The sequence below is a fragment of the Aquarana catesbeiana genome, linkage group LG01 (genome assembly GCF_042186555.1).
Source record: "Aquarana catesbeiana isolate 2022-GZ linkage group LG01, ASM4218655v1, whole genome shotgun sequence".
Classification (NCBI taxonomy): domain Eukaryota; kingdom Metazoa; phylum Chordata; class Amphibia; order Anura; family Ranidae; genus Aquarana; species Aquarana catesbeiana.
In genome coordinates, this window is record NC_133324.1 from 948664760 (window position 1) to 948736848 (window position 72089).

The 72089-nt window shown below is 45.1% G+C and overlaps 2 protein-coding genes and 1 pseudogene across 2 annotated transcripts; all 3 read right to left on the reverse strand.

The window, feature by feature from the left end:
- Window positions 1-34: 34 nt before the first annotated feature.
- Window positions 35-2240, reverse strand: LOC141128254 (proteinase-activated receptor 1-like). The gene is made up of 2 exons (XM_073615454.1): window positions 2159-2240; window positions 35-1050 (listed from the first exon to the last, which is right to left on the reverse strand). Exons 1-2 carry the CDS (start codon window positions 2238-2240, stop codon window positions 35-37), a joined length of 1098 nt encoding a protein of 365 aa, XP_073471555.1.
- An 18191-nt stretch (window positions 2241-20431) lies between these two features.
- LOC141128264 (proteinase-activated receptor 1-like) lies at window positions 20432-53776 on the reverse strand (annotated as a pseudogene).
- A 2574-nt stretch (window positions 53777-56350) lies between these two features.
- On the reverse strand, window positions 56351-57626 carry LOC141128272 (proteinase-activated receptor 1-like). Its single transcript, XM_073615476.1, has 2 exons — window positions 57596-57626; window positions 56351-57348 (listed from the first exon to the last, which is right to left on the reverse strand). The coding sequence occupies exons 1-2, from the start codon at window positions 57624-57626 to the stop codon at window positions 56351-56353; spliced, it is 1029 nt and encodes a 342-aa protein (XP_073471577.1).
- Between the last annotated feature and the right edge of the window lie 14463 nt (window positions 57627-72089).

Genomic DNA, 72089 nt, shown 5'->3' on the forward strand with positions numbered 1-72089 from the left:
TGTACTGTACAAGTAACAGCATGAGATCCCAGCTCTACAGAGTAGGGGCAGACGTCCCCCCACCTGTTTTATTTGAGGAGCTATCAGCCTGTTTATGGTCGGCTTTGGTTTTGCCACAACACACCAAGCTGTATATGTACTTCATACGCTTTGGAGACCCAAAATAATAGATAACAGGGTCGAGACAACAGCTAATGCTACTAATAGTGAGAGAGATGATGTAGGCAAAATACATAGAGTGCCCAAATGGCTTATCGATGTTCAGATAATAAAGTAAAAAGAAGATGTTGGGCGGACCAAAGCAAATAATAAATTCAAAAAGTACCGTCATGCAAAGTAACACGGATCTGGACTTTTTAAAGGTGCTTTCAATGTTTGGTGAGCTCAGACTTCGGATGGTTGCAGCGTAACAGAACATTGTAATAATAAAAGGCAAGAAAAAGGAGATTGAAATATAAGCAGTGAAATAATAAAAGTAAAAGCTCTTAAAGTCTTTCTGTCCCAGCATATCATAGCAAACTGTGATGTTCAGTTGGTCAATGTGAAAGGTTAGTTTGCTTATAGGAAGCGGCGCAGCGCTAGCAATAGAAACCATCCAGATGAGAAGACAAACATGCCAGGCTCTGCTCACTGTGCGCCATAAGAGGGACCGCATGGGATAGACCACAGCCAGGAACCGGTCTACGCTGATACTGGTCACAAGCAGGATGGAGCAGTGCATATTGCAGTGAAACGCAACCGTGGTAAAGCGGCACATTCCTTCTCCGATCACCCAATTGTTTCCTGAGAATCGGTAAATGATTTCAAAAGGCAGCAAGATGACTAAGAGGACGTCGACCACAGCCAAGTTCAACATGAACACCACTGCTGGTGTCTTCACTTTAATTCTGAACAGGAATATCACGATTGCTGTTATGTTCAAAGGCAGCGACAGGAGGAACACAACCGTAAAAACCAAGGGTAAAAATGTAGTCAACCAAGGACTGCGGAGAAAAGCTAAAACTTCATCTGAAATGGAGGTTCGGTTGTTTTTGTCATCACTTCTAGCATCTAAAAAAAAAAAAAAGACAACAAGAATTTAACAGAATTGGCTGAATATGGTCCCATTATCTATGCTGCAATAAAATCTTAAACACGACAAAGCATTGGTAAAGCCAAGGCCCAAGATTTGGCATTAAGTGGCAACATGAGGCTGTAAGGAAAGTACTTCTCCAGCATAGTAGATGGTTCATCCTTTGGTTGGATGGCTCTTTGTGGTGGTCATCCAGCAGAGTTGAAAACTGGGCTGGCGACTTGGACTACTGTCAGATAACGGTAGAGTTTCTTATCAGGGCATACTGCAGTGGTAGCCTGTCCATAGGGGGCGCCGGCACCCACCCAGGCAGTCAACCAAAAAAAAAAAAAAGTAAACAAAGCCCTTTAAGACTGGGATGCCATTAACGTTTATATGCGTGTAAAGGCAAGCGCCCCAATACTTTTGACAATATAGTGTATGTGTACCCTTTAACCCCAACCTATGACTCAACACGCTCAAGCAGACACTAACAAACAATTCTTTGCTTGGCTGGAAAACCACCAAACATATCCACAATTACAATCCAGCCCTGGTTGGACTAAGACTGGGATGCCATTAAAGTTCATGTGCATGTAAAGCCAGGCGCCCCAATACTTTTGACAATATAGTGTATGTGTGCCCTTTAACCCAACTTATGACTCAACATGCTCAAGCAGACACTAATAAACAATTCTTTGCTTGGCTGGAAAACCAAGAAACATATCCACATTTACAATCCAGCCCTGGTTGGACTCCAACAAACTAATTAGCCAAGCAAAGTCCAACAGGCATAAACCAAACTATTAACCCCAGTCTGGAGGGGTAGAATATGACTGTCTGGTGTTTTAAGAATTTCTGCTATGAGTAGTCCTTCAGATCCCTTCTGATGAAAGCATCTTTTATATTCTGACAGCCAATTCTGAGCAATATATCGCAGTTGCATTCGACCTGGAGAGAAAATAGCCTAATACAATTTTACTTTGCCCCTATTCAAGAACAAATGTACATGCAGATTCACACAAACGTACAAGCAGTTCATTAGTTGTTTGAAAAATAGCATAAGTTGGAATCCCCCTTTAAATATGACAAATTATGGTTGCTTACCTGATTTGTCATTGCTGCCGTCCACACTCCATAAGCTGATGGCACTAAGAAAGAAGAGAGGTAAGAGGATGTTGGTCCCCATCTAGACAGATCTCTAATGAAGAGCACATAGTCTTCAGAGATTAGATGTTTAATGCTTCCACTTATGATGATATCACTCCCGCCTGAGACGGAGGAGGTGATTTTATTATTTTGCTTTTATTTGACATCTCTAGGGGAAGAAAGAACCATCTCTAATGCACCAAATATGATTGCTTTCATCTTCACCCTAATGACTCAATCAACTGGAAACTACAAAGTGGTTCTAATGCTTAAAGAGGACCAGCCACAAATCGGGAGTATGCAAGAGCCTGAAATCTCCAGAACATAAATTGAGGGTTACTCAATGGTTAAAAATAAAAGGATTTCCCTATCTGAACAAAACAATAATGCTTTCTGGTGGTTGCTCCTAGTCAACAGGCATCGGTGAGAAATGGTGGGACTTCAGATTTAACCACAAGTGAACAAAGAGTAGAATGCGAGATAGAATGAAAAAGAATTTTTCTTTATTTCAAGCAACAAAAAAAATACCAACAGGCTTTGGGGCTCTAAAATGTCCTCTTCTTCAGGGCATGCATGAAGGGCAAAACCTAATGTACTGGGGTTCTCCATTTCCATTTTACTGGGGACACAGGCCAGGGAGACGCATTCTGGTGTTCTTCCAATAAAATGGGGTTCTTTAACCACCTCAATACTGGGCACTTTCACCCCCTTCCTGCCCAGGCCTTTTTTCAGCTTTCAGCGCTGTCACACTTTGACAATTGCGCGGTCATGCAACACTGTAACCATGTGAAATGTTTATCATTTTCTTCACACAAATAGAGCTTTCTTTTGGTGGTATTTAATCACTTCTGGGTTTTTTTTTTCCAAAAAAAAAAAATAGACTGAAAATTTTGAAAAAAAAAAAGTTTTTCTTAGTTTCTGTCGGTAAATTTTGTAAATAAGTAATTTTTCTCCTTCACTGATGGACGCTGATGAGGCGGCACTGATAGGCTGCACTGATGGGCACTGGTGAGGTGGCACTTACGGGCACTGATTAGGTGGCACTGATGAGCACTTATAGGTGGCACTGATGGGTGGCAAAGATGGGCACAGATAGGCGGCACGGATAGACGGCACCGATGGGCACTGATGGGTGGCACTGATGGTCACTGATTCGCATTGATGGGTGGCATTGAAGGGCAGCAGTGATGGGCATTAATGGGCAGCAGTGATGGGCATTAATGGGCAGCAGCACTGACTGGCATCACTAATGGGCACTGATTGCTGGCACTGGTGGGCACTCATTGCTGACACTGTGGGGGCTTTAGTGTAATCAGGGCACTGATGATCAGTGCCCTGATTACATACCTAGATGTCCCCTGTGAGGAGATGCCGCTGATCGGCTCTCCTCTCCTCACACTCTGTCAGTGTGAGACGAGGAGCTCCAATTACCGTCATCTCCGTGTTTACATGTGACCGGCTGTGATTGGACACAACTGATGACATGGAAAAGAGCCGTGGCTCTTTACAGAGATTGGGGTCGCACCGTGTCCTAGCAACATGGCGCGGCCATGATCGCTGCGCATCCTCACGGGTGCGCGAGAGCGGCCGTTCTGGGACGCCATCATGGCTGCATATCAGGGGCGGACTGACAACTCATGGGGCCCCCAGGCAATAGATTATGGGGCCACACAGTATACACACACACACATACAGTATACACACACAGACACACAATATACACACACAGTATACACACACAGAATACACATACACACACTGAAAAGGTACTGGAGAGGTGGGGCAACTATAATCTTGGGGTTAAAAAAAAAAAACAGATTTTTACATACTGTCCCTGGATTTATTGAGGCTGGCAACCCTAATGGGGCCCCTTAGTGGCATGGGGCCCTCGGGCAGTGCCCGAGTGCCCGAATGGTCAGTCCCCCCCTGCTGCATTTACAAAGGCTTTCCAGCCTGAAAGAGGGAGAGAGCTGCCTATCAGTTCCTGAATGGGCTTTTCACCCCACTCTCTCTCCTTTCACACACACACAGGCTATTCTGTTTCTCCCCTGTGTTCCTATTGGCAGGAGGAAGAAAGACAATTAAAGGCACAGTTACAGGAGCCAATGAATGAGACTTTAACAAGCAGCAGCTGAAAAGGAGTCTGGAACATGAAGTCTCAGCACAAAGCTGCTCACTGACTTTTAAAGGGACAGAATTACAAAACCCAGCCTGCATTGCATAGAAAGGAGAGGATGATGGGAGAGTAGGGTTGCCACCTGTACCGGATTCACCTGGACAGCCCGGGTTTTGAATCATGTGCCCGGTTTTTAACTCACCTGAAAACTGGACACATTTTTCAGACCGGATCGTGGCTCATAGCTGGAGAGAGGATTATGTGTTCTCCTCCCTCCAGCCTGCAGGGGGCAATAGAGAAACAGCAGCACTGCAGAGGAATGAACAACGAGTGTGTGGAGCTTGCAAAGAGAAATGAGGAACTTTTTTGCAGTTAGTGACCAGTGAGTACAGGGAGCTGAGGGCTCTGGTGGACACATGATGTAAGGGGTGCTCTGGTGTACACATGTGATGTAAGGCGGTGCTCTGGTGGGCACATGTGATGTAAGGGGTGCTCTGGTGGACACATGTGATGTAAGGCGGTGCTCTGGTGGGCACATGTGATGTAAGGCGGTGCTCTGGTGGGCACATGTGATGTAAGGGGTGCTCTGGTGGGCACATGTGATGTAAGGGGTGCTCTGGTGGACACATGTGATGTAAGAAGTGCTCTGGTGGGCACATGTGATGTAAGGGGTGCTCTGGTGGACACATGTGATGTAAGAAGTGCTCTGGTGGGCACATGTGATGTAAGGGGTGCTCTGGTGGACACATGTGATGTAAGGCGGTGCTCTGGTGGGCACATGTGATGTAAGGCGGTGCTCTGGTGGGCACATGTGATGTAAGGGGTGCTCTGGTGGGCACATGTGATGTAAGGGGTGCTCTGGTGGACACATGTGATGTAAGAAGTGCTCTGGTGGGCACATGTGATGTAAGGGGTGCTCTGGTGGGCACATGTGATGTAAGGGGTGCTCTGGTGGACACATGATGTAAGGGGTGCTCTGGTGTACACATGTGATGTAAGGGGTGCTCTGGTGGGCACATGTGATGTAAGGGGGTGCTCTGGTGGACACATGTGATGTGAGGGGGTGCTCTGGTGGACACATGTGATGTAAGGGGGTGCTCTGGTGGGCACATGTGATGTAAGGCGGTGCTCTGGTGGGCACATGTGATGTAAGGGGTGCTCTGGTGGGCACATTTGATCTAAAGGGTGCTCTGGTGGACACGTGATGTAAGGGGTGCTCTGGTGGACACGTGATGTAAGGGGTGCTCTGGTGGACACGTGATGTAAGGGGTGCTCTGGGGGGCACATGCGATGTAGGGGGTGCTCTGGTGGGCACATGCGATGTAAGGCGGTGCTCTGGTGGGCACATGTGATGTAAGGGGTGCTCTGGTGGGCACATGTGATGTAAGGGCTTCTCTGGTGGGCACATTTGATCTAAAGGGTGCTCTGGTGGACACATGATGTAAGGGGTGCTCTGGTGGACACGTGATGTAAGGGGTGCTCTGGTGGACATGTGATGTAAGGGGTGCTCTGGGGGGCACATGCGATGTAGGGGGTGCTCTGGTGGGCACATGCGATGTAAGGGGGTCCTCTGGTGGGCACATGTGATGTAAGGCGGTGCTCTGGTGGGCACATGTAATGTAAGGGGTGCTCTGGTGGGCACATGTGATGTAAGGGGTGCTCTGGTGGGCACATGTGATGTAAGGCAGTGCTCTGGTGGAATATGATGTAAGGGGTGCTCTGGTGGGCACATGTGATGTAAGGGGTGCTCTGGTGGACACATGATGTAAGGGGTGCTCTGGTGTACACATGTGATGTAAGGGGTGCTCTGGTGGGCACATGTGATGTAAGGGGGTGCTCTGGTGGGCACATGTGATGTAAGTAGGGTTGCCACCTCATCGCTTTAAACCCAAACACATATGCATTACACAGACTCTGAGGCTAATTTATTGCAGATAAGGCAATATATATATGGGTTTGGGTTTAAAGGGATGAGGTGGCAACCCTATATGTAAGGGGTGCTCTGGTGAGCACATGTGATGTAAGGGGGTGCTCTGGTGGGCACATGTGTAGGTGGTCGGGCTGTAGGTGGTGATGGCTGTAAGTGGTGGGGGCTCTAGTTAGTGAGGGCTGTAGGTGGTGGGGGCAGTAGGTGGTGGGGGCAGTAGGTGGTGAGGGCTGTAGGTGGTGGGGGCTCTAGTGAGGGCTGTAGGCAGTGGGGGCAGTAGGTGGTGAGGGCTGTAGGCAGTGGGGGCAGTAGGTGGTGAGGGCTGTAGGCAGTGGGGGCAGTAGGCGGTGAGGGCTGTAGGCAGTGGGGGCAGTAGGCGGTGAGGGCAGTAGGTGGTGGGGGCAGTAGGCAGTGGGGGCAGTAGGCAGTGAGGGCTGCAGGTGGTGGGGGTAGTAGGCGGAGGGGCTGTAGGTGGTGGGCATAGCTCCCAACTGTCCCTGATTTTGAGGGACTGTCCCTGATTTGGAACAATGTCCCCCTGTCTCTCTTTTCATCTCATTTGTCCCTCATTTTGGTCTGATCTATATAGTTGTATATAAAATGCACTTTTTATTTTTCAAAAAGTGTTTCCCAGTGCTAAACCTTTCATCCAAATTCTAAATTGCTGCATTTGTAAAATTTAAAAGCCAATATATAGTGTGGCATTGGGACCCTGTGCTACCTGGAATATTGCTGGTTTACACCAGATTTTGGAGAGAAAGACACGCTGATTGCACAGCTGTGTGCTGGGCTATTTAGTTGTGACCTGGCTATGGCTCAGGGCCTCGCCCGATAGACAGGAAGTCTGTGCAATGGAGTCAGGTGGACTCCCATTCCTCTGCAGGAGTCAGAGACTGCATGGGTGCAGCCAGAGCATGCATGTCTGCAGGAGGCACAGTTACAGGGTCAAGAGGACCGAGGTCAACGCCTGAACAGCAGTGCTGACCAGAGAGCCAGGTGGCTCGGTATTTTCCATTTATTTCATTATTGCTTTGTAGAAGAAACCCCTGCATGGGAATCTTGGATGGACTGTTTTTCTTTGACTTTAATAAAGATGGGCCAAAAAAGCCCTTAAGCTGCATATCTGGCGTAGACTCAGCTCACCGGTAGAGTCTACACTGAAGATAAAGAACCCCCAATACCACAATAGGAATAGTAGTGGTAAAAAAGCCCTTGTGGATTGAATTTTTTTTTTTGGTTAATTCTCCTTTAAGGGGTCGTGTCGTATGCCTACATATGTTTGCTAGTTAGGTGTCCCTCATTCTCATCTCAAGATGTTGGGATGTATGGTGGTGGGGGTAGATGGTGGTGGGGCTGTAGGCGTTGGGAGCAGTAGATGGTGGGGGCTGTAGGTGGTGGTGGGGGCTGTAGGTGGTGGGGGCAGTAGATGGTGGGGGCAGTATGAAGTGGCACCCCTGAGAGCAGTTCCCTGCTGTTTGTGGGCAGGTTAGGGAGCTGAAGCATTAAGGACAGAAGGAACTTCTGCAGGGGAAAACTTCACGTCACTCACCTCATGGATACAGGTGAAGATTCTCGGGCTACTATCTCGGCTCCTCCTCCTCCCAGTGCAGTCCTTTACATTTTCAGCCAGAGAGGACACCGATTTTGTGGGAGCCAGCCACACCCCCCGCCCCGCCCACCATCTCGATCAGCCCTGGAGAATCTACAGGCTGGCTGCCCTATGAGGCCAATCACCAGGTACTAGAGCTGAAGACCAAGTAAGAGGCCCACCTGCCAGTCCCCTTTGCGATCCGATGGAGTGGAGGACTCAGCACTCAACTGGCGCTGCCCCTGGCTCGGAGGGAGTGATTTGCCTGCTCCTTCTCCACGCCCAGCTACTCTGCACCAGCAGCCAGCCAGATGGAGCCACAGGAGCCGCCTCTCCTCCTGCTACACTTCGCACCGTACCACGACCTGCCGGGGGGGGGGGGGGACCGATCCTCTGGAGGGGACCCAGGAGCCGTGGCTGCGCCCCTAGGCGGCTGCCTAGTCCGCCTAGTGGTAGCACCGGCCTGGCTCATATTTGTTATCTTGGTGTGCAGCCGTTCCTTCCTTTTTGTGAATACTGACTGGTGTGTTCTGACAGGGGGGGGCAGTCCCCCCTGTCAGAACACAATAGCATCACATTGCATAGTTAGTACCGTTTTTTTAAATTTAGCCCTCTGGGTTCAACAAAAAAAACTACCAGGCTTTAATCACTTTGTATGCCAAGTTGTGTTTTTACCATTGTTAATTAATTTTATGCTTGGCTGGTCACTAACCATATTGGGTGACAATGTATGACGTTTGCCTTTGCTACCCAGTTTGGTGTCTGTTTTCTTTGATATAGCGCTACTACTGGGTAATAAGCATTACCTTCAGTGATTTCCTGTGATATTTTATGTTTGTACATTCAACCTGGTGTGTTCCGGGGCTGAGGTTTTTTGGGTAAAGGTCAAGGCAAAGAGCAGAGGGCCCATCCTAATCAGTGGCTCATATGGGGGTAGCGCTACATTAAACACTTAAGGGCTGGTCTATAGTAGTTTTACTGATACAGGGCGGCACCTCTGAGCCAGCTTTTCTGGGTAGGGGACACGCATGCGTGCCGTCGGCAGCTTTCTCTCACACACAATGGGGTACACTGATAGCCGGGTATGGCAGACTTGATGTCCCCTGGCCCCCCACTGATGATCCAGCAGAGGGGCAGAACGGTGGTCTGCCTGTAGGGAAGGCATAGATACTGTGTTCCTGGAAAGCAGGGACATGGATCCATTCCTTTTCCTAGTAAAAGCTCCTCCCACACTGTAGAAAAACACTGGCTAGGCACACAGTTAACCCTTTGATCTTCCCTGATGTTAACCCCATCTCAGCCAGTGCCATTAGTACAGTGACAGTGCATATTTTTTAACACTGATCACTGTATTAGTATCACTGGCAGGGCCAGTGCTACCACTAGGCAAACTAGGCAGCCGCCTAGGGCGCCCTGCTGCCGAGGACGCCACGCCACTGGTGTTCCTACACTTTTCTCTATGCAGCAAGCAACTAAGACTCAGCAGGCGGAGGACCGTGTCTGTGTCCTGACTCCCAAATTAATAGAAGCAAGCAAACATTCATTGATGGGTACTGGTAGGCTGCATTAATGGGTGCTGGTAAGGCTGAATTGATGGGCGCTGGTGAGGCTGCATTTGATGGGCACTGGTGAGGCTGCATTGAGGGGCACTGGCAAGGCTGCATTTGATGGGCGCTGGTGAGGCTGCATTTGATGGGCGCTGGTGAGGCTGCATTTGATGGATGCTGGTAGGCTGCATTTGATGGGCGCTATTGAGGGGCGCTGGTGAGGCTGCATTGAGGGGCGCTGGTGAGGCTGCATTGAGGGGCACTGGTGAGGCTGAATTGAGGGGTGCTGGTGAGGCTGCATTTGATGGGTGCTGGTGACTGCATTTGAAGAGCGGTTCATTAAAAAGGTGGGGTTTACATGGGCTGGGGAAAAGGGGTGGAGCCAAGGGGGGTGGCAAAATGAGGTTTCGCCTAGGCTGTTAAAAATCCTTGAACCAGCCCTGGTCACTGGTCCCCATAAAGCAGTGGTGTCAAACTCAATTTAGTTGAGGGCCGCATCAGCAGTGTGGTTGCCCTCAAAGGACCGGTTGTATCTTGGTCGCACTATGTACAGAGTGCAGAGTTCAGGATAAGGTCAGGATTATGTTACGTACAGAGTGCAGGGTTCAGCAGTGCACTACGTATAGAGTGCAGAGATGCACGGGTATGCTACGTACACAGTGCAGAGATTCAGGGGTGCGCTACCTACAGAGTGCAGGGATTTTAAGGGGTGCGCTATGTACAGAGTGCAGGGATTTTAAGGGGTGCACTATGTACAGAGTGCAGGGAGTCAGGGATGCGCTACGTACAGGGTGAAGGGAGTCAGAGGTGCGCTACATACAGAGTGCAGGGAATCAGGGGTGTGCTACGTACAGAGTGCAGGGAGTTAGGGATGCGCTACGTACAGGGTGAAGGGAGTCAGAGGTGCGCTACATACAGAGTGCAGGGAATCAGGGGTGTGCTACGTACAGAGTGCAGGGAGTTAGGGGTGCGCTACGTACAGGGTGAAGGGAGTCAAAGGTGCGCTACATACAGAGTGCAGGGAATCAGGGGTGTGCTACGTACAAAGTGCAGGGAGTGAGTGGTGCGCTACGTACAGAGGGCAGGGATTCAGGGGTGCACTATGTACAGAGGGCAGGGATTCAGGGGTTCTCTACGTACAGAGTGCAGGGAGTGAGTGGTGCGCTACGTACAGAGGGCAGGGAGTGAGGGGTGCGCTACGTACAGCGTAAAGGGAGTCAGGTGCACTACATACAGAGTACAGGAAGTCAGAGGTGCGCTACGTACAGAGTGCAGGAATTCAGGGGTACGCTACGTACAGAGTGCAGGGATTCAGGGGTGCGCTACCTACAGAGTGCAGGTATATTAAGGGGTGCGCTACGCACAGAGTGCAGGGAGTCAGAGGTGTGCTACATACAGAGGGCAGGGATTCAGGGGTGTGCTACGTACAGAGGACAGGGATTCAGGGGTGCAATACGTACAGAGAGCAGGGATTCAGGGGTGCGCTATGTACAGAGTGCAGGGAATGAGTGGTGCGCTAGGTACAGAGGGCAGGGATTCAGAGGTGCGCTACGTACAGAGTTCAGGGAGTGAGTGGTGCACTACATACAGAGGGCAGGGATTCAGGGGTGTGCTACGTATAAAGGGCAGGGATTTAGGGGTGCGATGCGTACAAAGGGCAGGGACTCAGGGGTGCACTATGTACAGAGGGCAGGGATATAGGGGTATGCTGCGTACAGAGGGCAGGTATTTAGGGGTGCGCTACGTACAGAGGGCAGGGTTCAGTAGTGCGTAACGTACAGAGGACAGGGTTCAGGGGTGCACTGTGCCCAATGTGCAACATCTCACTTCCACCCCTCCTCCTGGGTTCTGACCCCTGCACCCAGCACTCTGTCCCCATCCCCCCACCTCTAAACACATCTTCATACACACCTCCACAGTCCCCCCACCTCCCAAAGCAAACCTCACATCTGTACTCTCTCCTACCTGGTGTAGGATGGCATTTACAAGAATGCTTTCATGGCCAGTATAGCTACAAGTCCTCAAAACCCCTCCCCCAAGATGCAGCCGCTGGATGTAGATTGGAACACACAGCCGCCGGAGCCGTCAGATACCTCTGCCAATGACAGGCTATGCGCTCAGCTACACACACAGCCGGCGCTGCTGGGGAGACTGAGGAGGAAAGCGGAGGAAGTGTTTACTCCAAGGAGTCCTGGTCGTGACAGCAGAACCTTGTGTTTGCCACCTGTGCCATAAAGTGTCAAAAGTGTCAGTTAGTGTCCGAATCTCGGCCGCAATATCGCAGTCCCGCTATAAGTCACTGATCACCGCCATTACTAGTAAAATTTAAAAAAAATATCCCATAGTTTGTAGACGGTATTACATTCGCGCAACCAATCAATATACACTTAATGGGATTTTTTTTTTACTAAAAAATATGTAGAACACATATTGGCCTAAATTTATGAAGACATTTTATTTTTTACATTTTTTTTTATTGGATAGTTTTTATAGCAGGAAAAAAAAATTATATATATATATATATATATATATATATATATATATATTTTTTTTTTTTTTTTTTAAATTGTGGGTCTTTTGTTTATAGCGCAAAAAATAAGAGGTAATTAAATACCACCAAAATAAAGCTCTATTTGTGGGGAAAAAAGGACATCAATTTTATTTGCATGACCACGCAATTGTCAGTTAAAGTAATGCAGTGCCGTATCACAAAAAATGGCCTGGTCAGGAAAGGGGGGGGGGGGGGGGGTATATCTTCTGGAGGTCAAATGGTTAACATAGTAGCATTGATAGGTATATTAGGAGCATCAGTGGCACTTCCTATATACCTAGCTATAAAATGGGTTTTTAACACATGAGCCCTCTCTGTTGGTGCTTATCCTGCACTGGCTGTAGCTTTTGAAAACTGCCTGAAATCTCAAATGTCTCCTTCTTGGAGGATAGTAAATTGGGGTAGTTCTGTATGCTGCACAGAGTAGCCCCTAGAAATCTAATTTCCTGCCTTAGCGATTGGCTTGCTGATTTTCCCAGAAAAAAATGCAGTGATCAAACTGTCCTGTCTAAATCTTGCCCACAGAATGGTTAGGCTTGCCCAAACCTGGCCTCTACAGTAATTATGCAGGGGCCACCACCTCACAGCCCCTGATATCATAATGAATGCATTATTGAGTTACTTTGCATGCAAAGAGTGACACTGTGATGCCGAGATATTGCCTGGGACACAGCATCATCAAAACTAAGGTCCAAGATGCGGGACTGTCCCAGCAAATCCGGGACAGTTGACTATTCTTCTGCAAAACGATGCTCCTCCATAGATACAGGATAGTAAGTGAGTGTGGTCACCCAAGGATAGGAAGTTTTATTGTTATGATCACCAGGGTGAAATAACATCAAAAGGTGGGGAATTTTTGGAAAGGGTCAAACCATATTCCAATGAAGGCCCAAAACAAAAACAAAAAAGTAAAAAAATAGGTTTTTAAAGTATGAACTCTTGGAAAATAAACCATACATAAATAAAAGCGGTAACTTTATTTTTACATAGACGTTAAAACCCAAGCTAAAAGACACCATAAATGGCTATGAGTGACACCTTTTAATAAACACCCTGTAGAGGCTACATCAAAGACCAGTACCCAGATAGCAAGGATAACTTGGCACAAATTTGTGGCAGTGTTGAATTGTAAGTCTGCTAACTTGCTGCACATTTTCACTGGCAAGTTGTACACTTGCAGAGCACTTGAAGCACAAGTTCTAGTTGACACTTTTCCAATTTGCAGCAAATTTGCATGGCAAGTCTCTAGCAAGAGCAAAGTTGCAGTGGTGAGTCTACAGCAAGAGCTCTGCAAGTCTACAGCATGAAAATTCAGCCACAGTGACCCCTGTGGTGGGATGACTATTGCACATGCACAACATAACTGAACCAGAACTGGCAGCAGGCTTGCAGAATGTTTGCAAAGAAAGTTAATCTGGAGTTATGCAATGTGGACTTGCTGCAGTTGTGCAACACACTTGTGAAGCCCGGCAAGTCTAGCAAGAGCTTAGCAAGTGATTTTCAAACTTGCAGCACAATTTCATGTTATCTGGGTAGCTGCAGATGAACAGTAAATATATTTGATATCTATATGACCCAATATTATTATTATTATACAGGATTTATATAGTGCCAACAGTTTGTGCAGCGCTTAACAAAATGAAGGCAGACATTATAGTTACATTACAATTAGGTACAAGAGGAATCAGAGGGCCCTGCTCGCTAGAGCTTACAATCTAGGAGGGAGGGTCAATTGTGTTAGTTAGAAGCAGGATAAGCTTTTTTAAAGAGAAGGGTTTTTAGGGATTGTCTAAAGAAGGATAGATGAGGGCAGTGGTCATCAACCCTGTCCTCAGGCCAGGTTTTATGTATTACCTTGGGGAGATGCAGAATAGAATACTGCAATCACTGAGCAGCAAATGATATCACCTGTGATGTATTTCAGTTATCTTGCAAACCTGTCCTGTTAGTGGGCCCTGAGGACAGGGTTGATGACCACTGGATTAGGGGACAGTTGGACAGATTGGAGTAGGGAGTTTCAAAGGATGGGAGAAGCTCTGGAGAAATCCTGGAGGCGAGCATGGGAGGAGGTGTCAAGGGAGCTAGAGAGCAGGAGATCTTGAGAGGACCGAAGAGAGCGGCTTGGTTGGTATTTTGAGACTAGGTTAGTGATGTAGCTGGGGGCAGAGTTGTGGACGGCTTTGTAAATTATTGTTAGTACTTTGAATTTTATTCGTTGGGTGAATGGAAGCCAGTGCAGGGATTGGCAGGGAGGGGTAGAGGACACTGAATGGTTGGTAAGGTGGATGAGGTTTGCAGCAGCATTCATAATGGACTGAAGGGAGATAGTGTATGTAAAGGTAATCCAATGAGGAGTGAGTTGTAGTAGTCTAGGCGAGAGATGACCAGAGTGAATTAGAAGCTTGTTGGTGTCATTGGTTAAAAAGAGGCGTATTCTAGAGATGTTGCGGAGGCTAAGGCGGCATGATTTGGACAGGGATTGGATGTGGGCCTGAAAGGACAGTTCAGAGTCTAGGATTACCCCAAGCACCCTGGAATGTGGGGACGGACTGATAGTTGAGTGCCATTGATCTTGACAGAGAAGTCAGGGGAAGGGGCACGTGGGGGAGGAAATATTATGGGCTTGGTTTTAGATAGATTCAGTATGAGGAAGTGGTGTGACATCCAGGCTGATATGTCTGTTAGTAAATCAGTGATGTGTGAGGAGACTGATGGGGTGAGCTGAGGGGTAGAGAGATAGATTTGGGTGTCATTGGCATATAAATGGTAGTGGAAGCCATGGGAGGCTATCAACTGACCCAGGGAGGATGTGTAGATCGAGAATAATAGAATCCAAGGACAGAACCTTGGGGGACCCCAACGGTAAGAGGTGTCGGAGAGGAGGAAGTAGAGTTGTAAGTGACACTGAAGGTGCGGTGAGATATGTAAGATTCGAACCAACGGAGAGCACAGCCATGGAGACCAAGCAAATTGAGTTTATTTAGGAGGAGGGGGTGATCAACTGTATAAAAGGCAGCGGAGAGGTCCAAGAGTAATGCCCCGTACACACGGTCGGATTTTCCGACGGAAAATGTGTGATAGGACCTTCTTGTCGGACATTCCAACCGTGTGTAGGCTCCATCACACATTTTCCATCGGATTTTCCGACACACAAAGTTTGAGAGCAGGCTATAAAATTTTCCGACAACAAAATCCGTTGTCAGAATTTCCGATCGTGTGTACACAAATCCGACGCACAAAGTGCCACGCATGCTCAGAATAAATAAAGAGATGAAAGCTATTGGCTACTGCCCAGTTTAGAGTCCCGACGTACGTGTTTTACGTCACCGCGTTCAGAACGATCGGATTTTCCGACAACTTTGTGTGACCGTGTGTATGCAAGACAAGTTTGAGCCAACATCCGTCGTAAAAAATCCTAGGATCTTGTTGTCGGAATGTCCGATCAATGTCCGACCGTGTGTACGGGGCATTAGAGTATGGATTAATGACCGTTGGTTTTAGCTGTTAGTAAGTTGTTTGTGAGTTTTAGGAGAGCAGTTTCTGTGGAGTGCTATGGACGAAATCCAGACTCAAGGGGATCAAGAAGATTATTCTCAATGAGATGGTCGCTCAGTCGGTTGCAGACTAAACGTTCTAGGAGTTTGGAGGCAAAAGGGAGTAAGGAGATGGGTCTTAGGTTGTTAAGATTGGTGGGGTCCAGTGAAGCCTTTTTTGGCATGGGAGTGACTAGTGCATGTTTCAGAGGGTTGGGGAAGATGCCAGTGGAGAGTGAGAGGTTGCAGATATGAGTTAAAGAGTGTATAGACTCAGATGGTGACCGTAGTATTTGAGAAGGAACAGGGTCCAGCGGGCAGGAGGTTAGGTGGGCGTTAGAAAAAAGTTTATTGACTTCCTTTGTAGAAGTTGGGTTAAACAAGAGTTTTGATTGTACAGGAGGACAAAGAGTATAAAGTGAGGGAAATATCTGTAGAGTGGAGGAGATCTTGAGACGAATTGTCTCAATCTTATTTTTGAAGTGATTAGCAATCTCCTGGGCATTGAGTAGGTTAATGGGTGGAGGTAATGTCGGACGAACTAGAGCATTAAAGGTAGAAAAGAGTTGACGGGGACTGCATGAGAGGGTGTTAACGAGAGTTATAAAGTAAGTCTGTTTGGCAGCTCGGAGACAGGAATGGTATTTTTGGAGGGCAGATTTATATTGGCTGAAATCTTGCTGTGACTTAGTCTTATGCCACAGACGCTTAAGAGCATGGCTATGTTTTTTGAGGCTTTTGATAATGTCTGTCTGCCAGGGTTGTAGAGGTCGGGCCTGATTCTGTGCATAGTGAGGGGGGCCAAGTTATCCGGGGTGGATGACAGTGAACTGTTGTAGATAGAAGTGGCCAGGTTGGGGCAGGACAAGGATGAGATTTTGGCATAGAGTGAAGGTTTCTACAGGTAATTGTTTGGTAGTTGGAAGGCAAAGAGGAGGAAGACAAGGAGAGAGTGAAACTAATAAGGTGGTGATCAGAGGAAAAGGAATGTTTGAGATGTTGCATGGAGTGCATAGGTAGTATAATAAGAGGTCAAGGCAGTTGCCAACAGAGTAAGTAGAAGCGTTTGCCCATTGTTTCAGATCAAAAGAGGAGGTTAGGTTCAGAAATCTAGAAGTAACGGGAGTGTTAAGATTAACAGGGATGTTGAAGTCACCAAGAATGATTGCTGGGCTTTCAGAAGAGATAAAGTAAGGTAGGCAGGCAGAGAAGTCCTCAAGGAAGCTTGATACCAGTCCAGGAGACCAATAGATCACAGCAATTCTCAATGAAACTGGGGAAAATAGACGAATACAGTGAGCTTCAAATGAGGAGAGGGACAGAGAAGGGGGTGGATGAAGAACCTGAAAAGTGCTTTGAGGGGATAGGAGGATTCCAACACCACCTCCTTTCCGTCCACTAGGCCTGGGAGAGTAAGTCCACTGGAGGCCACCATGGGAGAGGGCAGCAGGAGAAGTAAAGTCACATTCTTGAAGCCATGTCTCCGTAATTGGAAGTAGGTTGAAGGAGTTTGTTTGTGATAAATAAGTCATGGACGGTGGTAAGTTTGTTGCAAACTGAGCGGGCATTCCAAAGGGTACAGGAAAAGGGAAGGCTGGTTCTAGGCAGAAGAGGAATAGAAATTAGATTGTGTAGATTGCGGCTTCTGTCAGAGGATAGGGGGTGCTGGGTAAGTTGGCCAAAGGTATATGATGGCGGTCCAGGATTTGGAGAAATATCTCCAGACATTAGGAGAAGCAGAAGGGTGAGAGAGGTGATATGGGAGTGTGACTTATGTGGGGGGACACTTCTCAGTGTCCTGGAGATTTTATTGGTATGTGGGTTCAAAATTAGCAGGAGCTGATTAGTGCAGTAATACGGTGAAGACAGGAGTGAGGGTGATGCATATAAGCTGTGGGGTGGAGAAAAGGGGTGAAGGAGAGAAAGTTTAAGGAGAGAGGATGCAACTGTGAGAAGGAAAATTAGGGAGTGCATTATACAGAGTGGTGAGATTGAGAAGCAGACCAGATGAGAGATGTTCTATGGCAGTGATGGCGAACCTTGGCACCCCAGATGTTTTGGAACTACATTTCCCATGATGCTCATGCACTCTGCAGTGTAGTTGAGCATCATGGGAAATGTAGTTTCAAAACATCTGGAGTGCCAAGGTTCGCCATCACTGTTCTATGGGAAATCAGGACACCTGTAGTCTGTTTAGTGTGTTGCAGTAGTGTAATACTTAAGTATTATGAATATGAATCCAATATGAATACTTTATCCAAAGTGATAGTTGCCAAAGCAATCCCTGCTTGGGCATCCCCTAGAGAAGGCCTAAATTTACTCAGTTGGGTGGGGGTATTATTGCCAATTAATCAGCCAGGATTGCATAGGAGGAACACATGGCTGACAGAACGAACTTCCCACACCAAAGACAGACTACAAGATACAACAAGAGAGCAGGGGATCATGGCTATAAAGATAAAACCAGTTCATAATTTAGATATGGACAATAAGAACACAAAAACAAACATCACAGTGTTATGGACAGAGGTAAAGAATTTGAAGGCAGCATAGATTACCTGTGAAGGGATAGAGAAGAGTTTTTTTAGTGTAATACTTAATCCAATATGAATACTTTCTCCAAAATGATAGTTGCCAATGCAATCCCTGCCTGTGCAACCCCTGCCAATTTACCATCCAAGCAGGCACATCTGCCAAGTTTGAGAGCCGATTACCCAGCTCATCGATCGAACTCTGGTCAACACTCAGACATTAATTGCAAGTATTCTTCCTCCCCAATTCTACCTTATTTCTTTGTGCTTGTATATTGTCTTTATCTCTTTGAAACATCTTTTTTTGTGAATATTTTATTTGCACCAACTTTTCATATTAAACCCTTATGTTGAAAAGTGTTAACCTTGTCTCTAAAGCTCTTAATGCAAGCTTTAAACAAACCTGCCTCTTGAAGAGCTCTACTGTTGTAGAGTAAGGCCTCTGAGCAGACCTGTCTGTGGTGGCAGTGTGTGTTGCAGACGCTTATTCTAAAATCATAATTGGTTTTGCTAAAATTACGAGTCTCCCCCCGGCTCGGTCTTTTAAAACGGCGGTGGTGGTAGTTAAAGGGTTAATTGCATAATTAGCCCAGTAACAATCGTTTTCAGGCTGCTGGCATCTAGGTTGTGGACCCACAAGCTGGAAAATTTTTGTGCTGGGCGCAGCTGAGAGTGGCATTGTTACGTAAGTGACAGCGTGGTTTGAGGTTGTCCGGTCCTTCGTCGTGAGTTAGCGAGGAGGGCAGGAATGTGACACCTGCATTCGTCACATATTGGGACCCTTTATTACGGCCCCACAGTGGGCCACCTTCCTTCCATCCAGGGGTCCTCCAGGGTGGCAGAATGCCAGAACCCAGTCACAAGTGCAACCTTTGAGATGCTGGTAGTTCCGCCACTGGTGTCAATAGTTCTTTATTGTTGTTGGTTTCTTTTACTATTTTTTTTTTTTTTTTTACAATTTTCTTTTTTATATTTTTTTTTTCATATTTTTTAGTGGGGGGGGGGGGGGGGCTTTGGTGAATATCAGGGGTCTAAACCCCTGATGTCTCATTTTTGAGGGGCCGGTAGATGACACATTTACATAGGTGCGCGCAGCCTATTGCATTAGGGTGTGCGCCCCAAATTATTTAAAACATGGACGGTGTTAGTAGAGCATTGGACTTGTCAGTAGGGCAGTGGATGGTGTCAGTGTTTTTTTAATTTTTATTTAACTTTTTTATTAATTAAAAAAAAAAAATTGGGAGCCCCACTGGGGGGCTTTGGTGAAATATCAGCAGGGAGAATCTGTGCCACACAGGGTGATTAGGGTGTGCCCAGGCACACCCCCTGTGCACGCCTATGCACATTTACCAGCCCTTTCCCCACCCTCCATCCTCAAAGATCCCCCAGCGGGAGGAGCCGTTGTGAGGTGGGAGGGGAAAACACGGCAGCACTGCGGGGGGGGGGGGGCAAGGGTTGCCAGGGAAGCACACAGGAGCCTAGGACAGCAGGACAGGGAAAGGGAGGCAGCAGGAGTGGCATGTAGACAAACCGCTGCCCTCCATTTCCCTCCTGCAGCTGCTAAATGTCTTCAGGAGGGAGAGGAGGAGAAGCGGGCATTCAGAAACGACATAGGAGGATTGGTTCCTCTACATGATTCCACCCCCCTGTCCTCCTATCCAGGTGTACAGGGGGGGGGCACACGGGCCCCCTGGAGCATGGGGCTGGGTCGCAATGGCATCCTCTGCGACCCCTGCACCTACGCCCCTTGCCTTCATTGTATTTGCCTTGTGGAAGTTGTATCTAGGACAATTTCTCCCTGGGAACCCCGGTCACACATCCCAGGAGGCTGCTGGAATTCAACTCTGTGGGGGGGAGGTAGAGATACTGCATCATCAGGCACTGGGCTGCCTGAACTTGGATGCGTCAGTCAGCTGAAGAGGACAAAGATGTAAAACTGGAAATATATGCGGACTACTCAGGCAAAATGAGCTTCAAAAGAAGTTGACATCATCAAATGGCTTTGTTAATTAACAAAGCCATGTCAATCTATTCCTTTCAAAGTGCACTCAATGTACGTGTAGAAAGAAATACTTGCCTTGTCAAATCCATTTCTGTGCCTCAATATCTAATGTCAGGTTCTCAGCTAACGAGGGACCATTCTTTGGGTCCAAAGTAGTGCAAGGAATTTCTGTAGCCACTTAAAACCTGTTCCAACCACTAGCTCCTTCATTTCTCCATGCAATTAATGGGGCGGGGTACCGATGCATTTTGCTGAAATAGCAAATTATACCGAAATGTCCTAGTTTTTTTGTCGTTAATTGGATGTTAAATTTGCTTATGCCTAGAGTACCAGAGTCATTCCTTAGGATGTCCATAAAGAGCTAGATCCTAATGTTTGGCCAGTTTTGTCTGTTGGACAAGATGTACTGTACAAGAAACAGAATGAGGTCCCAGCTCTACAGAGTACGGGCAGAGGTCTTCTCACCTGTAGTTCTTGAGGAGTTAACTGTCTATTTATAGTCATCTTTGGTTTTGCCACAACACATCAAGCTGTATATGTACTTTATACACTTTGAAGACCCGTAATAATAGATAACAGGGTCAAGACAACAGCTAATGCTGCTAATAGTAAAAGAGATCATGTAGGCAAAATACAATCTAAATGGCTTATCGATGTTCAGATTATAAAGTAAAAAGATGATGTTGGTGGGGGCAAAGCAAATAATAAATTCAAAAAGTACCGTGATGCAAAGGAACACGGATCTGGACTTTTTAAAGGTGCTTTCAATTTTCAGTGAGCTCAGACTTCGGATGGTTGCAGCGTAACAGAAAGTTGTAATAATAAAAGGCAAGAAAAAGAAAATTGAAATATAAGCAGTGAAATAATGAAAGTAAAAGCTCCCAACGTTGTTACTTCCCAGCAAGTCATAGCAAACTGTGATATTTAGTTGGTCGATGTGAACAGTTAGTTTGTTTTTAAAAAGCGGTACAGTGCCGGCAATGGAAACCATCCAGATGAAAAGACAAACATGCCAGGCTCTGCTCACTGTGCGCCATAAGAGGGACTTCATGGGATAGACCACAGCCAGGAACCGGTCCACGCTGATACTGGTCATGAGCAGGATGGAGCAGTACATGTTGCAGTAAAATGCAACCGTGACAAAGCGGCACATTCCTTCTCCGATCACCCAATTGTTTCCTGAGAATCGGTAAATTATTTCCAAAGGCATCAAGATCCCCAAGAGGACATCAGCCATAGCCAAGTTCAACATGAACACCACTGCTGGTGTCTTCACTTGAATTCTGAACAGGAATATCATAATTGCTGTTATGTTCAAAGGCAGCGATAGGAGGAACACGACCATATAAACCGAAGGTGTAAATTTGGTCAACCAGGGACTGCGGAGATAAGGTAAAACTTCATCTGGCATGGAGGTCCAGTTGTTTTCATCATCAGTTCTAGAATCTAAAAAAAAAAAAGAAAATGACAACAAGAATTTTACTGAACTGACTGAATATGGTCCTATTATTTACAGTGGAAATCTCAAACGTGACAAAGCATTGGAATAGCTAAGATACAGGATTTATAGGCAAGTGGCAATACAAGTCATTATCTATTGTAAGAACACACGTATCTGCAACATTGTCATGAACTGTATATAGATGCTGTGTGGAGGATAGACTTCATTGAAAAGGTCCCCTTACACTGATAGTCAGTGGAGAAATGCCCCTTTATTTTGGTTGTCAGTGCAGAGGGAGCCCTTTAAATTGGTGGTTAATGGAGTAAGGGATTCCTTAAATTGATGGTCAGTGTGTGGGTGGGTGCAGCGGTGTGCAACAGCAGTGAAGACAGAGTCCGGTTGCAAGAAGCACAACTTATATTAAAAAGAAGGTTCAATGATACAAAAAGCCCAGTGGGAAGACGCCCAACTGGGAATACTCACAGCATAGTTGGCCAAAGCAGAAATTACAAATGAGAGGTTCCTCAACATGCTGACAGCGTCCGTCCAAGAAGGTGGAATCGGCCTGCACAGTTTGCAACCAAGTGGGAGGATTCCAAGAAGGAAGGTGTATCCCTAGCCTGTCCCTACTCATCATGAACCTCTTCCTACCACTAGTCTTCTTCAGTGACGGACGGGAGATCTGTTCCTGACCTGTCCACTTGCAATAATGTGTGCCAAACCCAGGACCTACAGTCTAAAATAGACTCTGCCTGACCCGAGATGGCCACCAGAGTCAAGGGGAAGCAGCATCCAACTGGATCACTTCCAAAGTGACCCAGGAAACCATAGAGGAGCAGTTTAACTTCCTCTTCTCCTGCAATCCTGCTGTGGTTGAGACACCTGCAGTGGAGAAAAAGAGACTGCAACATGAAAAGAAACAGAAGGTGCGTGGACCTAGCACATTATCCTCAAAGATATTTATTTGAATACAAAGGTAGGTATCACACTCACAAACAAAGATTTGATAAAAGCATGTCTTATTGGTCCTCCACATAAGTCAGTAAAACTGTCCACATCACATGGGACTACCTCTGTGGAGGCATAGGCTGCCTAGCACGTTTCGAGAAAATTCCTCTTCCTCAGCGAGAGAAAAAAGAGACTGCACCTGTCTACAAGTGTAGAAGGACCTTTTACATTGGTGGCCCTTGGAGAAGGACCCCATACATTGGTGACTAGTAGAGAAAGGCTCCCTTACATTGGTGGTTAATGAAGAAGTCCTTCCTTACATTGGTGGTCAATGGAGAAGACTGCCCATACATTGGTTTTAAGTGGTGAACCCTGTTGCAAAATCTGCCCCTTTTGAAGGAAAATACCTTTACTTACACAAGTGGAAGGAACATGGAAAATACATACTTCCTACAGGAAGAGGAAGAACAGAGAACTAACAATGAAATAAAGATTATGTAAATTAGAGACAAGCAGAGTAAACATTAAAGCAATAGAAGAGGCTCATAGTGCATTAATGTATACAAAACTGGTTTATTGAATACAAATCCACTTACACCCATACGTCTTGGAAGTAAGTGCATTTTTATTCGATAAACCAGTTATTTTTATACATTAATGCACTATGAGCCTCTTCTATTGCTTTACATATTCTCTGATGTGACTAACGAGAGTAAGGAGATACACAAGACTGATTTTGTTTACTGAAGCTGGATGACCATTTGACTACAAAGGAGGATTCACACAAATGCATATGCTGCTCACCATATACACACACAGCATAGAGGTGATACTCTTTTCATGTGAAATCAATTGATTTATTATGATCATTCGGCTGGAACTGCATGTGGGAAGCTGGACTCACTTCTATTTTTCTTTTTCTACTTTTTTTTATCTCTCATGACAGGGGTCAGCAACCTTTTTCCACTTAAGGGCCGGATTCAATGTATGTGAATGCATGGAGGGCAGCCTTTACCTGCTAATAAATGAAGATAACATTACACAGCCCCCACACCTCTGGCCCCCTTTACATCACACAGCCCCCTGCACCTCTGGACCCCTTTACATCACACAGCCCCCTGCACCTCTGGACCCCTTTACATCACACAGCCCCCTGCACCTCTGGACCCCTTTACATCCCACAGCCCCCTGCACCTCTGGACCCCTTTACATCCCACAGCCCCCTGCACCTCTGGACCCCTTTACAGTACACAGCCCCCCTACATATTACACAGCCCCCCCTGCACATCACACAGTCCCTCCTGCATATTACACAGCCCCCCAGCTGTGTTATATGCAGGTGCAATAATATGATGTGATGGGGTGCTTTAAAAAAATCATCTTATTTATTTTATTTTTTTTATTTTCACACTGTCCCTTTGAAACATTTCTGATCACTTTTAATTCTGTCAGAAGGAATATAAACATCCCTTGTGAAAGTAATAGGCAGTGACAGGTACTCTTTATGGAGGGATTGTTGGTCTATAAGACCCCAAATCCCTCCTTTGCAATTAAAAGCACTCAAAACGCCAAGTTTGGCTCTTTTGAATGCTGTCATTTTTTAAAATTTGGCGCCTTTAAGTCGTCCCTAAACCGGAAGTGATGTCATGATATCGCTCCCGGGTTCCCAAATTCGAGCCCTGATTGAAGCCGATTTCGGCTTCGTTCGGGTCTTCGACCAGCCTGCAGACGCGTCGGCTGATCGCTTGGGCATCCCAGTGGGACCGGAATCCCGGGCGAGGGGCATTCCCTTCTGCTGCTTGGGATAACAGCCGAGTGGCTTCTTAGCCGCATCAGTTGTTATCCCAAGAGAGCCAACTTCCGGCTCTAAAAAACAGTACCAGGGTGATGTGTGTAGCTGCATGAATCACCCCGGTACAATCACTTCAAGTTGAGGCCGAATATTTGCGTACGGTCGGCGTGAAGGGGTTAAAATGTCCACGAGCTGGGTGCATGTGAATTCATCACGTGCGCTGATGGGCCGGACCTTTAGCGGCAGCGGGCCGTAGGCTGCCGACCCCTGTCTTACAATAACACATGTGTGGAACATTGTTTATTATTTTTTTCTCATTCATTCTTTTTCTGTTGGATACAATTGTTCCAATACCTGGACTTTCATGTAGCAAGTTCTTTTTGATCTTATCATTCACTTGTTTTGTTTATATTGTGGGGTTTTTCGAGTTTCTTAAGGCTTGTCTTATCCATTGTAGAACACATTTTAGATCACTTACATAGTGTCAGTAGATATGTATTTGACATTCCACTGTTTCGTAGATATGTGCATTCGTTATCGAAATGCGAATGCATTTTCGCCCGAAGTTTCGTGGATTTTTGTGTTCGTTTTAACAAAGCGATAACGAACGTGCAGAATCCGAAATCCGAACGATCCGAAATAAAAAAAAATGCTTTCTTTTGTATTCATTATATTTTTGTATTGTTGCGACAAAAGTTCGTTATAGATAGATAGAAGATTCGACATGACGGTGACGATAGCAATCTGTGTCTATCGAACCTGCGGTCGAATGTGCCTAACCTAAAGCCACCGTTGGATGTGAATCAGAACCGCTAGGAGCGCAAAGCGAACAGGAAGGAGGTTATATGCTTTAATTTTGATACAATGCAATTCCATTGGCTGTTGGGGTAGAGACTGTTTCGACATGAACAGAAACAAACAAGTATCGTACCATTCGATACGATCAAAAATATGTATAATATTGTTCGGCATGGAGATTCGACGAGGCAGCTAAAAACATACGATCGCCGCGAGCGGACATTTACGGTGAAATGCTCCGCCCATAGGCTATAGAAGAATTCTAATGTTGTATGAATAGTAATAATAATTATAATTATTACTAGTCAAACAACATTAGAATATAATGGGTGGAGCATTCAACCCGAAATGTGCGATCGCGGCGTCGTACAGTTTAGCTGCTTCGACGAATCTTCTTAGAACATCCGACAGACACCAAAAGCCTTCAATTGACTTTAACCACTTCAGCCCCGGAAGGATTTACCCCCTTCCTGACCGCGCCATTTTTTGCGTTACAAAAAATATGAAACTGTGCTGGCAGCATATGTTAATCTAAACAATTCATAGTGGTTGGTGCCATATAAATCAATATGCTTGTGCCATACAAAATGCGAAAAAATCTATATATAATATACATAAATCTGTAAAGTGCTTGGTCCTCATATAGTAATGGAATAAAGTGCAACGGTGCTCCAATCTTGCAAAGTGTGAGTTGCCACACTCCCCCTTCGGTGACCCCACTCACCAGAAACAATGGACCCTCAGCTTTGCAGTCTGGGGTCAAAAAGGCTGTGATCTATTGATCTGGGATGTGTGGGATGGTTGCTCAAACACTCTTCCAAGGGGGTTGCTTTACAACAGAAAAGATACGCCACACTCCATAGATGGGGAAACCAAGAGAAAGCTCATAGTGAAATACCGCTAAAATAAAATGTAGAGTGCAAACTAGGCACCACTTACAGGATATCTGGCAAAAACAGGCATCAGCAAAAACATCCGTGTCCGCCGCTGTATGGCGTGCGTTCCACGGAGGTGGAAATTGCGTCAATGGTTAACGTGAACCGGAAGTGTGTCAACGCGTTTCGCCCCTCCTCCAGGGCATCATCAAAGGACATCACTTCCAGTTCCTTGCAATCAATTTATACCCAAAGGGGAGATCACTCTTTCTTCTAGGGAGAAGGAAGAGACCAATTACGATCAGTGTAAACAAACACCAACTTCCTCCTCTATGACATCATTTCGTGTTGCCAGATATATAAAAAAATCTTTAAATATAAACAGAAGCCATATTAGCAAACATACCATTTGGCTATCATACTACAATGGATCATATAATACTATAGACATCACAAAAGATTCCCAATACATGATTATAAAACGAATTACATTGAAAAAAATAAAAAAATGAAGTGAAAAAAAAGAAAGAAAAATAAATATAAAATAAAATGAAAAATATATAAATACAAGAAATAACACCCCCTAAAATGTTATTACCAATTGGACAGAAATCAATTGAGATCCAGCTCAATGTTGAGGCCATGAGGACTCAAAGTGCGAAGCCTATGGATCCATTGGTTCTCATTCTGTGAGATAGCTCTCTTGAGATTGGATCCTTTCCAATGCTCCTCCACTCTATCCATCCCACAGAATGTGAGGCCTCTGGGATCCCTATTGTGAAACAATCTAAAATGTTTGGACAGACGATGATGCTTATAACCCTTTTTGATTCTGTTAACATGCTCCCTGAGCCTTATCCCCAATTTCCTTGTGGTCCTCCCCACATACTGGAGACCACAAGGACAGGACAAAAGGTAGGTGACATGTGTGGTCCCACAAGTTATACATTTTTTTTTTATTTCAAACAACCTACCCTGGGAGTAGGAGCTAAAGTGGGTAGTTTTCATTTTCCTATGTTTGGAAGTCTTACACATCATACATTTACCATAACTGAAAAAAACTGTTTGATCTAAAAAGGTGAATAGCTTCTTAGGGAGATTGATGACATTATGTGCCAATATCAGGGGCGGACTGACCATTGAGCCACTCGGGCACTGCCCGAGGGCCCTGGGCCACTAGGGGGCCCCATCAGGGTTGCCAGCCTCAGTAAAACCAGGGACAGTATAGACCAGGGACAGCCAATAGACAGTATGGACCAGGGACAGCCAATAGAAACATGTCTGTGTATACTGTGTGTACATGTATGTGTATACTGTGTGTGTGTACTATGTGGCCCCATAATCTCTGATTGCCTGGGGGCCCCATAATCTCCTATTGCCCGGGGGCCCCATGAGTTGTCAGTCCGCCCCTGGCCAATATTAACCTAAGTGTCGGCGGTTTAGTATAAATAAACCGAGGTTGTACAGACAAGATACTTTTAAGCTCTCTATCTTCCAATAACAGGGGCCAGGGTTCTCTAATTATCTTTTCAAACTGTCTATACTGACGATTATAGCCAGTCAGAAAAGCCACACCGTAATATTTCTTCTTTTTGACTTTATTTTGAAACAAACATTCCCTATTCATTGCCAGGGCTGGGCCGTTCCTTCTCTGAGCTGGCCACTCAGCTGTCGGGTAATTACCAGCTCCTATCTCTCTCCACAGTTACTTAGCTGTTGATGATATCCTGCTCGTCAGTCCTGCCTACTTAAGCCGTCCAGTCCAGATGATCTCTGCCTTCACCTTGGTCAACATCACAGAAACGTTCTCCTGTGATCCTGTTCAAGACTTGCTTTGCTGACATCCCTTCTGGCTCCAGATCCTGCTTGTTCCAGTACATTGATCCCTGACTTCTGGCTTGGCTGACTATCCGTTCCGGTTACTGAACTTTGGCTATGTTTTGATCTATGTTTGTTCTTTTTACTTTTATTATTAAACAAGTGTGATTTAACTGTACTTCTTTCTCAGCCTTATTCATGGTTTCTGACATTCATCTCTCCAATGGTTGCCTTAGTTCTTTTTAGATCTTTTATGTTATCCCTTTTTCCTGAAATCGTTCCAAAATCAATTCTGCTTCTATATCATAATCTTCTTTTTTGTTGCAATTCCTTCTTACCCTTAGCATCTCCGTTTTAGGAATGCCACCTAGCCACCTAGGGTGATGGCAACTACCTATTGGGATGTAGCCATTTCTATCAACATCCTTCAAGAAAGTCCTAGTTAGTAGTTTTCAATTTTGTTTATATATGGTGAGATTCAGGAAATTCCCCATTTGATGACTATAAGTTTCTGAGAAGGAGATACCATAGGAGTTATTTCCCATTTCCTCGAGAAAGCTACAGAACGATTCCTGCGATCCTGCCCATACTATCACAATATCGTCTATGTATCTCTTGTAGAATCTGAGCGCTGGTATATTTCTATCATAAATGGCTTCCTTCTCCCACCGACTCATAAAGAGGTTTGCCACTGATGGGGCATATTTAGCCCCCATGGCTACACCCCTTTTCTGTCTATAATATTTTTTCTCATAACAGAAAAAATTAATCAATTATATTTTTATATATCTGGCAACAGGAAATGATGTCATAGAGGAGGAAGTTGGTGTTTGTTTACACTGATCGTAATTGGTCTCTTCCTTCTCCTTAGAGGGAGGAGTGATCTCCCTTCGGTTATAAATTGGTTGCAAGGAACCAAAAGTGATGTCCTTTGATGACACCCTGGTGGAGGGGCGAAACGCGTAGATGCACTTCCGGTTCACGTTAACCATTGACGCAATGTCCGCCTCCGTGGAACGCATTCCCTACAGCGGCGGACACACCCCCCTTGGAAGAATGCTTGAGCAACCATTCTACACATCCCGGATTAATAGATCACAGCCTTTTTGACCCCAGACTGCAAAGCTGAGGGTCCATTGTTTCTGGTGAGTGGGGTCACCGAAGAGGGAGTGTGGCACCTCACACTTGGCAAGATTGGCGCACCGTTGCACTTTATTGCATTGCTATATGAGGACCAAGCACTTTACAGATTTGTGTATATTATATATATATATATATGTATATATATATATATATATATATATATATATATATATATATATATATTTTTTTTTTTTTTTTGCATTTTGTATGGCACAAGCATATTGATTCATATGGCACCAACCTATGAATTGTATAGATTAACACATGCTGCCAGCGCTGTTTCACATTTTTCTAACTCATTCAGGTTATAGCACATTTCCAGTTTTGGATTTATTTTTATTTAGTACCTTAGCGTGAGTTTTTGAATAGTGTTATTTTTTGCAATACAGCACTGCGTCGCTTTAACTGACAATTGCGCGGTCGTGCGACGAAGTACTCAAACAAAATTTACTTCCTTTTTTCCCCACAAATAGAGCTTTCTTTTGGTGGTATTTGATCACCTCTGCGGTTTTTATTTTTTGCGCTATATACAAAAAAAATGACAATTTTGAAAAAAAAAACACAATATTTTTTACTTTTTGCTATAATAAAAATCCCCAATTTTTTTTTTAAAAACTTACTTTTTCCTCAGTTTAGGCTGATATGTAATCTACGTATTCTTGGTAAAGAAAAAAATCCCAAAAGTTACAACGTTTACAAAATAGGGGATAGATTTATGGCATTTTTTAAATTATTATTATTATTTTTTTACTAGTAATGGCTGCGATCTGCGATTTTTATTGGGACTGTGACATTGCGGCAGACAGATCGGACACTTTTGACGCTTTTTTGGGACCATTGACATTTACACAGCGATCAGAGCTAAAAATAGCCACTGACAGGGAAGGGGTTAAATGCCTGGGGGAGGAGTCTGATCGGTGTTCCTATATACTAGGAACACACAATCTGTCTCCTCTCCCCTGTCAGAACATGAATTTGTGTGTTTTTCACACACAGATCCTCGCTCTGGCTCTGTCATGAGCGATCATGTGTGCCGGGCACGCGCATTGGCTCCTCAGTACCATGGCGTGCGCCCCCTATACCCCTTAACCAGTTGCCGACCAGTGCATGGCGATATACGTCAGCACAATGGTACGGCTGCGCAAATGGGCGTACACGTCCCCTTTAAGACGCGGCATTGTGGGCGCGTGCACGCGGGTCCCGTGGACTCGATGTCCGCCGGTGTCCCACGATCATGTCGCAGAGCAGCAGAACGGGGAGATACCTAATGTAAACAAGGCATTTCCCCCGTCTGCGTAGTGACATGACAGAGATCTACTGCTCCCTGTCATCAGGAGCAGGGATCGCTGTCAGGTGAGTTGAAGCCCACCCCCCCCACAGTTAGAATTACTCCCTAGGACACACATAACCCCTTCATCACCCCCTAGTGTTTAATCCCTTCCCTGCCAATATCATTTACACAGTAATCAGTGCATTTTTATAGCATTGATCACTGTATAAATGCCAATGGTCCCAAAATAGTGTCAAAAGTGTCTGATGTGTCTGCCATAGTGTCACAGTCATGATAAAAAGATCACCGCCATTACTAATAAAAAAAAAAATTAATAATAAAAATGCCATAAAACTATCCCCTATTTTCTAGACTCTATAACTTTTGTGCAAACCAATCAATATACGCTTATTGCATTTTTTTTTTACCAAAAATATGTAGAAGAATACATATTGGCCTAAACTGAGAAAGAAATTTGTTTTTTTTTAAATATTTTTTTAGGGGATATTTTTTATAGCAAAAAGTAAAAAAAATTGTCAATCTTTTTTTTTGTTTATAGCGCAAAAAATAAAAACCACAGAGGTGATCAAATATCACCAAAAGAAATCTCTATTTGTGGGCTTGAATCTTCGCTCTAATTTTTTCCAAAGGGGTTCTATCGGGTTGAATTCAGGACTCTGTGCAGGCCAGTCAGGTTCCTCCACCCCAAACTCGCTCATCCATGTCTTTATGGACCTTGCTTTGTGCTCTGGTCCAAATCATTTGGTGGAGGGGGGATTATGGTGTGGGGGTTGTTTTTCAGGGGTTGGGCTTGGCGCCTTAGTTCCAGTGAAGGAAACTCTTAAGGCGTCAGCATACCAAGACATTTTGGACAATTTCATGCTCCCAACTTTGTGGGAACAGTTTGGTGATGGCCCCTTCCTGTTCCAACACGACTGCACACCAGTGTACAAAGCAAGGTCCATAAAGACATGGATGATTTTTACTGGGATAGATGGTTTGCTCCATTGCTTCAGGAATTCTAGCTAAAAAGTGCCTGAAGTATCTATGTGTCCATGGGACCATCTGGATACAGAAAGACAAAAATCCCCATTAAGTTGAGTTAGCTCGAGGCTGTTATGTAGGACCATGTCCTCACTCTCCTTACTTTCTAAATGATCGCCCACACTTTCTGAGATGGCAGGGACACCATCCCTTTTGCGGTGTTGAATAAGGTGCCTAAACTGGAGAAAAGATGACTCGTTTGATGATTTACCATCCAACCGTATCTTGATAGTGTAGGCCACAGCATCCACCTGTGTTCCACCTGCTGGGCTGGATCTTTTGATAAAAGGAGGCTATCATCTGCAAGATCAGGCGCCACCCTTTGGGCTCCTTCTGCTAATTTCATGTTAGTAGAAGTTTGGTGAGTGTTGATTCGCGCTTTTCGTGCTTTTTGCGCTTTTCATTTCGTTCTTCTCAGTTCGCTTCTGAATGGCCTTTCATCAACCAGACATGTTGCGGAATCGGAGGAGATAACGTGTTATTTATTATTGGCCTTGGAGTTATTGCTTTGACCCAAGTCTAGTCCAGGAACATGGGGAGGAGAATTTCTTGGACCAAAAATTGGTTGCTTTATTAATCGTGACCAATTATGTCATATGCCTTTGCTGTGGGAGCTCCAGGAGAATAATCCAGATGATTTTCGGAATTATCTCTGGATGACGGACCCCTGCTTTCACCAACTCTTAGCATTGTTGACCCCCTATATTAAGAAGCAGGACACATGCATGAGACTTTTATTTTTTGGTTGAATAATGATTTGATTTGGTATATTTTCTATATTTTTGGATGCATAGAATGCACTTTTTGGTTAAGTTCTATTGGCAGATAGCATGTCTAATTTTATTTGTTTTCTTTTTTAATGTACAATAAAAAAAATTGTGTAGAATAATACTTGGATATGTGTTTTACTTCAAATGTAAAACTGACACGGGACACCAACATAGTTGTATCTTTGAGCTTAAAAACTACGGGATAATGGTGCTGTGGTAACTTGCACCAAAAATAACCCAAAAAACAAGCATAATAATATTATTCTTGATATCACTAGAAAATAAAATCCTTTTAAAATACATTTGCAAAAACTCCATCAGTATCGCCAGCAAAGCAGCTTCATTATTATCCCAATAAAGAAGAAGAGAATTGTGCGCTGCATTTCGAGAATTCATAGTTTGCCGCGTCACGAATGTTAATTCTCCATTACGAAGACTAGTTTACAAGACCGACCGCTTCCGGCTCGTCCTTGCTTCCGAGCATGCGTGTTTGTCATCCAACATTTGTCCACGGAAAATCCGACAACAATTGTCCGATTGAGCGTACACACGGTTGGATTTTAGGCCAACAGTCTGTCAACACACAATTCCCGTTGGAAAATCTGATCGTATGTACGAGGCTTAAGGCTAAGTGAAAAATAGATATAGCTTTCTCTGCTGCAGGCTTGAGCAAATGCCAGTATATAAAAGCAGATAGGAGCTCCTAGTTAAAGTGATTGTAAAGCTTTGATTATTTAAAAAAAAAAATAACAAAATGTCATACTTACCTCCACTGTGCAGCTCGTTTTGCACAGAGTGCCCCTGAACACCGTCTTCTGGGGTCCCTCGGCGGCTCCTCCACATATCAGATAACCCCCTAGGAGAAGCCCTCTCCCAGGGGTTACCTTGCGGGCGCTCTCCCGAGTCCATCATTCGGTGTCCATAGCCGTTGATTGAATGTATGACTCCCTATCTTATCAGCGCATTTAGCTGCCCAAAAATAGGGACTGCACCTGGGAGAGGCTTGAACCCAGCTGGAAGCTGCCGACTGCAGAGGTAAGGGACGTTCGACCACCATTCACTGACCATGAGGTAAAAAAAGGAGAATGCTGGGAGTGTACTAATCCTTTCACTGGTCCCGAGGGAGGAGCCAAGGCGGAGCTTGTCATAGGTATGCTGCCATGGAGGCACCAGGAAAGGGATATTAAAAAAAAAAAAAATCTTTGTCTTTCCTTTCCTTTTTTTTTTTTTTTTCTTTTTTGGGAGGGTATTTTTGTTGTTTTTTTTTTAGTTTTATTTAGACAATAGGAAAAGAAAAATGTGAACAATTTTTTTTTTTCTCCTATTGTCTATATACCTGAAATAACAACAAAATAAAAGAGAAAGAAATAAATATTTTTTTTTTTACTAATTCCTTTTTGATACTTGGCAAGTTCAGCCTGGTGCAGGTGGCACTCAGGAGACCTCTTAATTTCTTTCTCTGCTGCCCTAAGGCTGATTTGTCCCCCAAGGAGCAGGCTCCACATATGTGTAACTTTTGACCAGTGGTGGCCCATCCATTAGGGGCGCCGCCCCCCCAATCCATGCGCCCGGCCCCTAATTTCTACGCAGGGTGCCGGACGCAAAGATTTCAATGAAGGTTTTTTTTTTTTAAGGACATAATTGTGTGACATTAGCAAATTAATATTCGCTAATGTTTTCTTGCTTCTACTCCCAGCCGATCAGGAAGCAGCTTCCTGAGACCCAATTGGCCGGGAGTCTTAGGACAGGTCTCAGGACCAGCCTCCTGTTTGGCCGTGGGGCAGCAGCAGTGTCTTCTAGCATCCCTGGATTCAGCAGAGCATCTCCACCTTGTCCTCCTCCCCGCACCTCTACAGCAGTAAGATAAGGCCATGGATAGCAGTGAGAGAGGATCACGGCCTACCGAGCAGCGGGGGGGGGGCATTGTGTATTGTGTAGTGGATCGCCGTTTGGATCTATCGAGAGTCCCGCGCGTGCGGGGGGTGACAGTTAGAGAAGATTGCGGCCTATTGAGCGACGGGGGTGGGGGGTGTTTGTGTAATGGGTTGCAGCTTTGATCTATCGATCGCCACGTGCGGGGGGAGGGAAGTCTAGTGGAAAGCAAAGCCAAGCCGCTCCAGGTGAGGGCAATCCCATGCTTCAACCTCATGGTGCAGGTCCAGTCCGCAATCTGGATAGGAGACACTGGAACAGGAAAAGGTTTGACCAGGGGGAGGGGGGGGCGAGTGAGGGGGCTATGTTTGCTTGTCGCCCCCCCCAAAATTTTGACCACCAGCCGCCACTGCCTTTGACTCCACCTACAAATCAACATGGTCAAGCAGACACTAACAAACAAATCTTTGCTTGGCTGGAAAAGTCCTGAAGATATCTACAATTACAATCCAGCCCTGGTTTGACTCCAGCAAACTAATTAGCCAAGCAAAGTTCAACAGGCATAAACCAAACTATTTAACTACTTAAAAACTGCTTTTTTGCTAGAAAATTAGAACCCCCAAACATTATACATTTTTTTTTCTAACACCCTAGAGAATAACACCGTATTTGCGCAGCGGTCTTACAAGCGCACTTTTTTTGGAAAAAATACACTTTTTTGAAAAAAAAAATAAGACAACAGTAAAGTTAGCCCAATTTTCTTTTTATATTATGAAAGATAATTTTACACCGAGTAAATTGATACCCAACATGTCACGCTTCAAAATGGCGCCCGCTCGTGGAATGACGACAAACTTTTACCCTTAAACATCTCCATAGGCGGCGTTTAAAAAATTCTACAGGTTGTGTGTTTTGAGTTACAGAGGAGGTCTAGGGCTAGAATGATTGCTCTACCGATCGCGGTGATACCTCACATGTGTGGTCTGAACACCGTTTTTCTATGTGGGCGCTACTCACGTATGCGTTCGCTTCTGCACGCGAGCTCAGCGTTTAAAAAAAAAAGTTTTTCTTATTTATTTTACCTTTTATTTTTTATTTTTACACTGTTCTTTAAAAAAAAAAAAATGGTGTCACTTTTAATCCTATTACAAGGAATATAAACATCCCTTGTAATAGAAAAAAAGCATGACAGGACCTCTTAAATATGAGATCTGGGGTCAAAATACCTCAGATCTCATATTTACACTAAAATGCAATAAAAAAAGAATACAATTTTTTGTCATTTAATAAAAAAAAAAAAAAAAGGTCCTTTAACCACTTGACCACTGGGCACTTAAACCCCCTTAATAACCAGACCAATTTTCAGCTTTTGGTGCTCTCACATTTTGAATGACAATTACTCAGTCATGCAACACTGTATCTATATGAAATTTTTGTCCTTTTTTTCACACAAATAGAGCTTTCTTTTGGTGGTATTTAATCACCGCTGGGTTCTTTATTTTTTGCGCTATAAAAGAAGAAAGACCGAAAAATCTGTAAAAAAATGCATTTTTCTTCATTTCTGTTATAAAATTCTGCAAATTAGTAATTTTTCTTCATATATTTTGGCCAAAATTTATACTGCTACATATCTTTGGTAAAAATAACCCAAATCGGTGGATATTATTTGGTCTTTGTGAAAGTTATAGAGTCCAAAGCTATGGTACCAATATCTGAAAATTGATCACACCTGAAGTACTGACGGCATATCTAATTTCTTGAGACACTAACATGCCAGAAAAGTACAAATACCCCCCAAATGACCCCTTTTTGGAAAGAAGGTATTTAGAAAGATGCATGGTGAGTTTTTTGAAGTTGTCATTTTTTCCTCACAATTCCTTGCAAAATCAAGTTTTTTTTTTACTTTTTTTTTTTCACAAAATTGTCATATTAGCAGGTTATTTCTCACACACCGCATATGCATACCACAAATTACACCCCAAAACACATTCTGCTATTACTTCCGAGTATGGCGATACCACATATGTGAGACTTTTACACAGCATGGCCACATACAGAGGCCCAACATGCAGGGAGCACCTTCAGGCGTTCTGGAGCACCCAGGCCAATTCTGTCATTTCTCTCCTACATGTAAAAATAATCATTTATTTGCTAGAAAATTACATAGAACCCCCAAAACATTATATATGTTTTTTTAAGCAAAGACCCTAGAGAATACAATGGTGGTCATTGCAACTTTATCTCGCACGGTATTTGCGCAGCAATTTTTCGAACGCGTTTTTTTTGGAAAAAAAACAGTTCTGTGCTTAAAAAAAAAGAAAAAAAACAGTAAAGTTAGCCCAATGTTTTTGCATAATGTGAAAGATGAAGTTATGCCGAGTAAATAGATACCCAACATGTCACCTTTCAAAATTGCACGTGCTTGTAGAATGGCGTCAAACTTCGCTACTCAAAAATCCCCATAGGCGACGCTTTAAAATTTTTTACTGGTTACATGTTCTGAGTTACAGAGGAGGTCTAGGGCCAAAATTATTGCTCTCGCTCTACCGATCTCAGTGATACCTCACATGTGTGGTTTGAACACTGTTTTCATATGTGGGCGGGACTTACGTAAGCGTTCGCTTCTGCATGCGAGCACACGGGGACAGGGGCACTTAAAAATTTTTTTTTTTTTTTTTAATTGTTCATTTTACTTTATTTATTTTAGTTTGATGCTTTTTTCCAAAAAAAAATGTTTCTGACCATTTTTTTTCCTATTACAAGGAATGTAAACATCCCTTGTAATAGGAATATGGCATGACAGGTCCTCTTTACAGTGAGATATGGGGTCAATAAGACCCCACATCTCACCTCTAGGCTGGGAAGCCTGAAATAAAAAAAAAAAAAAAGATTCTGGCTTCGATCGTAGCGGTGAGTTGGTAGAAGCACCGGAGGGCGGCGGGAGGGGGGGACGTCCCCTCTCGCCTCCCGTAAGAACGATCAAGCAGTGGAACAGCCATTATGATCTTTCTTATGGTGTAGGGAATCGCCGGCTAAAAAAGTTGATATCTGAGTGATGCCTGTAGCTGCAGGCATCATTCAGATATCCCCGCACAAATTCAAGGACGTCGTATGACAGCCGGCGGGCGGAAAGTGGTTAAAACCCTTTTTTTTTTAACACAAAGTTGTCCATTTATACAATATTTCTAACACATAACATGTACATACCAAAAATGACACACCAAAATAGATTCTCCTACTCCTCCTGAGTACGGCGATACCACATGTGTGAGACTTCCACAGCCTGGCCACGTACAGAGGCCGAGTACATCCGAGTATGGCCGAGCATGGCAGGGTATGGCAGAGTATGGCAGAGTATGGCTGGGTATCACCAAGTATTGCAGAGTATGGCTGGGTATGGCAAGGTATTGCGGAGTATTGCGGGGTATTGCGGAGTATTGCGGGGTATTGCAGAGTATGGCGGGATATTGCAGAGTATGGCGGGATATTGCAGAGTATGGCTGAGCATGGCTGGGTATGGCTGATTATGGCACGGTATGGCAGGGTATCACCAAGTATTGCAGAGTATGGCTGGGTATGGCAGAGTATTGCGGGGTATTGCAGAGTATTGCGGGGTATTGCACAGTATTGTGGGGTATTGCAGAGTATTGCACAGTATTGCGGGGTATTGTGGGGTATTGCAGAGTATTGCGGGCTATTGCACAGTATTGTGGGGTATTGCAGAGTATTGCACAGTATTGTGGGGTATTGCGGGGTATTGCAGAGTATTGCAGAATATTGCACAGTATTGTGGGGTATTGCAGAGTATTGTGGGGTATTGCAGAGTATTGCAGAGTATTGTGGGGTATTGTGGGGTATTGCAGAGTATTGCAGAATATTGCACAGTATTGTGGGGTATTGCAGAGTATTGCACAGTATTGTGGGATATTGCAGAGTATTGTGGGATATTGCAGAGTATTGTGGGGTATTGCAGAGTATTTTGGGGTATTGCAAAGTATTGCGGGGTATTGCAGAGTATTGTGGGGTATTGTGGGTTATTGCACAGTGTTGTGGGGTATTGCAGAGTATTGCAGGGTATTGCAGAATATTGCACAGTATTGTGGGGTATTGCAGAGTATTGGAGAGTATTGCGGGGTATTGCAGAGTTTTGCGGGGTATTGCACAGTATTGTGGGGTATTGTAGAGTATTGCGGGGTATTGCATAGTATTGTAGAGTATTGCACAGTATTGTGGGGTATTGCAGAGTATTGCGGGGTATTGCAGAGTATTGCAGAGTATTGCACAGTATTGCGGGGTATTGCAGAGTATTGCGGGGTATTGCAGAGTATTGCAGAGTATTGCACAGTATTGTGGGGTATTGCAGGGTATTGTGGGGTATTGCAGAGTATTGCAGAGTATTGCAGAGTATTGTGGGGCATTGCAGAGTATTGTGGGGTATTGCAGAGTATTGCAGGGCATTGCAGAGTAGTGCAGGGCATTGCAGAGCATTAGGGATGGCTGAGCATGGATGGATGGCACTAAACATCCAGCCCACAGCGCTGCAGCCATCCATCCATCCCCCTCTCCGCTCACAGTGTACCAATCGGTACACAGAGGGGAGGAGAGGAACCGGCGTCATGAGATGACGCCGGTTTGTTTACATGTGATCGCTCCGTCATTTGACAGAGCGATCACATGGTAAACGGCCGCGATCAGCAGCCATTTACCAGGATCCGTGATGCGCCGGGTCCTCTGGACCCGGCGGTTACGGATGTGTTCGGGTGCGCACCCCAGGGGGCGCGCGTGAGGGGAATTCTGGGAGGACGTCATAGTACGCCCTCCCAGAGTTAAGCAACCGCCCTGCAGCCGTTTTGACGTCGCTTCCGCCCAGTAATGGTATGGAGCGGGAAATGGTATGGAGACGGGTGTTGGCCATCTTACCCTCACTTGTCTCGATACCCAGCATGGATGAACATCCGTTCGCTTCCGCCGCTGCTGATGGCTCCGGTAAGCGGCGGAGGGCACCGGAGCGCAGCGTGAGGGGGTGGCTCCCTCTCCTGCTGCCGATAAAAGTGATCTTGCAGCAAATCCGCCTCAGAGACCACTATTATCGGAAACCGGACCGCCGGCCGAAGAAGAGGAAACCGGGGTTATGGTAGCTAGCTGCTGCTATAATAACAATATTCCTCTTCAAACTTAGGGTGTATATCGGCGTGCGGCGGTTCAGAAGTGGTTAAGAAATTCTGCTATGAGTAGTCCTTCAGATCCCTGCTGATGAAACCATCTTTTATATTATGACAGCCAATTCTGAGCAATATACTGCTGTTGCATTCTGCCTGGAGAGAAAATAGGCCAATACAATTACATTTTCCCCTTATTTGCACAGAACAAATGTAAATGCAGTTACACACAAATGTACAAGGAGTACATTAATGGTTTAAAAAGCATAAGCTGGAATCCCCCTTTAAGTATGGCGGATTATGGTTGCTTACCTGCTGTGTCATTGCTGCCGTCCACACTCCATAAACTGATGGCACCAAGGAAGAAGAATGGTAAAGGGATGTTGGTCCCCATCTAGACGGAGCTCTTATAATGAGCACAAGTCTTCAGAGTTACGATGTTTTAATGCTTCCACTTATGATGATATCACTGATGACGAAGGAGGGGATTTTATTATTTTGCTTTTTTTTTTTAATCTCTAGGGGAAGAAAGAACCATCTCTAATGCACCAAATATGATTACTTTAATCTTCACCCTAATGACGCAATCAACTGAAACCTACAAGCCGGCTCTAATGCCTGAAGAGGACCAGCCACAACTGGGAGTATGGCAGAGTCGGAATACTCCAGAACATAAAATAGAGGGTTAGTGTAAGGAGAAGCTGGACTCAACTCAATGGTTAAAATAACAGGATTTCCCATCCGGAACAAAACAATAATGCTTTCTAGTGATTGCTCTTAGTCAACAGGCATCGGTGAGAAATGCTGGGACTTTGGATACAGCCCCAAGCAGTGGCGGCCACTCATGCAGGGCGCATGGGTGGCACGCCCCCTAATCCATGCGCCCGCCCCCTAATCTCTATGCAGGGCGCCGGACGTATGGATTCCAATGGGGGTTTTTTTTTTTTAAGGACATGATTAGAGCCTGAAGCTCTAATTAACTTCAAGAAAGGGTGGGCTCACCCAGTTGTGTGACATTAGCGAATAATTATTCGCTAATGTCTTCCTGTTTCTCCCCCTGGCCAATCAGGAAGCAGGTCCTGAGACCCAATGGGCCGGGAGTCCTAAGACCCCATTGGCCAGATTCCAGGGCTCCTGATTGGCCGAGAAGTAGGCAGGCAGATGAGGGAAGCAGGTGGGCAAGCAGAAATGACATGATCTCTCTCCGCCTGCCCCGCATCACCTTTCTATCGCCCTCATAGCCTGGCCTCTTCCATGTCGGAGGTGCAGCGGGGAGCAAAGAAACGACATCATCTCTCACCGCCCGCCTCGCATCACCGCTCTCCTGCCTTCACTCGGAACCCATCACTGCACAGAGGTCTACCTCTGTGGTAAATGGACCAGTGTTGCCACCAATGCAGTGACAATTCACATCTGGTGGCACTGGCAGGCAGTGTGGCAAGTGACAATCCACATCTGGTGGCAGGCGATGTGGCAAGTGACAAGCTGCATCTGGTGGCAGGGGAAGTGGCAAGTGATAAGCTGCATCTGGTGGCAGGCGATAGTGGCATATGACATGCCCAGGGCTGCCACTGATTCTGCATTATGGTGAGTTGAACTATTTCATTTTATATTACAATGTAATAATAGAAATAATGCGCTTCAATCATCCTGACACCATAACAACCATGGTGCTGGGATGATTGAAGCGCTAACACCAGCCATTGCCCTGTAAAATTGCCTGCAAAATATCCCTCCCCCCCCGCACACGCCCCCACCACCAGGACTTGGCACAAAAAGGTTGGGGACCGCTGTTGTATATAAAATGCGCTATTTATTTTTCATAAAGTGTTTCCCAGTGCTAAACCTTTCATCCAGTTCCTAAATTTCTGCATTTGTAAATTTCAAAATATACACGGAGAAATAGAAGTGGTAAAAAAAAGCACTTGTTGGTTTAACTAATCATCTTTCTTGTAAAATTTTCCTTTAAGGGGGCGTGGCAGGGGGTGTGTCTTATGCCTACATACTTTTACTAATAGGTGTCTCTGGTTCCCATCTCAATAAGTTGGGAGGTATGCAAAACCTAATGTGCTGGGGTTTACCATGTAGCATAGTACTGCAGGGACATGTAACCCCTGGCTGCTGAAATGCTGGGACCAGTGATTTGTGTTCAGTATGGGGAAAGGGTCACCACAGAGGACAGCATCTGGTTAAAACCTTCTAATAAAAACAGTTTTCTAATAGATAGAGTGGATAGATGGTGTGCAGAGAGTAGAAGTGGAAACATATAGCATTAAAACCCATGTAGGGATGTAGTATCTTTCTTAATTCCCCTATTGCCTTTTTGTAATTCGATAGGACAGGGGTCAGCAACCGGTCAATCACAATCTACCTGTCAATCACAGCCATGCAACGGGTAGATTGTGACCCCGTCATCATGCTCTCTGCACTACAGCTGCCATGCCAATGCCATGATCTCAGCACTCAGACTACAGCCAGGGCCATCTTAATAGCATCATGGGTCCCTGGGCAAAGTAATGATATGGGGCCCCTACAAGCCTGCCCACATACACAGGCAAAGACACACACACACACACACACACAACTACACAGGCACACACACACATGTACAAAGACACACACACATGTACACAGGCACACACATATGTACACAGGCACACACATGTACAAAGACACACACACATGTACAAAGACACACACACACACACTTGTACACAGGCACACACATGTACAAAGACACATATACACATGTACTCAGGCACACACATGTACAAGGACACATACACACATGTACACAGGTGTAACGGAACGTCCCACACTCCGCTTGAGTGCTTCCGTCAGTATACCACTTCCTCCCAGTCTGGATACAGCACTTCAGCTGGGGAAGTTCCTTGTAATCCATTATTTCGTCCAACCGCCACTCCAAATCACTCCCAAAGTTAGGGTCCCCTGTCAGCTTCACATACTACAGTCCCAGGCCGCCGTAGCCAAAGCCTTCCATTGGGCTGTCATCCACTATCCAAGGGCATGCTTGGGATACATGCCACCGGAGGGCTCTGTAGCTCTCATCCAGCCGCATCTCTGCCCAGACCAGCCTGCTTAATTCCGCTGTCTGCTCCTTGTTCGTTTTGTCTCCCAAAAACAGAACCCGCAATCCATACTGCATCCAGTACCTTTCCTCGATAGAGGGGAGAAGTTTTCCCTGGTGTCGTTGCTCACGGGCTAGCGCTTCCTTCCAGAGTTCACAGCGGATAGAAACAAACCATCCCAGCAGGACCTGCTCTGATACTGGTCCTCTGTGCTGTATCTGCATGTCTCGCAACCTCCTTCTGAATTCCTCTTCCATGGTGGCTGGTATCTGTACCTCTCCTCTCCTGCTATCCGACCTTGGACCCAGGTGAAAGCTTGGATGTCCCAGACTGCAGGAAGTATCCCGCTGCTTGCCACCAATGTAACGGAGTGTCCCACACTTCGCTTGAGTGCTTCCATCAGTATACCACTTCCTCCCAGTCTGGATACAGATATCAGATATTCCAACCGCTCCCAAGCACAAAACAAGACGAGACTTGCTTAGATGCTAACATGGACTGACTCTTTATTTAAGGTCTCACACAAATATATCCAGCAGGATGACTAAAACCCAACCTAATTAACATGAGATAATTATCTAATCATTTATCCAGCCTAGGTGACTAAGAGACATGACCTTTTAGAACAGACTTGTGGTCACCAAGCTTCACACAGTACATTATACATTATTATAATTACAACCACAGGACATTTTCTCACAATAGCAGGAGCTAATTACAATTAACAATACAAACAGTGATCTCCCCCCTCCTCAGCCTAGTCATCAACAAACTATCGTAGGAGTAGACTGTTCGTCTCCTAGCCATTGACTATTCAATACACATTACCATAAACATCAACACAGGGTTAATTAGAACAAACAACAATGTGTGGAATACCCTTAGAACCTATGGTGAGCCAGACTAGACTCATTTACATTAAGCATGTTATAGCAGACATCAGACAGGTGAGTGGAGTTGATATTAACATCTCCTCAGAGTATGTGTCCCAACAGTATGAGTCACTATTGCTAATATGGCACATACAGGGTCCCCGGAGTCTGTGTCTTTTGGGGGACAAGGACCCGAAGCCAAAGTAACAACACCTCAAGGGTACCCCAAATGCCAGGGCCCATAATCTGTAGGCAAGAGGCTCACATTCAGTCCCCTTCAAAAGCCACTGTCCCAGGTGAGTCTGTCACATTTCTCCCCCATCAAAAGTTGACTAACAAGGTGCCAGACCTCCACCTGGTCTGGACATGCGTTAGTCAGGCAGAGTGAACTCCTAAAGTCTGTCCGTATGATCTCCTTTCTTGGCTGCAGGAAATAGTTGACCTTAATAGGTGTGAGGCAGAGGTCATTGATTCTCTGTCAGTCTGTCAGCGCTTCATCTGGGTGGTGTTTACGATTCCATGGCTTGGCCTGTTGTTGGGCAGAGGGGCCCACTGTCCCAGTTCCCTGAAGTTGAGAAGAAATTGTAGGTGCTAGGCAGACGCCAGCAGCACTTTGCCCTGTTGCCAGCGATTCAGCTGGGAGTAGCAGCTTCACTACATCAGCTTGTCGCTGGAGAGAGGGGCTGACTCCCCCGGCTCCCTGGATCTCCGCAGTTGTTGCCGGTGCTGGGCAGAGGTTAGTAGCACTTTGCCCTGTTTCCAGCACTTCTGCTGGGGACTTCACACCCTCTGCTCTGGCTAACCGTTGGGGCAGGAGGCTGGATTCCTCCACTCCCAAACTGTGTAGCTGCCATTGGGGAGGTGAGCCGGCTGCTTCCTGTTCCATTCCCTCATCTGGCTGCTGGGACGACATGTCTGTGGTACTGTCTCCCATGTGCACGGATCTTTGCTGGGGAGGAAAGACCGCTTCCTCCACCCTGGCCAACTGTTGGGGAGGGACAAAGAACACCTCCTCTCCGTTCTCCCCCTGTATCTGCTACTGGGAAGTGATTGCCACCTTCTCACCCTGAGCCTCCGAAACTGCCACAGGTGTGGGGCAGAGGTCTTGGACCCTCTGTCTGGTGACCAGCACTTCAGCTGGGGAAGTTCCTTGTAACTCCACAGATACTGCTGTTGGTGCTGGGCAGAGCACAGTGAAGTTTGGCCCTAATACCAGCTCTTCTGCTGGAGGCTCATCAGGTTGTTCTCCCTCAGCAGAAAAGTCTATTAAATCCCCTATCTCTATAACTGGTGTCTGTGGATAGAGGTTTACCATCTCCTGTCCATGGAACCCAGAAGATGCTATCAGTGCTGGGCAGAGGTTAGCAGAGCTCTGCCCTGTTATCAGCACTTCAGGTTTGGGGATGGCAATCTTCAGATTTTCCACTGCCGATTCTCTGGCATGCTGCTGGACAGGCACATTCCTCCATCCAAGATCATCCCATGCAGAAACAGGATCATCAAGGTCAGTCAGCACTTGCTGCATCTGCCATAAGACCTCCACCTCCCTAGCTGTGGGGGCGGGTTGGCAAAGCACACTGTTACTCTGCCACATTGCCGACTCTTCAGCCAGGATTTCAGAGTTGTCACCAGGTATTCCCTGATAGTCCCAGGCAAAGGGAGCCCAGCCCTGGCGCTGACCAGAGTCTAGCAGCCGTCTGTAGGTGATCTCCATCTCCGATTCCTGAACGGCCAGAAACTCTCTATCTTCCAGTGCCCAGTGCACTTCCGAGACGTTCAGTAGCTGTTCTCTGTAATCCATTATTTCGTCCAACCGCCACTCCAAATCACTCCCAAAGTTAGGGTCCCCTGTCAGCTTCACATACTACAGTCCCAGGCCGCCGTAGCCAAAGCCTTCCATTGGGCTGTCATCCGCTATCCAAGGGCATGCTTGGGATACATGCCACCGGAGGGCTCTGTAGCTCTCATCCAGCCGCATCTCTGCCCAGACCAGCCTGCTTAATTCCGCTGTCTGCTCCTTGTTCGTTTTGTCTCCCAAAAACAGAACCCGCAATCCATACTGCATCCAGTACCTTTCCTCGATAGAGGGGAGAAGTTTTCCCTGGTGTCGTTGCTCACGGGCTAGCGCTTCCTTCCAGAGTTCACAGCGGATAGAAACAAACCATCCCAGCAGGACCTGCTCTGATACTGGTCCTCTGTGCTGTATCTGCATGTCTCGCAACCTCCTTCTGAATTCCTCTTCCATGGTGGCTGGTATCTGTACCTCTCCTCTCCTGCTATCCGGACCTTGGACCCAGGTGAAAGCTTGGATGTCCCAGACTGCAGGAAGCATCCCGCTGCTTGCCACCAATGTAACGGAGTGTCCCACACTTCGCTTGAGTGCTTCCATCAGTATACCACTTCCTCCCAGTCTGGATACAGATATCAGATATTCCAACCGCTCCCAAGCACAAAACAAGGCGAGACTTGCTTAGATACTAACATGGACTGACTCTTTATTTGAGGTCTCACACAAATATATACAGCAGGATGACTAAAACCCAACCTAATTAACATGAGATAATTATCTAATCGTTTATCCAGCCTAGGTGACTAAGAGACATGACCTGTTAGAACAGACTTGTGGTCACAGAGCTTCACACAGTACATTATACATTATCATAAGTACAACCACAGGACATTTTCTCACAATAGCAGGAGCTAATTACAATTAACAATACAAACAGTGACCCCCCCCCCCTCAGACTAGTCATCAACAAACTATAGTAGGAGTAGACTGTTCGTCTCCAAGCCATTGACTATTCAATACACATTACCATAAACATCAACACAGGGTTAATTAGAACAAACAACAATGTGTGGAATACCCTTATCACCTGTGGTGAGCCAGACTAGACTCATTTACATTAAGCATGTTATAGCAGACATCAGACAGGTGAGCGGAGTTGATATTAGCATCTCCTCACAGTATGTGTCCCAACAGTATGACTCTATTCCTTATTGCTAATATGTCAAATACGGGGTCCCCAGAGTCTGTGTCTCTTGGGGGACAAGGAACCGAAGCCAAAGTAACAACACCTCAAGGGTACCCCAAATACCAGGGCCCATAATCTGTAGGCAAGAGGCTCACATTCAGTCCCCTCCAAAAGCCTCTGTCTCGGGTGAGTCTGTCACAACAGACACACACACATGTAAACAGGCACACACACACATATGTACACAGACACACACACACACACGTACACAGGCACACACACACACACATGTACACAGGCAAAAACACACATGTACACAGGCACACACATGTACACAGGCACACATGTACAAAGACGCACACACACGTACACAGGCACACACATGTACAAAAACACACACACACATGTACACAGGCACACACATGTACACAGGTACACATGTACACACACACATGTACACACATGTACACACACACACACATATACACAGGCAAACACATGTACACAGACACACACACACACACACGTACACACACACACACACACACGATTGTACGCAGACAAGCAACATATACACAGGCACACACATGTACACAGGCACACACATGTAAACAGACAGACACACAGAGGCACGCACACACACATGTACACAGACACACACAGGCATGCACACACACATGTACTTAGGCACACACACATGTACACAGGCACACACACACACGTACACAGGCGCACACACACACATGTACAAAGGCACACACATGTACAAAGGCACACACACATGTACACAGGCAAACACACACACACGTACACAGGCACACACACACATGTACACAGGCACACACACATGTACACAGGCACACACATGTACAAAGGCACATACACAAATGTACACAGGCACACACACACACATGTACACAGGCACACACACACACATACACACAGGCACACACACACACATACACAGGCACACACACATGTACACACACACACACATGTACAAAGGCACATACACAAATGTACACAGGCACACACACACACACACACATGTACACAGGCACACACACACGTACAAAGGCACACACACATGTACACAGGCACACACATGTACAAAGACACATACACACATGTACACAGGCATACACACATGTACACAGGCACACACACACACATGTATACAGGCACACACACATGTACACAGGTGCACACACACATGTACAAAGACACACACACATGTACACAGACACACACACACATACACACAAACATGTACACAGGAACACACATGTACAAAGACAACAGACACACACACATGTAAACAGGCACACACACACATATGTACACAGACACACACACACACACGTACACAGGCACACACACACACACATGTACACAGGCAAACACACACATGTACACAGGCAAACACACACACATGTACACAGGCACACACATGTACACAGGCACACATGTACAAAGACGCACACACACGTACACAGGCACACACATGTACAAAAACACACACACACATGTACACAGGCACACACATGTACACAGGCACACATGTACATACACACATGTACACACATGTACACACACACACACATATACACAGGCAAACACATGTACACAGACACACACACACACACACACGTACACACACACACACACACACGATTGTACGCAGACAAGCAACATATACACAGGCACACACATGTAAACAGACAGACACACAGAGGCACGCACACACACATGTACACAGACACACACAGGCGTGCACACACACATGTACTTAGGCACACACACATGTACACAGGCACACACACACACGTACACAGGCGCACACACACATGTACAAAGGCACACACATGTACAAAGGCACACACACATGTACACAGGCAAACACACACACACGTACACAGGCACACACACACATGTACACAGGCACACACACATGTACACAGGCACACACATGTACAAAGGCACATACACAAATGTACACAGGCACACACACACACACATGTACACAGGCACACACACACACATACACACAGGCACACACACACATACACAGGCACACACACATGTACACAGGCACACACATGTACAAAGGCACATACACAAATGTACACAGGCACACACACACACACACACACATGTACACAGGCACACACACACGTACAAAGGCACACACACATGTACACAGGCACACACATGTACAAAGACACATACACACATGTACACAGGCATACACACATGTACATAGGCACACACACACACATGTATACAGGCACACACACATGTACACAGGTGCACACACACATGTACAAAGACACACACACATGTACACAGACACACACACACATACACACAAACATGTACACAGGAACACACATGTACAAAGACACACACACACGTACACAGGCACACACGTACACAGGCACACATGTACACAGGCACACACACACACATGTACACAGGCACACACATATACACAGACACACACATGTACACACACACACACATGTACACACACACATACACACATGATTGTACACAGACATGCAAAATATACACAGGCACACACATGTACACAGGCACACACATGTAAACACACAGGCGTGCACACACACATGTACACAGACACACACATGTACACAGGCACACACACACATGTACACAGGCACACACATGTACAAGGTACATACACAAATGTACACAGGCACACACACATGTACACAGGCACACACATGTACAAAGACACACACACACATGTACACAGGCACACACACACACACACATGTACACAGGCACACACACACACACATGTACACAGGCACACACATGTACACATACACATGTACACAGGCACACACACACACGTACACAGGCACACACACACACGTACACAGGCACACACACATGTACACAGGCACACACACATGTACACAGGCACACACATGTACAAATACACACACATACACAAGCACACACACACATGTAAACAGGCACACACGTACAAAGACACAAACACACATGTACACAGGCACACACATGTACACACACACGTACACACATACACAGACACACACATGTACACACACATGATTGTACACAGACACACACATGTACACAGGCACACACATGTACAAAGACACACATACACATGTACACAGGCAAACACACACACACACATGTACACAGGCAAACACACACACATGTACACAGGCAAACACGTGTACAAATACACACACGTACACAGGCACACACACATGTAGACAGGCACACACATGTACAAAGACACACACATACACATGTACACAGGTACACATGTACACACATACACACACACATGTACACACATGTACACAGACACACATATGTACACAGGCACACACATGTACACAGACACACACACACATGTACACACACACACACACACACATGTACACACACACATGATTTGACACAGACACACACATATACACAGGCACACACTTGTAAACAGACTGACACACACAGGCGCGCACACACACACATGTACACAGACATTGACACAGGCATGCACACACACACACACATATGTACACACACACACGTATACAGGAACACACACACACACATGTGCACAGGCACCCCCCCTTACTTGTAGAACAGTCCTTACTTGTTAGGTGGTGTTCCTTGTTGTGCAGCACACATGAAGAGTGCATATGCAGGAATTTACCAGAGGTGGCAGCAGAGAGCCCGGTGTGAGAGCTCAATGACACTCACACACATTCCGAAAGCCAGCGCAGCCATGGTGCTCTCCTGCACACGCCCCTGCCTTCTCCCATCCCCACCAGCCAGCCGGGCTCTTCTACACGCTCTGGGCCTCGGGCCCCTTACTAGTGTATGGGCTCTGTACCCCCCTGCCAGCCGGACTGCCTTTGCCCACTAAGCCCGACTCCCTTACCCCACTGCTACTTCTAGTTGTCTGGCTCTGATGGGGCCCCATGTGAACCTGGGGCCCCTTGGCAGTGCCCAGGGTTGCCCGCTCAGTAAGATAGCCCTGAGTTACATAGTTGGTAAGGTTGTGTTACATGGTTAGTAAGGTTGAATAAAGACACCAGTCTATCTAGTTCAGCCTGTGTAGTTGTGCATGTTCATAATTATTCCCCGTATCCCTGTATACTATACTCGCTTAGATACAAGTCCAAGAGTTTTTTAAAACTATCAATACTTCCTGTTGAAACCACCGATTGTGGAAATCCCCCTATGCAGCTTAAGATTAAACCACTTCTCCAATTTCATTGAGTGGCCCCGTGTCTTCTTACACTTCCAGAGACTGAATAGTTTTCTTCCTATGCTGGGATCAACATTGAGGTATTTGTATATCACTATTATATTTCCTCTCAAGCGTCTTTTCTCCAGAGAGAATAAATTTAGTGCTTATAGTCGTTCCTCATAACTGAGGTCCTCCAGTCCCATTAACTTTGTTGCCCTTCTCTGAACTCTCTACAGTTCCCGCAGTCCCCCTCTGAGGATCTGTGACCAGAATTAGACAGAATACTCCGGAATCAGAGTTTTATAAAGTGGTAGGATTATCGTTTTATCTCTGGAGTAAATTCCCTTTTTGATACATGCTAATATTCTGCTAACTTTGCTTGCAGCAGCTTGGCATTGCATGCCATTGCTGAATCTGTGATCTACTAAGACCCCCAGACCGATTCTCCCAGAGGTTTTTCCCCTAGCGAGCAACTTGCATTAGCATTTTTAGCCCCCAAGTGCATTACTTGACTGGTCCACTGTTCATTTCTCCTTAAGATTAATCTAAATAATAACACAGGCAGCAAAATTCTTTTGACTGGGTTAATAGACATGTGGAATTTGTTTAGTTCTGAATTCATTTTTTAACGAATTTTGACAAATTCATTATTTCCGAAAATTCCGAATTTCCGAAATTTAAATTTCAAATTTCTGACCATTCGGAATTTTGGAAATTCGGAATTTCGGAAATTCGGAAAATTTGAAATTTCGAATTTCTGAAATTTTGAGTTTCTGAAATTTCCAATTTCAGAAATTCAAAATTCGGAAATTTGAAATTTCAAAAATTCAAAATTTCGGAAATTGGAATATTTCAGAAATTGGAAAATTCAAAGAATCGAAATTGGGAAATTCGAAATTTCATAAATTTGAAAATTCAAAAATTTGGAAATTTGAAAATCCAAAAATAAGAATTAAAATCTGGAAATTCAAAAGAATGAAAATATGAAAATTCGAAAACTCGATAATCTGAAATAATAACTAATAATAGTAGTACGAATTTATCCGAAGTTATAAATTATTTGAAATAATAAATGCCGTGTCTAAATGAATGGAACGTAACAATCTAATAAAAACCTTTTTATTATTATTATTATTATATTATTTATTATTAATTTGTTCCATTCCATTTGTTTATATGCGGCATTTGTTATTTCAGATAATTTGTAACTTCAGATAAATTTGTATTAGTTATGTTCACAAACAGTCAGATTTGAATGGTAATTCCAATACCTATAATTTAATAGTTAGTTATTATTAGTTAGTTATTATTTCAAATTTTACTGATTTTCTTTCTTTTTTCCAGATTTTCGGATTTTCGAATTTCCGAATTCTCGAATTCTGAAAATCCGAAAATTCGGAATCCGAAAATTTGAAATTAGAAAATTCCAGAACTCTGGATTTTCGAATTTCTGAATTTTCGAATATCCGAAAAAAGCAAAAAAACAAATGAAACAAAAACAAACAAATTTTTTGTCAGTGCACATGTCTATGGGTTAATACTTTTATTACTTATGCATCGGCCACAGCTTGACAACTGTAAAATAACCATCAAACCAGTAAACATATATGACCCCAGATGATGTCCTGTAGAGACGAAACACGTCGGAACGATCCTCACTGTTGCTTGTATTGATTTTACATCAGCGCTGTCTTTTATCTTCAATCATGTGAGTGTTATTCACTTTTTTAATAAATCAAAGTTTTTTACGGAATTACACTATGGTCCTCTTTTGCTTTCTTCTTCAAAAACATTATTATATACCTGCGGAAATCCGAGCTCCGGTTGGTCGGTTGTATTACATCCCTTTTTAGTTTCAACTTGGCGATCTTTGGAGGGAATACCTACCGGTGGATATCGGTTCTGAGTCCGTTCTACGGTTTATTAAAGCCTGTTTGACACGCAGGGCGGATGCTCTGACGTGTTCAAACTATCTGGTAAGCCTCCCTTTTAACAGGTGGTGGTTTTCTTCACTATTTGATATATGCACCGGGTCCAAGATATACTTTCAATTTTATTCATATGAAGAATATACTTATGGACACTTATTTAGTCTTTTTTTGTTTTGTTTTTACAATCTTTATGTGTGATCTATAAGAGACATTCCAACTGAGGATTCACACATAATATTGATTTTGTCTAGATTCATTTAACGTGATTATTTATATTGGTATACTCAAAGTATGTAGTCTCTTCGTGGTTAAATTCACTTATGCACACTGCACTAGGCACATTATATATTAGCGCTACACTTTATGTTTTCCCAGTAAACATATATAGCCAACACCAAATCCTTTTTTGCAGTGCTGAGTGGCGTATCCCAACTTTCCTTACTTATTAGGAGCCAATTCAACCCCCAGCCGTCCAGTTTAGGCTCAGGGGGCTTACTAAGGGGTTCCTGTTCCCCATTCAACCAACTCCATCAGCCACCTACCACCTCAGCCCGCAAAAGGGATAATAAAATTGTATCACAGCAAACTGAAATGACGTAAACCAATATTAAACATTGCAGCCAAGATTTAACTACAACAGTATCCAAAAATAACCCAACAGACGCAACACAAAGCCAAAGTCAATTTTTTTTTTATTATTTTATTTTTTTTATTTAGATCTCTCTTTTTTATCTCATATTTTTTAAAAAATCATAACAACAAAGTACAGCAACAAACTACAGCAAAAAAGGGAGGGAGGGTGGGGACAGAGGGACCAGTAATTGACGTGATTTGACGTGATGCAGAAGTCTCCTCCATTTTACTTTTCCCCACCAATAACCTGCCACCAAATTTATACCCCCTCACCAACCCACCCCTTAGCCATTGCTTAACCCTTTTGATGCCAGTTGAAATGGGTGGAAAAACTCTGCAGTAGACAGCGGTGCCTGTCTTTTTGCAAATATCTCCTAAACAGTGTGGGTTTAGGAGATATTTCTTGGACCTACAGGTAAGCCTTAATCTAGGCTTAACTGTAGGTCAAAGTGGTCTGGAAGGTTTTACAACCACTTTAAACCTCATTTGCCATATAATTGCCCACCCCGTTATTTTATTGAGGTCTTCTTGTAAAGTTTCTATATCTTGCTGTGAAGTTTCCCTAATTAGCTTTGTGTCACCTAGATTTTTTTACCTACACATGGTAAACTGGATGAACTGGGAACAAACGAAAAGCAGACTCCATGTCAGATTTTGCTATTAGAGCCTCTTTGTCGTAGCAGCGAACCCAGCTCACCGCTGCGTCTAAAGAAGTATACGACACCGGACACGCTTCCGGATCGATTTCATCATTGACAGAACCTCCCTTCGGGAAGGACAGGTGATGGATCAGTCTGAACTTTTGTGGTTCCTTCTTAGGCACCACCCACCAGAACACCAAATCCGGCAGAGGCTTCACTGCAAAAGGCCCACCCATGCGACCCAGTGCCACCTCTTTAGCCAATTTTTCATATACCACCCCTAGATGCTTCAATGCTGAACGCAAATCCTGCACCAATGGCGGCATGGCCGCCAAGGAACATGGGATGCGAAAACCTTCCAAGAATTTCACCCTCAACAGGCGCACAGCATCCTGGTCCGGATATCTACTTAGGAAAGGATGCATCCTTTTCCCCTTCACTGGCGTCATTCCCCTTGTTTGCAAAATCTCCGGCACGACCCTTGCCTTTTTTAAAGCAGCGGGACAGGGGATGCGAACCTCCACAGCCCGAGCATTCATGTTTAAAACGGCACGATCCCCCAAACTTACATGATCCCTCGTTGTATTGCCAACATATACCCCATTTTTTATTGGCCGGTTGTCCAGTGCGCAAGCCAATCAATAAACGCTTATTGGGAATGTTTTTTACTAAAAATATGTAGCAGAATACATATTGGCCTAAATTGATGAAGAAATTTGATTCATTTTTACATTTTTTCATTGGATGTGTTTTATAGCAGAAAGTAAGAAATATTGTTTTTATTTCAAAATTGTTGGTCTTTTTTTGTTTATAGCGCAAAAAAATAAAAACCGCAGAGGTGATCAAATACCACTAAAAGAAAGCTCTATTTGTGGGGGAAAAAAAAGGACATCAATTTTATTTGGGTACAACGTCGCACGACCGCGTAATTGTCAGTTAAATTAACGCAGTGCCCTATCGCAAAAAATGGCCTGGTCATGAAGGGGGTAAAACCTTTCCGGGGCTGAAGTGGTTAAACTATAGGTAAAATAGTTTAAGTTGGTAATTCTTCTATTCAGGTCTCTGTGCCATAGCAGCTAATTTGGGAAAGATTCCATTTTTATTGGAATTTCCTTTCAAATTTGGCTAAAGTAACTGTTATGCCCCGTACACACGGTCGGATTTTCCGATGGAAAATGTGTGATAGGACCTTGTTGTCGGAAATTCCGACCGTGTGTAGGCTCCATCACACATTTTCCATCGGATTTTCCGACACACAAAGTTTGAGAGCAGGCTATAAAATTTTCCAACAACAAAATTCCGATCGTGTGTACAAATACCCAACGCACAAAGTGCCACGCATGCTCAGAATAAATTAAGAGACGAAAGCTATTGGCTACTGCCCCGTTTATAGTCCCGACGTACGTGTTTTACGTCACCGCGTTCAGAACGATCGGATTTTCCGACAAGATTTGTGTGACCGTGTGTATGCAAGACAAGTTGGAGCCAACATCCGTCGGAAAAAAATCAATGGATTTTGTTGTCGGAATGTCCCATCAATGTCCGACCGTGTGTACGGGGCATTAGTGTAACGAATACGAATGCATCCGAAGTAACAAATGGCGCATCTAAACGAATGGAACAAATAAGAATGCATCCGAAGTTACGAATGCCGATCATAACGAATGATCCGATAAACGGAAAAAAAACAAACGGATGAAACGAAAATGAAACCGAACTAATTTTTCGGTAGTCCACTCTCTAGCGCAGAGTAACACAATATGATTATTGCCACTCTGATCTGCGGATCGAGAGGCGGTAACCACTTTTTATAGAGGGGCGGCACAGTCTGATTATGATCTACATATCATGTGGCAGCAATTTATCGGTAGATCATCATCGATCTGCTGCTGACCTATGCTTCAGAATGACAACAGAAAACACATCATGGCTTTTGCTACTTCTTTGGGTTGCAGAGACTTAAGCCTAGTACACACGGGCCGAATGGCGAGCGGCATTCAGCCTGTGTGGACTGTGTACTGCAGCTGGTCGGACGGGGTATGAATAAAAAGTGCTCTGATTTGGGCATTTAGGGTTGCCACATTTTCTTCAAGTCAAACCCGAACACTAGAGGCGCACAGCAATATTTTTATTTTTTTGTATAATCTATACATATATTTTGCTAATGAATAACATTTCTAATCATATGAAGTTAACAACAAGAGTCCCCCTTTACATCAGAGTCCAAAGAGTTCCACTTTCACATCTGAACTTGCAGAGTTCCCTTTCACTGTAAGGGGCGACTCTGCAGACTCTGATGTAAGGGAGAACTCTGGGGACTCGGACATAAGGGATGCTCTGGGAACCCTGATTTAAGGAGGGGGAACACTGAGAACTCTGATGTAAGGAAGAACACTGCGACCTCTGGTGTAAAGAGGAACTCTAAAGTAAGGGGTGCTCTGAGAACCCTGATTTACCTTAGTGTACTCACTCAGAGGCAGGAGAGAGAAGGGGGGAGACTTCAGTCACAGACAGGGAATGGATGGTGAGCTCACTCACCCCTTGGCAGGTGGCACCTCTCGTCCAGATGTATCTGAGGCTGCTGGACTTCAAATTTCTAGACCCCTTTTTTCTTTTCTGAGGCACAGCCCCAGGGATTGCAGTGTGGGCAGACACAGGGGGATAGGGGTGGGACAAAGAGGTGCAGATTGAGCCCTCTCTTTTCTCCCCTCTGTGTGTGTTGGGGGGGGGGGGGTTATTAGTGCTGAAAGAGCCAGCAACCCTGCTCGGAAGCCATAGTCCAGTTTGAATAATGTGTCTGGGTTTCAGGCAGTCTGAAACCCGGACACATGATTCCAAACCTGAATCCTGGACAGGTGGCAACCCTAGGGGCGTTCCCTTGTCAGAACACAAAAGCACAGCAGGGGAGATCGCTGTACTAACATTGCATGGTTAGTACAGCGGCTTCTCCAGAGCTGTCAGTTTTTCTCTTTCGTTCAGCCCGCTGGGTTGAAGGAAAAATAAACTACTAGTGTGTACCAGGCTTAAGACAAAGTCTCCTTTGTTGTTGATTTTATGGAACTACCTGTTCGTCTATGGTCAGCCTTATATTTGCCACAACACACTAAGCTGTACACAAGCTTCCTACACTTTGAAGACCCAAAGTAATAGATAACTGGGTCCAGACAACAGCTGATGCCACTGCAACTAACGGATAGCATGTAGACAAAGTACACAAAGTTACCAAATGGCTTATCGAAATTGAGATAATAAATGAAAAAGATAATATTGGTCGGGCCAAAACAGATGATATATTCAAAGAGTGTAATGGCGCAAAGGAACACTGATCTGGATTTTTTAAAGGTGCTTTCAATTGTGGAGGAGCTTAAACTTCGGATGGTCACGATGTAACAGAATGTTGTAATCATAAAAGGCAGCAAAAAGAAAATGGAAATAAAAGCGGTGAAATAATAAAAGTAAAAACGTTGAATATGTGCCCTTTCCAGCATGTCATAACAAGTTGTAATGTTTAGTTGGTCAATGTGAACAGTTAGCTTGCTCATGAGAAGTGGCACAGTGCCGGCAATGGAAACCAACCAGATCAAGAAACAGGTAATCCAGGCTCTTTTCACTGTGCGCCATAAAAGGGACTGTATGGGGTAGACCACCGCCAAGAACCGGTCCACGCTGATACCGGTAATGAGCAGGATGGAGCCGTACATGTTGGAGTAAAATGCAGCAGTGACTAATCGGCACATTTCTTCTCCAAAAACCCAATTGTTTCCTAAAATTCGGTAAACAATGTTGAAAGGAAGCAAGATCACGAAGAGGACATCAGAGACAGCTAAGTTCAACATAAAGACCACCGATGGAGTCTTCACTTGAATCCCGAACAAGAATGTGATGATCGCTATTACATTGCAAGGCAGTGATAGGAGGAATATGAACGTGTAGACAGAAGGTATAAATGTCGTCAACCACCGACTCCTGAGATAAGCTAAAAGTTCTGAAAGCTTATTGTTTTCATTGTCAGTTTCTGGATCTAAAGAAAACAACAAATAATTAGGAAATGAAATACGGCGACTGAACATGGCATTAGCACTATAATGAAAACTCGAACAGGACAAAGCATTATTAAACATAGTGTACTCAAAAAAGAAAATGGCGAATTGAGGTTGTGAGGAAAGGGCTTTCCCAGCATGGTAGAGGCCATGCCCTCTGGTGGGTGGGCTCTTTGCAATTGGCTCGCTAGTTGGGTGGTGGTCAAAGATTTGATAGATTGCCATTACTGTGCAAGATCTTGATACAGCTGAACGCCATGAGTGCGTGAATTTGAGCAGACAGGAGGATTCCATTAATAGTGAACTGTGAGAGTAGCTGTATGTGAACTGTAAATCTGTTTTGTTCCAATAAAGTAATGTGGGCAACCAAATTCCTCCAGTTTGTTAGACTTTCCCAACAGTTCTAGACTGTCACACATATTTATACCAGAAATTATATATAACATTTTCAGAGCATTGTCAAGCTCAGGCACATGAGACATGTGCAAAGTAGACATGTGCGATTAGTTTAGTACGAATTGAAAATTCGTATGAATTTCCGTACATTCGTACATTCGGGAGGATCCAAAATACGAATTGCTATGCTTCTGAATTTTGTACGAAATACGAAATTTCGTTTACGAATTTCGGATCCAAATTCCTAACGAACATTCGTAATTGTTACGAAAAGTTAACGAACCTAAAAGTTAAAAACCCAGGAAGTCAGCACAGCACAGGGATGGTGGGAGCCCCTCATAATGATAAATTCATCATAACGAACATTCGTAATTGTTAGGTAAAGTTAACAAACCTAAGGAAAATTCGTATTTCGTACGAAATTTCAGACACGAATTACGAAATACGAATTAATTCTAATACAAAACAGAACGGAACGAAACAAAACAAATTTATTGATGGCACACGTCTAGTGCAAAGTGCCCACAATCAGCAACAATTACCCGTGAGCAAGTTATTCCTGGGTGGAATGATCTCTCCTCTGTTGGCCTGAATACTTCATAAGAGAATGTCTACCTAGGTAAGTATTGATATCTTTACGTGAGGCATTCTCTCTTTGCAGCGACCACCAATGAAAAGTGTAATTTACTGTATTCTCCCTTTAACCACATATGTAAGAGGACAACCAATGGGAGGGGACAACCTTTCTTCTACTGATTACCAATAGAAGGGAGTATTCTTCCTTCTGCTGATCACCAATGGAAGAGGGATATCCTTCCTTCAGCTGACCTCCAATGAAAGACGACATTCTTCTTCTGCTGATCACCAGTGGTAGGGGGCAACCTTCCTTCTGCTGACTACCAATGAAAGAGGGTATTCTTCATTCTGCTGATTACTAATAGAAGGGGGCAACCCTTCTTCTGCTGACTACCAATAGAAGAGGGTATTCTTTCTTCTGCTGATCACCAATGGGAGGGGACAATCTTCCTTCTGCTGACTATCAATGGAAGGGGATATCCTTCCTTCAGCTGACCTCCAATGACAGAGGACATTCTTCCTTCTGCTGATCACCAGTAGAAGGGAGCAACCTTCCTTCTGCTGACTACCAATGGAAGGGGGGGCATTCTTCCTTCTGCCGATCACCAATGAAAGGGGGCATTCTTCCTTCTGGTTACCACCAATGGAATGAGGTAAACTATCTGTCACTGATCACTAATTTAAGGGGGCATCTTTCCTCCACCAAGCATAATTGTAAGAAGACATTCTTCCCGCCACTGACATTTAATGTAAGGAAGATTCTTCCTGCTACTGATCACCAATTTAATGGTTACTTTTTTTTCCCCACCAATCACCAGTGTAATGAGGCATTCTTCCTCCTACTAAATACCAATGTAAGGGGGCATTCTTTCTTCCGCTGATCTCCAATGTAAGGTGTCATTTTTCCTACCAGTGATCACTAATGTAAGGAGAATCCTTCCTCCTACTGACCACCAACGTAAGGGGTAATCTTCTTCCCACTGACCACCAATGTAATACTTCCTCCTTCTGGCTACCAATGTAAGGTGCATTCTTTCTCCTTCTTACCCTCCTTGTAATTGACCAGGTTTCCTCTCACTGACTGCTGATGTAAGGGCGCATTCTACCTAACCCTGACCACCAATGTAGAGGGACATTGCACTGTGGGTCATCCATTATTTGAACCACAAATATTATGAGTCTCTCTGCAATCCATACTCCAGATATACTCCTGACCTCTGCCCTATGTAAACTGTGTTGTATGCCATATAACCCTGACTGCAGCACTCTATGATTTGCTGTACATTAGACCTGGTTCACATTTGTGCAGTGCGTTCTAGATGCAATACCATTGAACTCTATTTAACAGACATTCTGATTAAAGTGCTTTAAAAATGTAGTAACTGGATTTTTTTTTTTAACGCACAATATCTAAAACACAAACTGCACAGATGTGAGCAGGGTCTTTACACCACCTGACCATTGCACTCTTAATGTTCTGCTGTATATCCAAGGGGGTGAATAAGGTTCAGGAGGGTGTTTTTTTTTAATATGAAACCAAAATTAAGGACACAGTGACATAATCTCATACTAACTGGAGGAAAGTTCAAAATTAATCTTAGAAAGTATTATTTTACTGAAAGGGTAGTTGATGCTTGGAATAAACTACCAGCAGAGGTAGTGAGACAGTCAACAGTAAATGGTTTCAAACATGCTTGGGACAAATATAGATCTATATCCTTCTCCGGGGAGAGAAGGTCCGTGGAGAGAAGGGTGTCCCCTACCTCCAGGGAGAGAAGGGTGTCCCCGTCCTCCGGGGGAGAGAAAGGTGTCCCCAATCCTCCGGGGAGAGAAGGGTGTCCCCTACCTCTGGGGGAGAGAAGGGTGTCCCCGTCCTCCGAGGGAGAGAAGGGTGTCCCTGTCCTCCGGGGGAGAGAAGGGTGTCTCCTACCTCTGGGGAGAGAAGGGTGTCCCCTACCTCCGGGGGGAAAGAAGGGTGTCCCCATCCTCCGGGGAGAGAAGGGTGTCCACGTCCTCCGGGGGAGAGAAGGGTGTCCCCTACCTCTGGGGGGAAAGAAGGGTGTCCCCATCCTCCGGGGAGAGAAGGGTATCCCCGTCCTCCGGGGGAGAGAAGGGTGTCCCCGTCCTCCGGGGGAGAGATGTGTGTCCCCGTCCTCCGGGGAGAGAAGGGTTTCCATGTCCTCCGGGGGAGAGAAGGGTGTCCCCATCCTCCGGGGGAGAGAAGTGTGTCCCCGTGCTCCGGGGAGAGAGGGGTGCCCCCGTCCTCCGGGGAGAGAAGGGTGTCACCGTCCTCTGGGGGAGTGAAGGGTGTCCCCGACCACTGGGGAGAAAAGGGTGTCCCCGTCCTCTGGGGAGAGAAGGTTGGCACCCTCTCCTCCTCCTCAAACCACCCAAGGACCAGCTCTTCCAATTTTGGCCAACGCTGGGTCCATCCCTTCTCCTTCAAACAGCCAAGGGCCCACTCCTTCTCTGCCAACCACCTAGGTGCCCTCTCCTTCTCCCATGGCCACCCAGGGGCCTTCTTGTTGACTAAATGGCCATCCAGGGGCCCCCTCCTCGTCCAAACACCCAGGTGTTCTCTCCTTCTCCACTGGCCACCCAGGGGCTCTCTCCTTCTTCACCGGCCTCCCAGAAGCCCTCTCCTTCTCCCACGTCCACCCAGGAGCCCTCTCCTTCTCCCACGTCCACCCATAAGCCCTCTCCTTCTCCCACGTCCACCCAGGAGCAATCTCCTTCTCCCACGTCCACCCAGGGTCCCTCTCCTTCTCCCTAAGCCACCAGTGACCCCAAAGCGGGTCACACATGCGCTCTGCCCTCGGGGGACCCGGTACCCACCGTCCTGGGACACCATGATGATGGTGTACAAGTCTCCAGTGTGAGGTCTACAGATAAACTTGCACTCAGCTTCTTGGCCCCTCTAATAGGCTTCAAAATAGGGTGGGCTCGGGGCGCAGAGCACTGTGTCCTGATCCCACCCTGTTGTGTGGCATATCGAATGAATTTTCGCTATTTTCACACTAACCTTCCTCCCTGCCAATCAGGAGGCAGGTCAGAGCATTAAGCGATCCTATTGGATACCTAACGCTTTGGCAGAAGAGGAGACATGGCGGAGAAAGCCTGAGGAGCCGAGCGGACACAGGAGCCGCAGCCGCCGCTACAGAAGAGTAGGAAGCCCTGTGACTCTGTAAGTGCCGCCGGACACGCCGCGCGCATGTGCACGCGCGGGGGGGGGAGTTAATGAAGTGACAGCCGAGCCGGGGGATGCACCTAGCTGCATTTGATTGGCACAAATGGCTGCATATAATGGGCACAAGTGACCGCATTTGATTGGCACAAGTGGCTGCATATACTGGGCACAAGTGGCTGCATATGATGGGCACAGTGAACGGGCACAAGTGGCTGCATATGATGGGCACAGTGGATGGGCACAAGTGGCTGCATATGACGGGCACAAGTGGCTGCATTTGATTGGCACAAGTGGCTGCATTTGACAGGCACAAATGGCTGCATATGATGGGCTCAAATGGCGCCCACAAGAAGAGTAGAAATCCGCCCATCACAAAGTTTTTATATTTTGCAGCACTGGCCATCTAATTCTGCCCCAAAGTGCCCATAAATCCGCCCACAAGAAATCTAAAAATCAGCCCATCACAAAGTTTTACATCCGCCCATCACAGAGTTTTATTTTTTTGCTGCAGTGGACAGCTAATTCTGCCCACAAAGTGCAGAAAACCGCCCATCATCCACATGAGCTCGACACGGGAGCGTGGCGGAGGGCGGGGCACAATCTGACAGAAAAAAAAAAATCTATTGACTATTCTGCACCTGCGCCGTCTCACCGTAAGAACAGCTGATGTTAAAATCAGCTGTTCTGCTGTTACGTACGGCGCATGCGCAGTTCAGGCCGGGCATTATCCGATGGGGGGCATTTCTCGACAGAACACCGGCACTGTGGAGCTACAGTTCATTGAGGGAACCATGAATGCCAACATTTACTGTGATATACTGAAGCAGAGCATGATCCCCTCCCTTCAGAGACTGGGCTGCAGGGCAGTATACCAACATGATAACGACCCCAAACACACCTCCAAGATGACCACTGCCTTGCTAAAGAAGGTGAGGGTAAAGGTGATGGACTGGCCAAACATGTCTCCAGACCTAAACCCTATTGATCATCTGTGGGGCATCCTCAAACGGAAGGTGGAGGAGCGCAAGGTCTCTACCATTCACCAGCTCCGTGATGTCGTCATGGAGGAGTGGAAGAGGACTCCAGTGGCAACCTGTGAAGCTCTGGTGAACTCCATGCCCAAGAGGGTTAAGACAGTGCTGGAAAATATTGGTGGCCACACAAAATATTGACACTTTGGGCCCAATTTGGACATTTTCACTTAGGGGTGTACTCACTTTTGTTGCCAGCGGTTTAGACATTAATGGCTGTGTGTTGAGTTATTTTGAGGGGACATCAAATTTACACTGTTATACAAGCTGTACACTCACTACTTTACATTGTAGCAAAGTGTAATTTCTTCAGTGTTGTCACATGAAAAGATAGAATAAAATATTTACAAAAATGTGAGGGGTGTACTCACTTTTGTGAGATACTGTACAAAATACCTAAAGCATCATCCATTTTAAAAAGCTACAAATTGAAAGCAATATACTCACATTCTGAATATTCATCTGATTCATCTGAAATAGATAAAAAAAAATGAATGCACAGTGAACAGACATGAGAAAATGTGTTGAAGATACTGAAACATTTATCTTTATGACATTCATTAAAACCAATGATCAATATTGCAGATCATTTCGGGAGTTTTGATGCTGATAATTTGGCGTATACTGTATATAGATTCAATGGCGTATCCTCAATGGGTGCAATGTATGCCATGCAAACAGGCCTCAAGGGGGACAGGGCACACTGTGCTCTCACACTCTGCACACACTGAGGATTCCTGTCAGCAGAGTTTGCCTATGCTCTGGGCTCCCGCTGACAGTTCATGGCTTCCAGCGGCTCCAGCCCTGTAAGTTAAGGGGATTTTGATCTAGGAGGGGGTCTGTAATCAAAGGGGGGACTCCTGATCTAAAGGGGACTCTGATCTAAGGTGGTGTTTTTAATCTAAGGTGAGACTCCTAATCTAAGGGGTAGACACTGACGCTGCATTGACATAGCACACTCCTGAACTCTGCAGTCAGTACATAGCACACTCCTGAACTCTGCACTCGGTACATAGCACACTCCTGAACTCTGCACGCGTTACATAGCACACTCCTGAACTCTGCACGCGTTACATAGCACACTCCTGAACTCTGCACTTGGTACATAGCACACTCCTGAACTCTGCACGTGGTCCATAGTGCACTCCTGAACTCTGCACTCAGTACATTGCACACTCCTGAACTCTGCACTCAGTACACAGCGCACTCTTGAACTCTGCACTCGGTACATAGCACACTCTTGAACTCTGCACTCAGTACACAGCGCACTCCTGAACTCTGCACTCAGTACACAGCGCACTCCTGAACTCTGCACTCGGTACATAGCACACTCCTGAACTCTGCACTCAGTAAATAGCGCACTCCTGAACTCTGCACTTGGTACACAGCACACTCCTAAACTCTGCACTCAGTACATAGTACACTCCTGAACTCTGCACTCTGTACATAGCACACTCCTGAACTCTGCAGTCAGTACATAGCACACTCCTGAACTCTGCATTCGGTACATAGCACACTCCTGAACTCTGCACGCGTTACATAGCACACTCCTGAACTCTGCACTCGGTACATAGCACACTCCTGAACTCTGCACGCGGTTCATAGTGCACTCCTGAACTCTGCACTCAGTACATTGACACTCCTGAACTCTGCACTCAGTACACAGCAAACTCCTGAACTCTGCACTCGGTACATAGCACACTCTTGAACTCTGCACTCAGTACACTGCGCACTTCTGAACTCTGCACTCAGTACACAGCGCACTCCTGAACTCTGCACTCGGTACATAGCACACTCCTGAACTCTGCACTCAGTAAATAACGCACTTCTGAACACTGCACTTGGTACACAGCACACTCCTAAACTCTGCACTCAGTACATAGTACACTCCTGAACTCTGCACTCTGTACATAGCACACTCCTGAACTCTGCAGTCAGTACATAGCACACTCCTGAACTCTGCATTCGGTACATAGCACACTCCTGAACTCTGCACGCGTTACATAGCACACTCCTGAACTCTGCACTCGGTACATAGCACACTCCTGAACTCTGCACGCGGTTCATAGTGCACTCCTGAACTCTGCACTCAGTACATTGCACACTCCTGAACTCTGCACTCAGTACACAGCGCACTCCTGAACTCTGCACTCAGTACACAGCGCACTCCTGAACTCTGCACTCGGTACATAGCACACTCCTGAACTCTGCACTCAGTACATAGCGCACTTCTGAACTTTGAACTTGGTACACAGCACACTCCTGAACTCTGCACTCAGTACATAGCGCACTTCTGAACTTTGAACTTGGTACACAGCACACTCCTGAACTCTGCACTCAGTACATAGTACACTCCTGAACTCTGCACTCTGTACATAGCACACTCCTGAACTCTGCACGCGGTCCATAGTGCACTCCTGAACTCTGCACTCAGTACATAGCGCACTCCTGAACTCTGCACTCAGTACACAGCACACTCCTGAACTGCGGTGCATAGTAGCCCATTATGCTTTACCTTTGCAGGGAAATAAAGAGGAAGTAAAACCCATCAAGGTTTACTTCCTCTTTAAGGGCACACTTGTAGATGAATATAAGTGTAAAACAGAAAGCATTAATAGTCATGGTGCTTCAGTTGCAGAGTCTGTTTTAAAGACAAAAACGGGGAATAAAAACAAGAACATGCAACAAGAAACATGTGAATGTTTTGTGTGCATGAAACAAGGTCATTTAAAAGCAAATTGCAGTTTCTGGAAAGCTAGAATGCTAAAACAGTCTAAACTACATAAAGCCCAAAAGTGTGAGGTAAGAAACAGATTTTGCTTCAAATAATGAATTTGTTTTTCAATCCAACAGTTGCACTCATCTTTGCAAGAATGGTGTTTATTCAGGAGCTATGAGTCACATGACAAATTATATAATTTTTTTAATTCACCTTGACCAGAGTAAAACAGAAAACAATCACCACAGCTAATGGGCAAATAATGGAATCAGAGGGAATGGGAGATAGTCTTCTTTACTGTCCTATTTCCCAGAGTGTCACCAGAAAGAGTTTCACCTGTGAAAAATGCCCTTTATGTCCCTGTTCTTGAAATCAGTCTTTTGTCAGTGAAGAAGCCCACAAAACAAGGCAATGTAGTGACCTTCCAAGATGATAGTTGTGCCATCACAAAAGGGGATATCTTACGTGCAAAGGCTAAAATTACAGATGAACTGTATCAGCTGAACTGCAATGAGGTGGTTAATACTGCCAAGGAGGATAAACATTCAAACTGCATTCAAAAATGCACAGACGACTTGTACACAGAAGTCCTGACATAAGAAAGAAATTAACTGAGAATGATTATGCAAGTGGAATAAAATTAATCCATGTGATTAAACAATGAAATGCACCAGCTGCATGAAAGGAAAAATGAAAGGAAAAGCCTTTCCAATAGCAAGAAGCCTCTGGACTTCATTCATTCAGATATTTGTGGTCCAATGAAACAAATGACCCCAGAAAAGAAGAGGTATTTTCTCACTTTTATGGATGAGTACTCCAGGTATACTACACTATGGGGGTTAGTTACGAAAGGCAAATCTACTTTGCACTACAAGTGCAAACTACAAGTGCAAAGTGCACTTGAAATTGCACTGAAAGTGCACTTGGAAGTGCAGTCGCTGTAGATTCAAGGGGGACATGCAAGGAAAATAAAAAAACAGCATTTTAGCTTACACATGATTGGATTATAAAATCAGCAGAGCTTCTCCTCATTTCAGACCTACCCCTCAGATTTACAGCGACTGCACTTACAAGTGCACTTTCAGTGCAATTTCAAGTGCACTTTGCACTTGTAGTTTGCACTTGTAGTGCAAAGTGGATTTGCCTTTTGTAAATAACCCCCTATATCTGCTACACAACAAAAGTGAATTACCAGAGACACTTGAAGAGTATTTGGCTCAAGTAAGCAACAAATTTGGCAAAATACAGAATTGCGAACAGACAATGGAACTGAAAATGGAACTGAATATACAGGTGATAACACATAGGCGATTCCCAGCATGGCATATTTTAAACTACTGTACCATACAACCCAAAACAAATCTGAATGAACCGTGCTCTATGTGAGAGTGGAAGAACCATGCTGTTTGATGTAGATATGCCAACCACATACTGGGGGGAGGCAAAATCGACTACCAAGAAAAATTAACCGTGAAAACTCCATATGAACTGTGGAATGGAAAATCCCCAATCTAAACATTTTTGGAAGCATGTGCACAAAAGAAAAACATACAATTAGGGATGCTTGCGCAAAGGAAGATGTCCATGTGGGGTACGGTGAATCTCAAAAGGGATACAGAATTCTACACCAAGACACAAAATTGCATGCTAACTAACACAAACACTTCAAACTGAGCAAAATTCCACATCAGTGTCACATGAAGATAAGCAACAGAGTGACACAGAAAGAGAAGTTTATGCAGACAATCCAAATTCAGTAAAAGAAGAAGCCAGGCCACAAGAGGCTTCAATCAGGATATCCACCAGAAGCAATAAAGGCTTCCCAGCCAAACGTCTGTCCTAAGTTGCTCGCATAGCATTAAAACCAGAGCCAGATTTATGGGATAAGATGCAAAGACTTACAACTCATGGGAAACAAAAATGAATCAGATGCTTTGACTAAATCACTTACAAGAAACAGATTTATAGAATTGAGATCTGAAATAGGACTAATATAAGGAAAAATGTTGAGTGGGGGTGTTGCAATACAATGTTCATATATTTTGTGCAATGTGTGGCATGTTGGTGTTAAGGCTCACCGCCTCTGCCACTGTACATACACATTACATGGTTGACAACTAGTTAAACAGTTTAGCTTCCTGGTTCAGCATTTAGGCTTAATTTGCCAGTGATTTGTCTCCAGTCTAATCACTGGAGGGTAAATCATGATCATCAACTCTGTATAAATACAGGAGCTGGTGGTTGCTGCAGATGTGTGAGCAGCACATTAAGGGGACATGTTGTGGCTGCATATAAGGGACTGTACATTAGGACTTGTGGGGACTACACATGAGGAAGCTTATGGGATCTGAATATAATGGAACAACACACAAGGAAGCTGTTGGGATCTGAGCATAAAGGGACTACACACGAGGAATCTGACTATAAGAGCCCTTTCACACTGGGGCGGGGGGCGGCGTCGGCGGTAAAACGCCGCTATTATTAGCGGCGTTTTACCGTCGGTATGCAGCCGCTAGCGGGGTGGTTTTACCCCCCGCTAGCGGCCGAGAAAGGGTTAAATACCACCACAAAGCGCCTCTGCAGAGGCGCTTTGCCGGCGGTATAGCCACGCCGTCCCATTGATTTCAATGGGCAGGAGCGGTAAAGGAGCGGTATACACACCGCTCCTTCACCGCTCTGAAGATGCTGCTGGCAGGACTTTTTTTACCGGCCTGCCAGCGCATCGCTCCAGTGTGAAAGCCCTCGGGGCTTTCACACTGGATACACAGCAGAGGCACTTTCGGGTCGGTTTGCAGGCGCTATTATTAGCGCAATAGCGCCTGCAAACCGCCCCAGTGTGAAAGGGCTCTAAGGGAACAACACCAGGGCCATCTCAAGAGCATTATAGGCCCCCAGGCAATACAGTGCACCGGGGCCCTGCCTACACAATCACGCACGAGAATAAAAATGCAAATTATTAATAAGGCTATATTTATTGGTACTTCCAACAAAATCAGTGTTTAAACATTAACACAACGTTTGGACAATATAACACGAGTTTGATGGGCACAGTGGCAGCGTTTAATGGGCACAGTGGCTGCGTTTAATGTGCACAGTGGCAGCTTTTGATGGGCACAGTGGCTGTGTTTGATGGGCACAGTGGCTTTGTTTGATGGGCACAGTGGCTGTGTTTGATGGGCACAGTGGCAGCTTTGATGGGCACAGTGACAGCTTTGATGGGCACAGTGGCAGCTTTGATGGGCACAGTGGCAGCTTTGATGGGCACAGTGGCTGTGTTTGATGGGCACAGTGGCTGTGTTTGATGGGCACAGTGGCAGCTTTGATGGGCACAGTGACAGCTTTGATGGGCACAGTGGCAGCTTTGATGGGCACAGTGACAGCTTTGATGGGCACAGTGGCTGTGTTTGATGCGCACAGTGGCAGCTTTTGAGGGGCACAGACAGTGGTTATGTTTGATGCACAACTTCTACTTAAGTAGACCGTGTTAGATTTACTTGAGGCCGCCGGCCTGGTGCAGTACAGTGTGTCACTCACAGCAGCAAGGCAACGCCAGCTATCAAGGGCCTTCTTTCCGGTCCGCTCCCTCTCCACGCTGTCTGAAGAACATGGCAGAGGTGGGCAGAGCCTGTTCACTAGCAGCTGGGGCGGCCACGGCACGCTATGAATGCTGGGGCGGCCGCGGTCTCTGACTAACCTCACTGGCTAGATACCAGGCGGTCGGCGATTCTAGCAAGTGAGCAACCAGTGCAGTCAGTCAACTTAAGCAGCAGATTGCAGCGCTGAGGATCGGCCCTGGATGGGGCCCTCAGACAAGTGGGGCCCCCCGGGCAACTGCCCAGTGGAAAGAATGGCCCTGAACAACACCTGAGAAAGCTGAAGGGATCTGAATATAAAGGAACAACACCTGAGGAAGCTGATGGGATCTGACTAGAAAGAGATAACCCATGAAAAATCTGATGGGATCTGACTATAATGGGACAACCCATGAGGAAGCTGATGGGATCTGACTATAAAGGGACAACACACAAGAAAGCTGACTGGATCTGACTATAAAGGTACAACTCACAAAAAAGCTGATGAGATCTGACTATAAGAGGACATGACAAAAGCAACCTGATTGGATCAGACTGTAAAGGGACAAGACACGAGCAAGTGGAAACTAATGGGATCTGACTATAAGGCACTACATATAAAGGGAAGTGGTGATGGATATTTTTTAAGGGTGTCCACACATGGAAGGTTTGGAGATGCACTCTTCTGCCATATAATGCACTGCTATGGCATGACATCATTAGGAGATGCTAGTCAAAGCAAACCTTCACCCATTACCACATCTTTTACCTTCCTGGTATTTCCACAATTGGATAATGTTTCCCTATGATTAGACATTGTTATTACATATTTTAGGCCACATGGACATACAATGTATTCTTTGAGACTCCTTTTCGCCTTACAGATGAGATCAATCCCTTCTGCAGCTTTCAGTAGCACAGCAGGGTCACCTTGTTTACTCTCTCCGAGTAGCCTAACTTTTAAAATTGCTAAGTTTACTGCGTTACTTAGAAGTATTGCAACCAGAGACCACCCTATTCCTCCCCCCCACATAAAAATCTAGTACAGAGTTGCCTGCAGCAGTGCATGAACATCCCATGAACTTGCATGGAAAAATCTCATTTAAGACTATGAGACATTAGTACACAAGGGCGGGCAGCATCAATGACATGATCATCGATAGTATTATGTGCTGTTGCATTGTGATATAATATGCTGATGTTATATGAAAGTACAGTTATATTTGTTAACCATTAATGTTTATTATTTATTTATTAACTATTTATTAACATTGTAACAAAAGAAAACTCACCCAAGCTCTACCGCTATATAGTGCAAGTAAATGTGCAGAGTGGTCGGTGCTCTGGCTAATTAAATGCGCAGTGGATACATAACAAGTACAAGCTGGAAACTCGACAGCTTCTTCATAGAAAACTTTATTATAGCATTATAGCAGTAACATCATCCCAAAACTGACGCGTTTCAGCCTAAGCCTTCATCATGGCATAAGTAAGTAACATTAAAAACAGGTATAAAAACAGGTACTTTTAGAAAACAATGTACTGGCAATTCACTTCTGCTCGCTATGCGTTGTCACCCTGCTCATACTATACAAGCATTACCAGTGGGGGAATTTGTGCGAGCTAGAAGGAATTGCTCTAATCATGAGGACTTCATGAAAGAATGTCACCTCGTTTTCTACAGGCAAAACACACACTCTTAAACATTTTATTAACTGCAGTTCTAAATCAGTGAACTATGTAGTGGAATGTAGTGCCTGCCAGATGCAATATGTGGGGTGCACCATTCGTCATTTGCGAAACAGGGTTTCAGAACATTCTAATGATACTGCCAACCCAAATGCAAAAAAAAAAAACATTTCAAACATATCTAAACATTTTAAGACAGTGCATGGAGTTAACCTTGACATCTTTTCTTTTTTTTTTGGTCTAGAACAGCTTAACCACTTCAGCCCCGGGGGATTTTACCCCCTTCCTGACCAGAGCACTTTTTGCGATTTTGCACTGCGGCGCTTTAACTGACAATTGCGCGGTCGTGCGACGTTGTACCCAAACAAAACTGACGTCCTTTTTTCCCCACATATAGAGCTTTCTTTCTGTGGTATTTGTTCGCCTCTTCGGTTTTTTATTTTTTGCTCTATAAACAAAAAAAGAGCGACAATTTTGAAAAAAACGCAATAATTTTTACTTTTTGCTATAATAAATATCCCCTAAAATAGGGGATAGTTTTATGGCATTTAAAATTTTTTTTTTTTTTTAGTAATGGCGGCGATCTGCGATTTTTATTGGGATTGCGACATTATGGCGGACACATCGGACATTTTTGACACTATTTTGGGACCATTGTCATTTATACAGCGATCGATGCTGTAAAAATGCATTGATTACTGTGTAAATGACACTGGCAGTGAAGGGGTTAGGTGTGTCCTAGGGAGTGATTCTAACTGTTAGGGGGCTGGACTTCAACACACAGGACAGTGATCACTGCTCCCGATGAGAGAGAGCTGTGAACACTGTCCTGTCACTAGGCAGAATGGGGAAATGCTTTGTTTAGAAAATCATCTCCCCGTTCTTCCTCTCCGTGACACGATCGCGGACATCAAGTCCGCAGGACACGCGGTCACGGAGACCATGGCGGGCACGCGCCCGCGACACCACTTTTTAAAGAGGACGTACCTGTATGCCCTTTTGCCTACCAGCGCCATTCTGCCGACGTAGATCGGCATGCGCTGGTTGGCAAGCGGTTAAGAAATCTACCAGAGGGGGGAATTCCCATCACACCCTGCTCCAACGGGAGGCATGGTGGACACACACGTTAAATACCAGGATGCCATTTGGTATGAATAACAGGATGGATGTTAGCTTGTTTTTGAAATAAGCATTTGAAATTAATCATTTATTTTGTATTGTGGTTGAAAAGACAATTTTCCCACTGTTGCGTCAGTGGGACATGGTTGACATCCTTTGTTTCCTGTTTAACCCCCTGTTACACGTGATCATCTGACCCAGGTTTTGATCATCTCCATCTGTAACGAATTAATGTGGTGATTTTTTAATTAAAGTGTTTGTTAACTCCAAATTTTTTACTCTGCCGGCCTCTCTCTAGTATCCATCTATAACACACAGTGTAAGTGGATGTGGCAAACGAAGCTTCGATATACCTTTTTTGCTGATATCTTCAGGCCGGTCACGTAACTCTCGGCCGCTCTTCTACTATGATCCAGAGCTTCAGCGGGAGGAG

Excerpts from the sequence above, each read along its gene's own strand:
- LOC141128254 (XM_073615454.1), bottom strand. The coding sequence starts at position 2,240 with ATGGGGACCAACATCCTCTTACCTCTCTTCTTTCTTAGTGCCATCAGC. Across the intron at positions 1,051-2,158 it reads CGGCAGCAATGACAAATCAG|ATGCTAGAAGTGATGACAAA; the intron begins GTAAGCAACCAT and ends TTTTTTTTTTAG.
- LOC141128272 (XM_073615476.1), bottom strand. The coding sequence starts at position 57,626 with ATGGCGTTCAGCTGTATCAAGATCTTGCACA. Across the intron at positions 57,349-57,595 it reads CTGTATCAAGATCTTGCACA|ATCCAGAAACTGACAATGAA; the intron begins GTAATGGCAATC and ends TGTTTTCTTTAG.